At 46.7% G+C, this 72,089-nt stretch overlaps 1 protein-coding gene across 2 annotated transcripts; it reads right to left on the reverse strand.

The window, feature by feature from the left end:
• Positions 1-5,692: 5,692 nt before the first annotated feature.
• On the reverse strand, positions 5,693-56,571 carry RCN1 (reticulocalbin 1). 2 transcript variants are annotated; one of them, XM_082270446.1, is made up of 7 exons: positions 56,425-56,571; positions 43,174-43,419; positions 35,899-36,092; positions 31,997-32,172; positions 21,422-21,482; positions 9,211-9,410; positions 5,693-6,187 (listed from the first exon to the last, which is right to left on the reverse strand). In XM_082270446.1, exons 2-7 carry the CDS (start codon positions 43,395-43,397, stop codon positions 6,080-6,082), a joined length of 963 nt encoding a protein of 320 aa, XP_082126572.1. In that variant the 5' UTR covers positions 43,398-43,419; positions 56,425-56,571; the 3' UTR covers positions 5,693-6,079. The 2 variants fall into 2 exon arrangements, with proteins under 2 accessions (XP_082126572.1, XP_082126571.1); XM_082270445.1 differs by having other exon boundaries at positions 56,377-56,429.
• Positions 56,572-72,089: the final 15,518 nt, after the last annotated feature.

The following is a 72,089-nucleotide window of genomic DNA, read 5'->3' on the forward strand; positions in this document are numbered from 1 at the left end:
GATCCGAGCCACAGAAAAGGATCAAGGATGAGCGCCAATTGACTCACACCAAGAAATGTATGCTTTCCACGTATGATGGTACTGTATATCTTGCTAGAAGTTGACTTTCTCGCCTTCACATTAGTAGGGATCACTGATCCAGACAAACCTCTATCCCTCAGTACCTGGCTTTCAATAGCAAAGCCATTAAAACCAGCAAATGTAAAGCAGGATGGTAGATCAGCCCTTGGGACAACTTGTGTTCTCCGATAGGTAGCCCCAAGGGAGGTTTACGGCCATCAGAATGATTGGAAGACCCTGGCCCTTGATTCCTTGCAGGAACTGTGGAAGAACCTTGAGCTGAGGAGGATACTGGCCTTACTGTGCCCTTAGGACATCTGCGCTGTCTACCAGAGGAACCAGTGACCTCACCACAAACCTCCAGTGGAGCCGAACCTGCTAAAAGGAGCTGCATGTAGGACTGTGCAAATGGTCTTGAAGGTGGATACCACCAGACCCAGAATCTGTATGAAAATTGGGAGAGAGAACTGTCTGTGTGACAGCAGCCGTTGAATCACAGTTCCTGAAATTTGTCCAGAGGAAGCACCACCCTGGTCAGAATTAAAATCAGACCTAGGTAATTCAATTTCCTGGACAGGGATAAGGGGGACCTTAGGAGGTTCGGACGTCACCTAAACCTTTGCAGGAATTAAATCTGCACACGGGGACCTAGGGCCTAAAAACCCCGAAATGGACAATGTTTGCCCCCCCTTTTTTTGGTACTCCCAAAATAAATATTTAATGGATCCCCTTGACGCTCTTGAAGAAGGTCCGAGGGACTGGAAGCCAGCAAAGATGTCCCCCCACCCTAGTAATGGGTGAGGGCAGACCTTCATGCGAAAGAGGTCTTGTCTGCAGGTCTGGAGAAGCTAGCTCTAGGCTTACCAGACCAAGGTTGCTTGGAAACTCCCGGGGAAGATTTGAAAAATCAATTTCTCTTATTCTCAGTCCCAGGAGCACAAAATCATTTTCTATGGGCTGAAAAGGAGGGTCCCCATCTGCGACAAGGCTCCTTCCCTTTCCTAGACTGTGGCAGGAAGGTACTCTTCCCCCACGAGACCTTTAATAATGTCATCAAGAGTAGCCCCAAACAAGCAATCACCTTGAAAGGGCAGATCAATGAAAGCTTTCCTGGAGGCTTGGTCTGCAGACCAATTCTTAAGCCACAGCACGCGCCTAATCACCACCGCTGAAAAAGAAAGCTTGGACAGCACAGGAGCTGTATCTAAATCTTCAGTCCAAGGACCAAATGGTCCGCTTAATCCACATAAGCAGTGGGAATCTGCTCACCCCCCAGGCCCTGGCACAAAAGCTTGGTCCATTCAGTTAGGGTCTGAGACATCAGGGCTGAAGCCAAACCAGCCATAGTAAACATGCTGCATGCCACAGCCTCTGCTTTCCTGTCAGCCGGGTCTTTAAAGGACAGGGATTCCTATACTGGGATCATGGTTGCTTTATTCAACCTGGAAACAGGAGGACTAGTACACTTTTTTAAAAGTGATTCTTTAAAAGGGTAACGTACTGCAAAACGTTTGGGGACCACAAAGGGTAAATTTGGCTGTTCTCATTCCTTATAAGTAAACCTATCAATATAAGGCCGCATCCTACATTTTTAAAGTCTCACACACTGCGGTAATAAGTGCGTCTACCAGCGCTTCTTCATTCCATTCGCTGCTGCGACCATGGAGGAATCGTCCTTACTATCGGATGGATCTAGGGGTGCGATATCAAACCTCCCTGGATGGGCTGCGTCCACAGCGGCATCAGGCTCAGAATCAGATGAAAGACTGAGCAGGGGAAGGTGGGGGTTGCTTCCTCCTGGGCTTTTGCTGCCCAAACGCCACTTCCACCCAGGGTACGAAGGACTGTTGTCAGTGCAACCATAGGAAGCTGGGGTTCCGAGGGACCTGCCACTCTATGATGGGGTCAGTGGGGGAGATGCGACACTGAGGCTCCATAGGAAAAAGGAAGACCATGCAGTACATAAAGATCTTTTGGAAGCACTTAAAATACCCTGCATGCTCAGGGTACCCATCAGCAGAGAAAGAAACAGGGACCTCCAAGGACTCACCCTACTGACCAGAGGAGCGCCGCAATTTGGACCCAACAACCCATGGACCTTATCGGCTTCATATATCCTGGGACAGGAAGAGGAGACCAAGGAGGAAGAGGAAGAGCAGGGAGAGGCGCTCCGGCCTCTCCACGAGGTTCTGGTCGTCTTCAGCGTCTCGCCAGACGATGGGAAAATGGCCGCCATAACATCATAGGACTTCCCAAACATGGCAGCCGGCTGCCGAAGCATGCTGCCAGGAACACTCTGTGCCTTTTAAACCAGTGTGCCCTCTGCAAGGGGACCCAACTAAAAAGGTACTGTACACCACCAGGCAGGGACAACATTTAGGGGAACTCTGCTGTGCGCTCTGCTGCACCCTCTGCACTGAGAACCCCCAAACTGCATCATACCCACACACAGTAGGGCATGCACCTAGGGGTCTCCACTGCGCCCATTGCACTGGAACCCCCCCAATATCATCAGGGCAGGACACACATTACCCCAAGACCTTATAAAAGAATGACAGGGAGAGAGACTTTAGGATGGGAGGAGGGAACCCACAGGTATGCCAGACCATCCGGGGGGGGGGGGGTACCTATGTCCAACCCAAAAAACTGCCCAAAAGGGTAGAGGGGGAACTGTACTTACCCTTCCATGATGCAGGTGACACTCCAGACAAAACTCACCACCACCGAAGCAGGGGAGCTGTCGGGCCAAGGGACTGCTGCGACTCGGACCAGCGACCGGTCGTATGTGACCCTGCGAGACGTTTAAATTGGGGTCAGCCTCTGTCCTAGTGCATAGCTGCTGTCTGCACGTGCTTGCTGGCTGGGGACACTGGATCTAGAGTATCCAGCCCAGCAGTTGATTGTAGATCTTCCAAGAGAAAAAAAAAAGAAGATGCAAGGAAAAAGAAAAAAAATTGCCATGAACAAGAGATCATGGCAGCGAGCCTAGGTCCTTACTCCTGACTAGACACATTAAAACTGATTACCTAGAGTAGAGAGGGAGGTTATATGCCAGCAGAGGATGGCCCATGGGCGTAGCCAGGTATTTTTTTTTTCTGCCTAGTCCTACTCCTGGAGGAGGCAATATAATCCAGTAGTTACGATTTATGGACTGTGTCCATCGATGAACGCAAGACAAATCCCATTATTAACCCCATCCCGCCTGCCCCAGCGTCCCTTTTAAATATCTCTGAACACTCAGGAGGCAGGAAGCACTTGCAATCACATGATCACTGTCACAGTGGTCACATGTTCAGAAGCTAGTCCCACCAGCAACTGATCTTTATTCCAGGTCGAGAGTGGTCTTTGCTGTGCTGGGAGCGCGAAGTGAGCATGCTTTCAGCACATAAACATTGGCTGCCCAGTGAACAATAGGTACAGTGGGTGGGGGTTAAATCTCACTCTTTTGCTGCCACACATGTTGTATGGTCATAAAGGGGTCAAAAACTAACACACTAGCACATTTTGACAAACTCGACGGGGGGAAAAAAAAAAAATCAAACATTTCTTTAAATAAAAAAATTTATTAAAATACTGATATGTTAAAACAGGCAGAACCGGTTATCTGCATACAGAATAAAAACTCTGTATTATGAACAATTCAATCCGCAATATACAATATAAACATTCTTAATCTTTAATAAACATTTATATGTACAGACATTATTAGAGAAAAAAAAATGTAATGTTCCCAAATTAAGCAAAACTACTGACTGTTGCGATTAATCATATATGTAAAATTTTAATGAGGCCATACAGGAAAGGGTTAATTCACATGATGTAAAAGGTTGGGGAATACCAGTGAAATAAAGAGCAAAAAAAGTTAGTTGGCTGGCCTTTTACTTAAAGAGAGAGGTACGCCTCAAGGGAGGGGCTAGTCATTTTTTGATCCATCTTTGTTTTGTAGTTCAGAAGCAGGCAGCGTCATCAAGTGTTTGCAATCATAAAAAAGCCAGTGTAGAGCGATTATTAAAAGGGATTGTAAAAAGGTAGAAGCCTTTTTTTTGTTTTATCTTAATGCATTCTATGCAGCCCCCTAATACTTACCTGAGCCCATCTTTATCCAGCGATGTTGCAGGAGTTTCTCAGCTGCCCGGGACTCTCCTTCTCATTGGCTGAGACAGCAGCATGATGCAATAGGCTAACTTTGATTGACAGCAGTGGGAGCCAATCGGGAGAGAGAGAGGGGTGGAGCTGGGTCACGGCTTTGTGTCTGAATTGACACAGGGAGCTGTGACTCAGCTCGGGTGCCCCCATGGCAAGCAGTCGGGAGGGGCCAGGAGCACAGAAGAGGGACCTGAGAAGAGAAGGATCCAGGTCACTCTGCGCAAAACCAACTGACCAGAGCAGGCAAGTATAACATGATTGATATAAAAAAAAAAAAAAAAAAAAAAAAAAAAAAAAAGACTTGCAGCTCTGCATAGAAACCAATCAGCTTCCAGGTTTTATTGCCAAAGATTAATTGAATAAGCTGAAGTTAGAAACTGATTGCACAACTGCACCAGATTTTGCACTTTTCACTTTTAGTAAATCAACCCCACTGGGTTTTTAGGGCCAATGCATGAGATACTGGTGTTTGGTGCAGGCTGAAGGCAGAGGCACACCATCCAGCCCTACTGCTGGCAGCCTACAGAACTCTATGAGAGGCTAAAAGCTGCTGGACGGTGCACTGAGGGGTACTATGGTTTAGGGCAGTATATGCCCAGGGATGTATTTGTCCCTTGGAGTATACTGCCCTAAACCTTAGGACCACTTGGTGCACCATCCAGAGCAGTAGGTGCCCACCAGGAACGAATGCCCAAGACAGCTAAACTGGCCTTACACTACGTCGTCATGCCCGGGAGTCGGCCATCACCTTGCTTGGAAACAGGAACGCTGTTAATGTTATATGCGCTTTGTGCAGTGCCGTTTGGTGAGTGATATTCCACCTTTTACTGAATAAAAATGTAAAACATATCACGCTAGGAGGCTTTCATCTTGACCCCTTTACTTGCATTAGGTAATTTTTGGTCCCGGAAGGATTTCCATCACCAGATCGGTCAGGATGTCGAAGGCTGAGTGATCCTTTGAATCACCCACTGCGCTGTCTGGCCATTGTGGAAACAGTGGCCCATAATTTTTGGTAAGAGTCAGTGTGTGGTGGAGGTGGAAGATCAGGCTCACCATTGCATGCTTTTTTACACCTGGGTGGAGAATCCCTTTTTCATTGGACTTTGTCTGATCCATGCTGGTTTAAGGACTATTTACGTTAAACAGCACTGCTTGCATGTTTTCACAGGACTGCTAAACGTTAGTACCAGTTGGTGCACTGTCCAGCCACAGCAACTTTCACCCTCAAAGAGTTTTATAGGGGCCTTCCGTCCAAGCCAAAGCGCTCATCTCATGCAATAGGGCAAAACACCCAGTGTGCATGAAACCCAGGAGTGCAGACTTTCCTATTGTTGCTTTGTACACAGAGAGAAGTGCAGCTTTACAACTTTCCTGCTAGTGGTCCTGTTCACCTGTTCTTTGTGATGACCAAACTCATGGAGTTGGCATCAAACACCTTTAGCCTACAATAGGCATGCACTGCTAGGAAATCAGTACAAACCCATTGCTACGTCCCCCACTAAAGTCTTCCTCTGGCCCATTAGTGGTGCATTTAAATGCTGGTTAAATTATTAATATTATGTTGGTCATATCATTTGTACACAAATCCCCAAATGTGCCCCTGTATGGCCAACATTTTAGTAAACATAAAAACGAAGACAGGAGAAAAGAAAAATGGAACAATCTATGTAACAGACGGTTTCCATCATCACATTAAAATCTGTTCATAGGCTTTTTCAGAACACTAAACTCCTGGGTAACTCTACCCATTTTGAGGTAATGAAGAGCACTTAATTTGTGGTGGTGCAAATACTATGGTTTAGTAGAAGTCAAGTGAAAAAAAAATAAAAATAAAATATATATATAGAATCACAGCTGTGCAGTCTTTCGATCACAATTCATCATGGTTCCTGGTAAGGTCTTCCCCATAGTTTGTAGCCTGGCTTCCTACAAACATGTTCCAATTATTTAATATCTCCTCCCTGGTCAGTAGTTTATCCTGCAAGCAAAAGACAAACAACGTTAAATTAAATTTTACTGCCGCCTGGGCTTGTGTATGCAAGCTGTTTGAAAGGAAGGTGTCCCTACTGTTCGTAACAACCAGATCCCAGCTGTTTTTCAGATAGAGTTGGAAAATATACAAGCTTATTCAATAAGGTAGTCTACAGAGCAGGGATGGATGTACTGAACACACCAAGCAGAAGCAACTTGATTTCCTTTTTTCTTTTTTTACTATACGTCACCAAAGAGTTCTGAATGGTTGTTTGAGGTTAGCTTCAGGTTATGACCACTACACTTTGCATGGCTATGCTGGGTAAGGTACCTTTGGGTATCTTCATGCCAGACATGTCATGGCAAAGTTCAGTATTTTTCCTCTATGGCCATATGCTTAAAGTGGAACTACACTTCATCTGAGAACTACATACCAAAAATGCTATTTAACTTATTTTTAATATTCAAAGCAAACTCATCCACCCGTCCAAGTCTCCAAGATTTATTTTGTTGAGAAATCACTTTGAAAAACCATCCCCCTAGCATTTCTGGCTGTTCTTGAGTAAGAGCAGATGATTCGTGTAGCATTTAATTCCTGGAATCCATCTGCCTTTAGCTCAGGTGTGCAAGCAGGAGAGGGTGCGATTAGCTGAGAAAGCTCCACCCCCCCTCCTGAAGACTCCTGGGATGTACGACATCATTTCGCTAGGCCTGGAAACCAGGAAGTAACTAAAGAAATGTAAAAAATAAAATGAAAAAAAGTTTAAAACAAGCAAATATGATACATTTTCCGATCCATCAACTATTGCTAGCAACATAATGAGCGGCCGCATATAAGAGAACCTGAATGTACCCGACACCTAAAATGTACCAGACCCCTGAATGTACTGGCAGCTAAAGGGAAAGCTCCCGATTGGCAGCTTTCGGACCACGCGACAACCAATCATGGCAGTCACATGATCAGAAAACCTGCTCCGCCTCCCGGCATCAGAAACCTCTTAAAGGGCCAAGAGTCATCGGTGTTAAGTAATTAACCTAAAACTCCAGCCACATTTATTCAGTTTAAGATCGAGTGGGGAAAAGGCCCCTTTTGGGAGATTTTCCTCCACTTCCTGCCCTAGTGGAGCGAGGGAACACAGGCAAGAAAAAACGGCTCAGCAGAGATTCAGGACCAAAACTACATTTATTGGTTTGAATGGGAAAGGGTTTCATATGCCATCTATGTCCCCACTGGGGTGATTTCTCTTCACCCCCTTTCCTGGTGATCAGAAGACACGAGAAGAAGATGTAACCGATGGAAAGCAGACAGGAAAAAGAAAAAAAAAAAAAAAAAAAAAAGTCTCATCCTTACCCACTTTCACCCACCACAAAAAAAAAATAATTGCAAAGAGAGCGAGAGAAAGAGGTAGTAGGAGGCAGAATTGTGTTACTTTCATAAGTCCATTTACAGACCTGTTTACTGCTATAAAAAGGAAATTTCTCACGAGACCTCTTTAACATTTTCCCCCTGATAATACTGAGAACAGCTTGATAAATCTGCTGAAGCCAGCAGTCCTATTCAATTCTGTATACAGCAGTCAGAGAATGTAGATGTAGGATGCTTTACAGTGGTTCTAAAAAAAAGGGAAACCTTTTTTTTATCCTAATGCATTCCCTGCAATAGGGTAAAAAACGTCCTGCCATTTGCTTCACCCTACTCACCCCATGCAAATACCTACCCGACTCCTGTCGCGATCCAGCACTGTAACTGTCTGCCAGTCTTCTCTTGATTCTCCCTGCTCTCACAAACTCGGCTGAGAGCAGCAGGAGCCATTGGCTCTTACCATAGTCAGTCAAATCCAGTAAGCAGAGCGCGGAGGGTAGGGACAAACTGCGCTGTGTGTGTCCATAGACACACAAAGCCTGGCTCCGGATCGAGCCCGCACAGCAATTGCTTGCAATGGGGGCAGACGCAGAAAAGCAGGAGCCAAGAACACCAGCAGGGGACCCCCAGAAGAGGAGGTCCAGTTTGCTTTGTGCAGTACCATTGTAGAGAGCACGTGTGTAGAACAGGTTTGTTATTTTTATTTAAAAAATACCTTTACAAAACACTTTAATGGTTGAGAAAATTGCTTAAGGCTTAAATACTTGGTGAGCTATATATGATCCTCTTTGTACTTTCAGAGTAGTAATCCAATGCTTGTGTGGATTGAGCCTTAGGTTGGCCATACATGGATCTTTTCTTTTTGATCACCTAGCGGGCTGATTGAACGAATTCCTCCATCCACCCAAGCGAGGTGGATGGAAGAATCCTCCCTGCAGTGCCATTGTATTCTGGACAGGTGGGGCCCCCTCCGCTGCAAGAATACACTGATCAGCACTGCAGCTGAATGGCTGTAGGCACTGATTGCATGAAAGTTTTCCAACATTCCCATTTACGAGAATTTGATCAGTAGATCAGCTTCTTTCACATGTGAACGTTCATAGATGAATCAAAAGTTGGCTGGTTCAGCAGAAACTGGTCAAATTTCGATCCATCTATGGCCAGCTTTAGGAGCATTATGGCTTTCCATTATTTGGCCTAGGATTGAACAGAGGCAGCTGGGTATTTTGACCAAGATAAATTAGGGGGCAGGGAGGGTAGACACCCATGAGGAAAGAGGAGAGATGATCCAGAAGGGCGAGGATACAAGGTGAGAGTAAGATGCTCCCAAAAGGTAGAGGGAAAAAAAAAAAAAAAAAAAAAACTTACAAATGGATTCCCGGAGCTGTGGATGTAACTTGGCACAGCATAAAAATACCTTTTATAATGCCATCAGTATAAAAAGCTATACATATGGGGTGAGTGGCAATCCACTGATAAAGCTGGCAAAACACAGATTCCATGTACAGCTCCCTCTTCACCATTCATTTTACCCAAGCTCTTTCATAAAGGATTGCCGAGCATCCAACATTGCAAATTATTCTTGGTTTAAAATAGTGTTCATATAATAAAGTATGAGTAGAATCTATGCAAATAGGTATAAAACATTTTATAACATTTCCAACTACCTTGCTGGAGTCAGATTCATAGATCAGGTGTCTGGCCTCAGCCTGGGCATGATCATAGTCCTGGGGAAGAATCCAGTGTCGGATTTCTTCTTGGTCCATTTTTCCATCTTTGTTGAGGTCCCGGAAATCAGAGAACTGCTCCCTCTCTGTGGCCACCCATTCAGGCTCAGGAGTCCCCTCTTCATGTGAAAACATATCCGCTAGAAAGACCAGAATTAGATTTAATAAAAAGCAAAATATAAGAGAATTTAGAGAAAAAAACAGTTGATCAGCTGAGTCCACAATAAAAGGTGACCTCTACAATTACAGCTGAAGTAATCAGTCTGTGCCAAAATATGTCTATTCTGAATCAGGAAAGAATTACACAGGCACAATCACATATATATATATATATATATATATATATATATATATATATATATATATATATATATATATATATATATATATATATATATATAATGATTTTTATACTGTGCATGTACAGCACAACGTTTGGAGTTTAAAGGCGATGGCATGTTAAACAAAAAAAAAGAAAGACATGCTCACCTCAATGCTACAGCATTGCTGTGATGCTGCAGCTGTCCCCTGCCGACTCTAATGCCTCGTACACACGCATCGATAGTTGGCCGTGAATTTTTGGCCAACGTCCGATCGGCCGATTTTCGGCTTGTTAGTATGATGCTTTCGACAACCGACTCCGACTTTTCGGCCGAACAAAATCTGGTGTGCAGGCTATAAAATTTTTGTTGGCCGTCAACAGAACGGCCGATTTTCCGTCAGTCAGTACAGATTTCGGCAGACAAAAATCTGATGAGCAAGACTGGGCATGCTCAGAGAAGAAAAAACACACGGAAAGTAAACCAGCACATGACATCACTTCTGAAGTTCGTGCGCAGTCTAGAGCACATTTCAACCAACACAACAACACTGGACAAAAGACGGCCGATCGGTCGGCCGATAATCGTTGCGTGTGTACGAGGCATAAGACCAAGAACTGAGAGATCACATAACCTGAAGAGAGGGGTGGGGGCAGCTGGCTTCAGCTCCATGAGTTGAGAATCTGAGCCAGCTTTCAATCAGGTAGATGGGTGGATCCTGACAATGTGATTGAGATCCTTCAAGAGCCTGGAGCAGCTCGTGACCTCCGCTGACAACAGGCATTAGCTGGCTGTTGACTGAATCTGGGTCAAAGGAGAGCAAAAGTAACTGTTCTCATGTGACCGAGAAGAAGAAAAGTAAGGCCAAAAATGCTCTGGCCATACTCCTCTTTTAAGGGCAAGTTTATATAAAACTTTAACCCTCTGAGGAGAGCAATCCACAGGGAATTGTTCTTCAGAGGGCATTTGCGGGGCAGTGAGGTCCCTTCACTGCCTGTTTAAACCTCCCAGTGGCCCGCAACACTTCACCGATACTGTGTGCATTGTTGAATTGGTTGCATTTTGTGGGCGGTAGTGCCCGCCAAACATGACTAGGGCTTGCATTCTTGCCATGGCCACACAACTAACCGATTTGGCACTTTGGGAGGAGTCCCAGGTTTGTAATGGATCAATATGTCCTTTAATATTTTCTTTAACATCACTTGTAAAATCATCTCAGCAGTTGTTTTCACAGTCTGATTTGCTGTGCCGTGTTGGCGTAGTGCCTTCCCTGGTTGTTCGATAGAAGGGAGGAGCATCCTGAATCAGCAAGCATGCAAGCATTTGTAGGCTTCATTTACACAGCCATAAAAGGGCCAAACACCATAAAAAAGAAGCTTAATTCTGCATCTTGGAGTCAAAAGTGTTTGCATACAGTCTGGATGTGAACTGTGTCAGCTGTAACTGCTCAGATAGGCACTTATAAGTGAAGAGCTGCAGCATCTGTCAGCCTGTCATTGATTTGTACAGGCTGTGGTCAGCGTCGGTACACAAACACTTGTGACTCTTGGGCTCAGATCTCCTTAATTATGTACGGCCCTCTGTGGCACACAAACACCAGGGCTGCCTAAAATGTAGCAATAATAGGAATGGGTTTGTAATGTATTATTAATTACATCTACTGTAACTACAGTGTCTTGATAGAGTATTCATACCCCTTGAAATGTTCCACATTTTGTCAAGTTACAACCAAAAACGAAAACATATTTTTATTGGGATTTTATGTGATGGACCAACACAAAATGGCACATAAAATTGTGAAGCGGAAGGAAAATAATGAATGGTTTTCAAAATGTTTTCAAATAAATATGTGAAAAGTATGGCGTGCATTTGTATTCAGCCCCCCCTGAATCAATACTTTGTAGAACCACCTTTCTCTGCAATTACAGCTGCAAGTCTTTTTGGGTATATCTCTACCAGCTTTGCACATCTAGGAGAGAGAAATGTTTGCAATGTCTTCTTTGCAATAGCTCAAGCTCTGTCAGACTGGATGGAGAGCGTCGGTGAACAGCAATTTTCAAGTCTTGCCATAGAGTCTCAATTGGATTTAGGTCTGGACTTTGTTTTGGCAATTCTAACACATGAATATGCTTTGTTCTAAACCATTCCATTGTAGCTCTGGCTGTATGTTTAGGGTCATTGTCCTGCTGAAAGATGAACCTCCGCCCCAGTCTCAAGTCTTTTGCACGCTCTAGAAGGATTTCTTCTAAGATTGCCCTGTATTTTGCTCAATCCATTTTCCCATCAACTTTGACCAGCTTCCCTATCCCTGCTGAAGAAAATCATCCACACAACACGATGCTGCCACCACCATGTGGGGATGGTGTGTCCAGGGCGATGTGCAGTGAACGTTTTCCGCCACATATAGCGTTTTGCTTTAAGGCCAAAAAGATAAATTTTGGTCTCATCTGACCAGAGACCCTTCTGCCACATGTTTGCCCCACATGGCTTCTCACAAACTGCAAACAGGACTTCTTATGACTTTCTTTCAACAATGACTTTCTTCTTGCCATTCTTTCATAATGACCAGATTTGTGGAGTGCACGACTAATAGTTGTCCTGTGGACAGATTCTCCCACCTGAACTGTGGATCTCTGCAGCTCCTCCAGAGTTACCATGGGCCTCTTTACTGCTTCTCTGATTAATATACTCTCCTTGCCCAGCCTGACAATTTAGGTGGACGGCCAAGTCTTGGTAGGTTTGCCGTTGTGATATACTCTTTCCATTTTCAGATGATGAATTGAACAGTGCTCCATTAAATGCTCAAAGATTGATAAAAAAATTTTTATAACCTAAACCTGCTTTAAACCTCTCCACAACGTTATCCCTGACCTGTTTGGTGTGTTCCTTGGCCTTCATGATGCTGTTTGTTCGCTAAGGTTCTCTTAAACCACTGAGGGCTTCACAGAACAGCTGTATTTATACAGAGATTAAATTACACACAGGTGGACTATTTACTAATTAGGTGGCTTCTGAAGGCAATTGGTTGCACAAGATTTTAGTTAGGGGTACCAGAGTAAAAGGGAGCTGAAAACAATTGCATGCAACACTTTTCAGATATTTGTAAAACATTTTGAAAACAATTTATCATTTTTCTTCTACTTCACAATTATGTGCCACTTTGTGTTGGTTGATCACATAAAATACATTTACATTTTTGGTTGTAAAATGACAAAATGTGGAAAATTTCAAGGGGTATGAATACTGTTTCAAGGCACTGTACCTGTATTTCACTATTCCCAGGCAGCTCAAAGCAATGGCAATATTAGGGTGGGGGGCAAGCACTGATTACTTATTGCATCAATTTAAATCCCAACTGAGACAGTATCTGCATGGAATTTGCATGCTCGCCCTGTGCTCGTGTGGCCTCCAGGCTCTGATGAAGAGGCACGGCCTCGAAACGCGTCAGCCCTCCGTCTTTACGAGACATTGGACTCTTATAAAGATGCAGCTCTATGGAATTGAAATGCTTGACTTTTATGCATGTTTGTGAGTAGCTGATTTTTATTTTACTATTAAAAAGCCCGCTGAGGATAATGCGCTAGGCTGGTGCGCCCCTTTCTTTGTTTTCTATTTACAGCTCGTGTGGGTTTCCCTGGGAAGGCCAGTTTCCTCCCACATTAACAAAGACATGTTGGTAGGATAACTGGCTCCTGTCTAAATTGGGCATAGTATGTGCATATGAGATCAAGGTCAACTTTACCCCCTCCCCACTACCCTGCTGCTCTGCACTCACCCTGCTCTATAAGCAGGTGCTTCCAGTTATCACCTCCCAACCACAATGATCCCTGCTTCTGCTCCCCAGCATGGTTTGCATGCACACTTAAGCGAACCGGGCCGCAAGTGAACCATGCCTGGGACCACCTCTTCCAAGTGGAAAACAGATGGGTAAGTGCAACTAATCAGCAGCTGTCCCTTCCCCAAATATACATGGTGCATGCTCAAAACAAACTCCCTTGAAGGAGGAATCACTTTTAAGATTCCGAAACATGTCGGGATGTCTCCTACTGCATTGTTAACCAGTGATTCCATTCTCACACTGGTACACATGCGACGGACTTGAGCGTAACCACCTACATGTCATTTTGTCATGTGTTTTTATATGGGTGTTGCTACTCTCATATAGATGTATATATTTTAATATTTATTTAATAAAATCTACCATTTATTCTACCTCTTCTTACTCTTTATTTCCATTAATCAGCTCTGTCCACTCAAATCCCCTAAGGCTACTTTCTTTTTGTTTTCCACCTCTTCCAAGTGGTCCTGGGCAAGGTATGCTTAACCACTTCCAGGCACGGTTACGTGCAATCACACCACACAAACAAACCGGACCAAGGGAGTAAACTGTGCCTGGGCACGGTTACATATGCCAGTGAGTGCACCCTTAAGGTGGCCATAGGTGGCTTTAAAATTTGATACATCTATGGGGCAGGCCATCGATCAACTTCAGTACAACAAGCGTGTTTTTTTTTTGTTTTTTTTCGTTTCATCACTGCCGAAGGCTAAAGCCACCAGCAGTGATCATTGACGTCTGACAGCAAGGAAACCTCCTGCTGTCAGAACACAATCGTGAAGCGGGAGGGATTTTCGAGCGATTTTCTTTCCTTCCACCTGTGGTGAAAGGAAAGAAAATTGTATAATGTATGGCAAGCCTAAAGCCTCATACACACGCGTCGAAAATTGGCAGGGAATGTTCGTCCGATGGCCGATCTGACGATTTTCGGCTTGTTAGTATGATGCTTCCGACAACCGACTCCGACTTTTCGGCCGAAAAAAATCTGGTGTGCAGACTATAAAATTTTTGTCTGCCGTCAAAACACAGCCGATTTTCGTGCAGTCAGTACAGATTTCGACAGGGAAAAATCTAATGAGCAAGACTGGGCATGCTCAGAGAAGAAAGAACACAAAGAAAGCAACCCAACACATGACATCACTTCTGAAGTAGAATTTTGTCGGGCGAGAAAATTCGTGTGCAGTCTAGGCACATTCCAACCAACAAAACACCACTCTGGACAAAAGACGGACGATCGGTCGATTGATAATCGTTGCGTGTGTACGGGGCTTTAGATTGTAAGCTCCTTTAGCGCAGAGACTGATCTGCATGTACATTTTAAATGCATAAAATTGTTGGTGCTACATAAATAAAAATACTATTCATAATACTTACTACAAAGCAAACCTATTAATTCAGCCATCATGGGTAAAATATGAGCTCACTTTTACATTGGTATTTCAGCTATGTATTTAAATGCCTAAAATTCTTCTTTTAAAATTTCGTATCCAGCCTGCCTGAACTCATTTATTTATTAAGAATACAGTTTTACCTGCAGAAAAACATTAAAATAAACCAGCACAAAAATAATCCTTCCAAAAAACAAAAATAAAATTCCCATCTGTGTTCTACACAACACATGACAAATGGAAATGAAATCAGACAGGTCAGAAAAGGTTTCATTATGTCAATTTTGATTTGGGCACAAAAAAAACTATGTAAACCTCGAATAACAGAATGTCATCTTTTTTTTCCTTCTGTCTACCGCTGAGAAAACAACATTCTTGATCAACACCTAAATTAAATTACTTTACCTCTCTCCATTACCGAAGGCACTCTGGGAACACATCCTGTCATTACCAAGTAGGGTGCTGCCTTCTATAGCACTGTGACATTGTACACAAAACAATATACACAATTTGGACCACTTTACCCTCGCTGGGAGAACAGCAGGCCAGTAGGTAAGCACCAACCGCGACAGAACTTTGACCAAAGAAACATTTTAATTGCCAGGAGCCCATTAAACGTCTTGGGAGAGCGGCTTGCCGGCTCTTATAGTAGGATGCGTTTCTGCCTCATTTCATCATACACAAAAGGGGACACAATTATAGGTCTAATTTAAGCACACCTGCATTATTTCAAATCAGAATGTATATAGATTTAAATATATATAAGAAAGAGCCAGGCTTCATTGGCACAGTGTGAGCAGTCAAACCCAGGTAGCCATTCCCAAACTTTTTAGACTTGTCGCGATGTTCTGCAGCTGCCTGAAATTAAGTTTGCAACTGGGGCAGCAATAAATATATAGCCAATATTAACCTCTGAAATGCCACCGGGGCTGATGTATGGAAAAAAAAAAAAAAAAAAACAAAGTAACCTGGTAAAGGGACATTATCCTTAGGATGTATAGATCCTAAAAACAGTGTCATTTTAGAGCAGACCTGCCATGACAAATAAGTAGTCTGCTTTCTTACAAGTCTCCTACCCCCCAACACACTCCTCCCCTCCCCCCTGCAATATGCCCATTTCACACGGGCATTCTGTGTGTTTTTTTTTTTTATCTGCCCATTGAAGGATGAGAAACAGACAGCAATGCATTCCTAAGGGCAACTCGATGTAAACGGATGATCATCCATTTACAGCAGTATCCGTACAGGTCTGATTCTTTTTTTTTTTTTTAAAGCGGAAAAAGTCTCTATTTTTTTTCCATTTAAAAAAAATAAATAAATTAAGCGGACCTAAAAAAAAAAAAAAAAAAAGCACACAGTCAGTGTGTGATTAAGCACACAGTCAGTGTGTGAAATGCGTCTACCTTGTCACGATTGTCATATTTGGATGTCCAGTCAATAAATCTGGATTTTGACTCAACCTGGAGTGCTGCCAATTCCTTTTCCTTTATCAAGTTTCCACGGAGGAGAGCCGGGGCATGCACCGGTGTGAGTCATCAGGCAATTACACCACCTTGAGCAGTGAGTTCTTGTCTCTTCAATTAAAAAAGTATGGAAACAGACAATGGTCCGTTTCTGCATTGATTGTTAGAAGACGGCACCTGTCGGCATCCTAACAACCATGACTCCTCCCTGCTGTCAGCAGGAAGGGGTGGGACATGAGGATTCCCTGCTGGCCGCAAAATGCAGGCAAAAAAGCTGAAAAAATAAATAAGTTTAAAATGGCATAAATGCTCTCCCCCCCTTATACCATACCTGGCCCTTTGGGCACCTCATCCCCATGTTGACCCTCATGTGAATGAATATAGAGTACACAGTACACCTACACATTCACAGAAAAAAAAATAACGTGTGAATAAAACACCACACAATTTTTGACTAGTCTTTTTTTTTTTTTAAATAATGGTCCCCGATGTATTTCCATTATCGATCACGTCATCCAGAGATGCAGGTCCACAATCACAATGAACGATAGCCGCTGACTCACATGACAAAAAAAAATCCCCTTCGAACCCAACAGCTCCCATCCCTTTGTTTACCTTAGCAGTGGGGGGAAGCAGTGCAGTGATTCACTGGGTGACCCGCCCCCTTATGACATATTTGCCCCTTTGTTTACTTTTAACTGCGGGGAGAACCAATCGGCGAGTGTCAGGGTTTGTCAAGCAGCAGGGGTCTGTGGCCATTATCATGATTGACATGGACTTCCAGCGCTGGACAACGTGACTGACAATAGATCTTTATCAGGGACTTTTTTTTTTTTTTAAAGGACTTCTCAAACTTCCTGTGAATAGTAGAGCAACGCTCAGTGTGACTTGATTTTGTTCTGGCAGCAGACAGGAAGTTCCCATCCCACTGCCGGAACACAGTGCTGTATACTGTTTGTAGCTGATGCTGTCAGATTATACAGCACTGACAGTGGGAGCATCTATTAGCACAAGAAAAATTAATTTTGGACCATCTTCAATGTGCAGCAAAATTGGCTTTGTACATTTTCTAGAATTTCCACCTCTAGGGTAGCTTCACTGCTTCGCAGGGTCTCCTGGAGCCACTCTGACATGCATGCCCCAGCTGGGTAAACATCTTAATGTGTTGACGCTCTATGAGACTGCGGCAGCACATAAGCCCTCTGTTCAAAGCTACTCCCCTACAAGGACTGTAACGGACATCAGCCTTCTTCAGCGAGATATCCCTAGTGTTGTAAATTGTGCGAAAGCAAGGTAATAGAGTATTACTTTGTAAAAAAAAAAATAACTTTGCATAGGCATAAAATGGTAGAATTCAGTGGTCCTCAGGGCCCACTAACAGGCCATATTTTAAGTATTACCTTGGGGAGATGCAGACTAGAGTACTGCAATCACTGAGCAGCAAATGATATCACATGGGATGTATTTCAGTTATCTTGCAAACCTGGCCTGTTAGTGGGCCCTGTAAGCCAGGGTTGAGGACCACTGGTATAATGGATATATGGATATAGTCCCAGTGCATTAGGTCACAGGACTAAACTCTTACCTGCACGATGCAAACTCCCTGGCCGGATGTCAGAGGAAGGGCAGCAGAGAGGGACACGGCAGTGCAGGCATGCTTTAAATGAGGCTATGCAAAAGGTTAAAGGGCAGCTTCACATTACTCCGCTGTTTTTGTGGGGGTTAGCTATGCTTTCCTATTGACTTCTATTACGGCCTGTGGTTTTGGACTTAAGGACCAAGCCTATATCTGACACATGTTGTTTACAAGTAAAAATTTTTTTTTGCTAGAAAATTACCTAGAACCCCCTAACACATATATATATATATATATATATATATAAATATTTTTTTTTTTTTAGCAAAGACTCTGGAGAATTAAATGGCGATCATTGAAATATTTTTTTGTCACGCAGTATATTTGTGCAGCGGTCTTTCAAACGCAATTTTAGAAAAAATACACTGAAATTAATAAAAAAAAAAAAAAAAAACAGTAAAGTTAGCCCAATTTTTTGTATATTGTGAAAGATGATGTCACATAGAGTAAATATAGATACCTAACATGTTAGGGTTTAAAATTGCGCACACTCATGGAATAGCGACAAACTACTGTTCTTAAAAATCTGCACAGACGCTTTAAAAAATGTTAATGGTTACCAGTTTAGAGTTACACAGGAGGTCTTTTGTTAGAATTTTTGCTCTCACTCCGACGAAAGAGGCGATACCTCACAAGGTGATTTAAACACCATTTACCTTTGCAGGTGTGACTTACTTATGGGTTTTCTTTGGTGCGCAAGCTCACAGGGATAGGGGCGCTTTAAACATTTTTTTCCCTATTTAAAATTTAATTTTTAACACTGAAAAAAAAAAAAAATAAATAAAAAGAAAGAAAGAAAGAAAGAAAGAAAGAAAGAAAGAAAGAAAGAAAGAAAAGAACCCCAAACCCCCTTTCAATGCACTACAAAGTATTCGGTCGTAAGCAGCCGAGAAAACCGGACGCGACGTTGTTACCGGGTTACTTGATCGGGCTGCAGGCATCATCCTGGTACAACCACTTCTTCAAGCCAAAGTACAGGTACGTCGGTTTGCGGGAAGTGGTTAAGACCTAGGACTTTGCCTCAGACAGCTAGGACCATGCCAAAGACTGCCTGATCTGTGTGTCTCTTACATGCTGTTTAAGTTCCTGGATGTTTGTAAGTGTATCCCTTTATATATTTTTTTTTTTTTTTTAATACATTTTTAAAGCGGAATTACACCAAGTTTGCTTTGATTTGATTATTCCTTTCATGCTTTCATGCCACTTGGGGAATGAGAGTTTATCTTACTACATTCATCCGGTGATTACAAGCTTGAACATCTGGGGACTACAGCATTCTGTTGTAGATCCACCTGTTATTGTATGAGCCCATCTGACCCATTTGTCATATGGCATTCTGGGTCCAGCTTTTTTTGGTGAGCGCATATATACATTTTCCCTGTCGGTGTTGGGATTTGATGTTCATTGGGACCATACACATCACCGTGGAATCTTTATGCTTTTCACTTGGGACTCTTAGACCCCGTTCACACTGGGGCGACCTGGTCGCCTGACAGGTCGCCTGCCATAGAGAAGCTGTGGACCCGTTCTAATAGGAGCGACACAAGTCGCTCCGACTTAGAAAAAGGGTCCGGAGCTTCTTTGGGGCGACCCGGAGCGACCTGCATTGACTTCAATGATATGAAGTCCGTGCCGGCCGCTCCTGTGAGGTCGCCCCGGCAAGTAGCGTCGCCCCAGTGTGAACGGGGTCTTATTTACTTTTATATTTCTGTTATTCTGTTTGAATGATTTTTCACATATCATTTGTTTAGCGCTGCACGTTGTTTATATATATCAGTTTGTTTCAATTTATGTCAGTTGAGTGTGCTAGCTGATATTTTTATGGTTAGCGCAGTAGATCACATTTTCCCTTTTATGTGAATAAAGAACTTTTGTTCATTGGATTCCGTGGTGGTGTGCGACCATTTTCTTCTTTCATATAACTTATGAAGCCAGACTGGAAACTCCACGATGCTGCTAGTACATTGCCAATGCCCAGCTTTTGCTGTTAACCTTCACCATCATAGGAGTGAGCTCTCCAACTTTGGACTCAAAACTGCTGCATTAAAAGGAAGAGAAAGTGCGTGTGAAGGGGTTTGCTTCAGAGTAATGCCTTCTACACACGCATCGATAGTTGGCCGTGAATTTTCGGCCAACGTCCGATTGGCCGATTTTCGGCTTGTTAGTATGATGCTTTCGACAACCGACTCCGACTTTTCGGAGTGGTGTGCAGGCTATAAAATTTTTGTTGGCCGTCAACAGAACAGCCGATTTTCCGTCAGTCAGTACAGATTTCGGCAGACAAAAATCTGATGAGCAAGACTGGGCATGCTCAGAGAAGAAAAAACACACGGAAAGTAAACCAGCACATGACATCACTTCTGAAGTCGATTTTTGTTGGCCAAGAAAATTCGTGTGAAGTCTAGAGCACATTTCAACCAACAAAACACCACTCTGGACAAAAGACGGCCGATCGGTCGGTCGATAATCGTTGCGTGTGTACGAGGCATAAGAGCTCACTACTGTGATAAGGGAAAACCATAATAGGTGCGCCCCTCTTAGCAACATCCTAGCAATGTTCTGGGAGTATTCCAGTAAGGCTTCATGAGGTACAGAAATGGCCTACACCTATAAGAAAGGCATTATTCAACTTTAGATAAAACAAGCTGTGCAACTTTGACTGGAGACCCTTTATCTGTACAGACAGTTTTACGTAAAAGTGAACTAAGCATTTAATACTACTTTAAATACTTTGAGTTACTAGATCAGAACAAAGTATGGAGAGACGTCCATCTAAGTTTATTCTGACTTTCCTAATCTGCATATTTGTACCATCTCACTGAATCAAAATATTGAAGGCATGAGATCTGCATGAGAACCAGGACATTAACATCTTAAGTAGAGAAAGGTATACTTAAAGGCCCAAAGCGAGGTAGTGGGAGGCAAGAGGGGTTGGGGCCAAGCTTGACATTTACAGGAAATGGAACTCTGACTTCCTTGATCTGCATACTTGTTCTAAGTCAGCGACTGGAAAAGTGTATACAGAGGATCAGGATAAAAGCCAAGCAACTAAAATGTTCATAAGAACAGCAGCCCTCATATTGCTGTAAGGAAGGATACATTTATGGGCCCATTCTTGCAAATGCAGTGCGCTACAACACAAAGGGCATTCACATCGAGTACCATGAAATGTGTCAAGGCAGATGCTGATTGTCTAAGAACAGGATAGGATGTGAAGGTTTGTGAAATCATACAGTACAATGACATGGAGCCTGGAAGTCTGACATAGGTTTACTGGACAGTTAGCAGCTGCCTTGGCACATTCAAGGGGTAATGGATTTAGGTGACAGTTACCTGCATGGATATAAATGCTGGGATATCCCCCTGGCACTCAGAGCTATGAATGAGTAGGGAAACATATTTAACGTAATAATCAAGTCCAGTTGAATGCAACCAACTACTACTAGCTATTCAATGACCCGGATAAATGAGACCCTTCAGAGACAGTTACCATAGATACAAAGTCTTACCAATATATTCATCTTCATCTACAAATCCATCTCCATCCTTGTCAATATCTTCCAAGGTCTCCTGCAAGAAATAACCAAACAATAAATAATGTATCTAAACAGCAGTCTAATATAGAGATGCGCAGATACCATTTTTTTTAACACAAAGTACCGAGACAGTCACAGACCGCAGGAGGCAATTACAGACCGCAGGCATGCTGCGGGAGACAGTCACGGCCCGCAGGCATGCTACGGGAGGCAGTCACAGACCGCCGGCATGCTGCGGGAGGCAGTCACGGCCCGCAGGCATGCTACGGGAGGCAGGCACGGCCCGCAGGCATGCTACGGGAGGCAGGCACGGCCCGCAGGCATGCTACGGGAGGCAGGCACGGCCCGCAGGCATGCTACGGGAGGCAGGCACGGCCCGCCGACACGCTACGGGAGGCAGTCACGGCCCGCCGACACGCTACGGGAGGCAGTCACGGCCCGCCGACACGCTACGGGAGGCAGTCACGGCCCGCCGGCACGCTACGGGAGGCAGTCACGGCCCGCCGGCACGCTACGGGAGGCAGTCACGGCCCGCCGGCACGCTACGGGAGGCAGTCACGGCCCGCCGGCACGCTACGGGAGGCAGTCACGGCCCGCCGGCACGCTACGGGAGGCAGTCACGGCCCGCCGGCACGCTACGGGAGGCAGTCACGGCCCGCCGGCACGCTACGGGAGGCAGTCACGGCCCGCCGGCACGCTACGGGAGGCAGTCACGGCCCGCCGGCACGCTACGGGAGGCAGTCACGGCCCGCCGGCACGCTACGGGAGGCAGTCACGGCCCGCCGGCACGCTACGGGAGGCAGTCACGGCCCGCCGGCACGCTACGGGAGGCAGTCACGGCCCGCCGGCACGCTACGGGAGGCAGTCACGGCCCGCCGGCACGCTACGGGAGGCAGTCACGGCCCGCCGGCACGCTACGGGAGGCAGTCACGGCCCGCCGGCACGCTACGGGAGGCAGTCACGGCCCGCCGGCACGCTACGGGAGGCAGTCACGGCCCGCCGGCACGCTACGGGAGGCAGTCACGGCCCGCCGGCACGCTACGGGAGGCAGTCACGGCCCGCCGGCACGCTACGGGAGGCAGTCACGGCCCGCCGGCACGCTACGGGAGGCAGTCACGGCCCGCCGGCACGCTACGGGAGGCAGTCACGGCCCGCCGGCACGCTACGGGAGGCAGTCACGGCCCGCCGGCACGCTACGGGAGGCAGTCACGGCCCGCCGGCACGCTACGGGAGGCAGTCACGGCCCGCCGGCACGCTACGGGAGGCAGTCACGGCCCGCCGGCACGCTACGGGAGGCAGTCACGGCCCGCCGGCACGCTACGGGAGGCAGTCACAGCCCGCAGGCACGCTACGGGAGGCAGTCACAGCCCGCAGGCATGCTACGGGAGGCAGTCACAGACCACAGGCATGCTACGGGAGGCAGTCACAGACCGCAGGCATGCTACGGGAGGCAGTCACAGCCCGCAGGCATGCTACGGGAGGCAGTCACAGACCACAGGCATGCTACGGGAGGCAGTCACAGCCCGCAGGCATGCTACGGGAGGCAGTCACAGCCCGCAGGCATGCTACGGGAGGCAGTCACAGACCACAGGCATGCTACGGGAGGCAGTCACAGACCGCAGGCAGTCACAGACCACAGGCATGCTACTAGTACTTTGGATGGTGTGGTGAAGTTGCAGTCAGTGTGGGGAAGTCTGTCCTCCCTCTCTCTAGAATACACCTCTGTGATCCCTGCCCCCTCCCCTATGTGAGCTCTGCTCACTTATATTAGCAGTGTCTCACTCTGGATTGCACTCAGGTCTCCTCAGTCTTCCAGCGATTAAGCTCAGCAGCAGATAGAAAGTCTTCTCAGACTCCCAGGCACTTCTGTTGTCAGTGAGAAATTTCAACACTAGCTGGAGGAAGTTCCATTTTCCTCCTCTGAATGCCAGGGCCTCCATGCACCTGACTGGTTGCTAGGATGCTAGGCGGGCCCAGCAACCAATCATTTTGACAGGCTGGACTTGGAGGAGCTGGGAATTCTGCCACTGTTAAAGATGGCCCTGCATGTCCCCCCTCTGGCGGGTGTCACCCAGGTTTGGTCCACACCCCTTTTAGTGACGCCACTGGGAGGAGGAGGCTATGATGGCACCTGCTAGAGGAGACAGCCGGCCAGCTGACCGCTATCGGTTTCGGAGCATTTTTGCAGGTACCGATACTCGCGGAAATGCCTAGTATCGGCACCGATATCGGCGCAACCCTAGTCTAAAGCAGGCCAAAGATTAATCAATTTTCCATTCGACCACAGGTGGAAGGAAAGAGAAATCGCTCATTGTCCCCATCAACACAGTCCGCTTTGACGGGGGGAGCCCCTCCTGCAGCACTAATGTGTTCTGCCCCTAACACTGTGAACCAGCAATCTGAAAGCATACAATGGGATTGCCCGCTGTGTGTGCCCACATCTGCTAGAGTCTCACTATACAATAGTCACCTGTGTGTCTGTTATTAATCTCCTGGCAGGTAGCTCTTAGTGTATTTGCCTTCCCAGAGGCGGCATGTTCGGTGAGCAATGAAGGCAATCAGCAAAGACTCGCAGAGCTCCGACTTCAATGCTTGCCAATTGCAGTTCCCTTAGGAAGCCTCTACTGAAGAGAGCCAAAAAAATAAAAAACACAAACTCCAAAGTACAATGAAGAGGATTGGTAACCCAGAGACCAGTTTTCATCAGTTAAACCCCTGTTCCATGCAAACAGTACGATTCAGTACAAGATTGCAATGGTTTTTAAAATCTTTTACCCCTCTGCTTAGCAAGATTTACATGACCTCCACAGTCCTAGTCTTCCAGTAGTGGCCTATCTGCAGAGTAGACGAGCACACACAAATTGCACAACTGTAATGTGTGCTGCTACCTGAGGCTGAAGGCAGCCTGTGTGATGACTACACTTTCTGTACTCCAGAAAATTTAGGGTGTGGTCATGACTGAACACTCGGAGTTGGCTGGGAGTCATTTACACTGGAGGTAGGATGGCTGGTAAGTCTAGGTTCACACTGAATGCGGTTCTGAAATCGTGCAACTTTACTTGAAATCACACAGTTCTGAAGCTGCATGTCAGTGCAACTTCGGGTGTGACTTGGTGCCTATGCAAGTCGCATTTGAAATCGCCAATAGTGCAGGAAATACATTTTCCAATAAGTGCGGTCCTGCAAAAATCGGCATTGCACCGACTTGAACAGTTCCATTGCCGACAATAGGGTGGGGTTTGTCATGCAATTTGACTTGTCAAATCGCATGGGGGGGGGGGCTAAAAGATCAAAACGGAGCTTCCTTGGTGGAAAGTACCAGGAGTAGGCGAATAACCTGCAGTAAAAGCTGCATTTCCTTCCTTTTCCCAGGATTATAGGATTTAAAGTGACCCTGTCGCCAAGCCATCTACTTTAACAACCACCTTCAAGTACATAAATCTTATAGGTGCATTTGGTTTACGTTATGTTATTTACCTGAAAAAGCCCCCATTGTTTAGATAACCAAAAGCCCTGAGACTGCTGCTGGGTGCAGCACCTTGGAAGTGATGCACAATCCACAGGTCATAATAGAAACACTCCCATACAGCACTGGAACACCATGGGGACAGAGGAAAATCAACGCATTTCACACTATCTCAGAGCCAATGTTATGAATAAGCGCTGAGATAGCACAAAACATGTTGACTTTTCTTTGTCCCCATGGTGTTACAGTGCTGTATTTGAGTGTTTTTTTAAATACTACAATAAAGTTGGATGTCTTTGCGAAGTGCAGCAGCCTGGACCTGTGGATTGTGCATTACACAGAGTTAAACAAATTGGGCTGGCACCTGAATATCTGAGGGGTGTGGAGGATAGTGGCGGCTAGCCCACTTGAGGTTGGAAGTGATGTCATATGTTTTCCCTCTAACAGGCTGTATGGGAATGAAGTCCTGTGCCTACCGCTGTGCCTAATGCTGGCCGGGAAGGGAGCACGTCTATGCTTCAGGCACCCCCCGTCAGACCACAACCCCAACTAATTTCACTCCGCCCACCGGAGCTTACTCATGGGAATGGGTCCCCATGAGTAAGCGCCGGTGGGCGGACTGAAAAACACACTGGGGGGTATGGACTGGCGGGGGTCAAGGTTGAGACTGCTATTCAGTATCATACAGCAGGTCTTGACTTGATGTGCATCTCCCGGGACACTTAATCACTCCACTACTCCCTCTTACTACTCTCCCAGCAGCTAAATAAGGTGAAGAGAGGGGCAGAGGAGCTGGGCCAGCATAGAGACACTCCCAGAAGGAGAGAGCTATGACATGAAAGAAGGGAGGGGCTGTGTGCTAGAAATGTAAAATCAAGTCAAATTTGCTAGCAAGTTCAGAGGCACACTGCAAGGCAATTAAAAATGGTCTATGAAAAGGAGAAACACTGCAAGCAGTCATTAAAAATACTTAATTTTTCTATATTTTTACCTGCATTTTTGGGACAGGTCTCTTTAACCACTTCAATACAGGGCACTTTTATCACCCCCCTCCTCCTCCTGCCCAGGCCAATTTTCAGCTTTTAGCGCTGTCGCACTGGGAATGACAAAGGCAACTGCAACGCTGTACCCAAATTAAATATTTATCTTTTTTTTTTTTTTTAGACAGATAGAGCTTTCTTTTGGTGGTTCCGAGTTTTAGCTTTTGCTAAACGAAAATTTAAAGGAAGTTTCTTGGTTTTGGTCACAAAATTTTGTAAATAAGTAATTGTTTCCTTCACTGATGTGCGCTGATGAGGCTGCACTGACGGGCACTGATAGGCTACACTGATGAGAAGGCACTAATAGGCGGCACTTATGGGAACTGAAAGACACCACTGGTGGACACTGATTGGCACAGCTGTTGGGGCTGCACAGATAATCAATGCAATGATTATCAGCGCAGAACCCCCACATCAGGAGAGATGCTTAACGGCTCTCCTCTACACACACCCTGTCAGTGCAAGAAGAGGAATGCCGATAACCGACACTTCCTATTTACACTGTGATCAGCTATGATTGGACACAGCTGATCACATGGTAAAGAGCCCATGTCATAGACTCTTTATCGAGATCGGAGTGACACACCGCACCAATGATCGCCGCACGCCCCCTGGGGGCATGCAAATCGGCTTGTTCTGAAGGGCGTCATATGAAGTCTAGTCAGGGCAATGGAGCCCCCACCCGGCCGTCATTCTGCTATAGACCAATAAGGTGTTAAAACTTAAAATGGCTTAAAAAGTTTAGCTGAAGTTGGCTTTCTAAGTTTGCCGGTCATGGAAGAAATAGGCTTCTGCCATAGTGGACCACAATATTAAAATGCTTGTTGCCTGGCTGTTAAGCGGACTCTCAGGCATTGATACTTTCTGAGCCACTGACCTGGAACAAGTATGCAAATCAGAAAAGTCAGAAACCTTTATATGTCGACTTGTCCCAGGACAGCATTTTAAAATACCGAAGTCAGAGTTTACATGAACAATGTTTGGAAGGTACGTTGTAGTTGGTAAGGCTCCTTTCACACGGTCCGCCTCTGTCGGCGGACTCCGTGCTGCTCAGCGGGGATCGATACACTCAACCCCGCTGAGCAGGCAGGTGACAGCTCCCTCTCCGCTCTGTGTGCGGAGAGGGAGGTGTCAGAGACCCACCGCCTGTCCGCTCTCATCCGATCCTATCCCCTGGACAGATGGAAAATAGGGTTTCCATCCGTCCAGATTTCACGGACAGGATCGGATGCGGATGGCAGCGGACATGTCTCCGCTGACATCTGCTGCCCCATTGGGATGCATGGAGGATCCGATCAGATCCGCCTAAAAAACTGACAGGCGGATCTGATCGGATCGTTCGTGTGAAAGGAGCCTAAGGGTATTTCTGCTCTGCATAGTGCAGTTTGCATTCTTTAGCACTCCTGCACAATAAAACCAAGTTTAGGTGCCATACCTGTGGAAGCTGAAATTTACTGTAGTAGGCACCGATACTTCAGTGGTTGCAGATTGTTTCCGGGTCCCATGCTGAGTGGCTGCCCTACTACTTACTAAAAAACACAGGAGGTCATTAGCTTGCACGGGCGCCATTTAGAGAACACTTTGCATTTTCTCCTTGAGTGCAAAGCTTTCTCTGACTGGATGAGATGGAGATCATGGTTTAACCACCTTGCCTCTCCATCTCATACAATCACAGAACGTTTTGCATCCATTGGGAAAAAGCAAAGTGATCACTGGAGTAGTGAGGTCTACCACAGCGATTTTCAGTTTCCAAAAGTATCCCACAGGTCAGGTCTATAGTATACATCAGTCAAAGCTGTAACTTTGTAAAATTGCCATATCTAAACTTCAGATTTAGGTAGGAGAGTTGTATCCTACTTACAAAGCATACACTTATGTTATTTTTATAACTGCGTGTAGTTTGATTCATGCTATATAAAATAATAAAAAAAAAACAGAACACTTTTTCCAACCTGCCTACATTATTCATTGTATTTATTATAACTGTCAAGTTACCCAGCAGTTTACATACTGTATATGTCTCTGCCCTCAAGATGCTTACAATCCAAAGTCTCTAGTTCCCACACACACACATACTAGGACCAAGATAGGAGCCAAGTAGCCTACCAGTATGTCTTTGGAGCAGTGGCGTCGGCAGGGGGGGGCTGACAGGGGCTATAGCCCCGAGTTGGCCCCCAAAAAGCCCCGAGTCTCATATTCCATTTTAAAATGATTAGCCCCGAATCACTCCCAAGGCGTGGGGTTGGTCGGGGCTAAATACTCAGCATAATGTCCATCCAGTGATTGGTGGGGCAGCTGCAAAAGGCTGGAGCTGTCAAAACGAAGAATTGATGTCGGGGTGGGCGGGGCCGAAACGTGGGGCTCCGCCCCCTTGTTCGGTTTCCCTTTTGCAGGCAGCCTGAGAGCCAGGGACTCAAAAGAGCTCCACCATGGCACCGCCTCCTTGACCCCGCCCCCCTGAAGAGACGAGATAGAGCTGTGTAATGTTAGAAAAGCATACACACTCCTGCTGCGAGTTGCTTTGTGTCCTGTGACAGGGAGGTCGGCTGCACCAGTCACAGGGCTGAGTGTCTCTGTCTTCCCTACACTGCACAGCCCCCTCCAGAAATGCTCTGCCTCCTCCCGCCCCTCTCTCAATGTGCCCGCCCACACAGGAAGCCTGTGTCTCTGAGGTCTGTGAAGAGGATTGTGTGGGCGGGAAAGTTTGAACTGACAGTCACATCCTAAGCATGAAGCCTGCATTGCCTTTTCAAGTAAGTGAACTGTCACCACTCACCAGCCTCTCCTCCTCCCCCCTTCCTGCTCTCTCCCAAATTCCTCTTCCTTCCCCTATTACCTTATCTGAAGCTAAGGAGTTCTATTTCAGCATTGTGTGCAGTGATCTGCCCCTATGTAGTGTGATTTGGCTGCATTGCTGCTGATGTCCCCACAGTCTTCCTGCATGTTTCCCCCAGTCCCATAGACTTCTATTAGGCTGTACATTTAACTGCTTGCTTACCAGCCACGCAGTTTTAGGGCTCTTTCACACGGTCCGCCTCCGTAGGCGGATCCGTGTTGCTCAGCAGGGATCGATCCGCGATCCCCGCTGAGCCGGTGGATGACAGCTCCGTCTCCGCTTGCAGAGTGGAGAGGGAGGTGTCTCAGCCCCCGATGCCCTCTATGGGGGATCGGAGGAGAGCGGACCGCCTGTCCGCTCTCATCCAATCTGATTACTGAACGGATGGAAAAATAGGGTTTCCATCCATCCAGATTTCACAGACAGGATCGGATGCGGATGGCAGCGGGTGTCAGCGGAGGTGTCTCCGCTGACACCCGCTGCCCCATAGAGCTGCATGGAGGATCCGATCAGATCCGCCTAAAAAACTGACAGGATGATCTGATCTGATCGCCTGTGTGACAGAGCCCTTACTCTATTACACAAAACGGCGTACCTGTATGTCGTTTCGTGTAATAGACAGCAGGGACATGTGCCAATTGGCCAGAGGGGAAGCCAATCAGCAGGTACTTCGGACGCGATGTGTGCCAGAAACCCACAATCGCTCCCCATGGAGACAGAACTGCGGGCTGCCTATGTAAACAAGGCAGTACGCCATTCTGTCAGTAATGAACACAAGGATCCTGTGTTCCTGCTATTTAGGAACACAGGTTTCTGTGTTCATCTAGTGAGTCCATCCCCCACACAGTTAGAGAGCACTCCCTGGGGACACACTTAACCCTTTGATTGCCCCTGGTGTTAACCCCTTCCCTGCCAGTGACATTATTACAGTAACAGTGGATATTTTTAGCACTGATTACTGTAGTAATGTCACTGGTCCCCCCAAAAGTGTCAAAAATGTCAGTTAGGGGTTCGATCTGTCCGCCACAATGTCGCAGTCCCGCAAAAAAACGCAGATCACCGCCATTACTCGTAAAAATAAATTAATAAAAAATGACAAATCTATCCCCTAGTTTGTAGATGCGATAACTGTTGCACAAACCAATCAATATACACTTATTGGGATTGTTTTTAACAAAAATATGTAGCAGAATGCATATTGGCCTAAAATGATGAAAAAAATTCAATGTTTTACAGCAGAAAGTAAAAATATTGTTTTTTTTTTTCAGAATGGTCGTTCTTTTTTGTGTGTTTATAACGCAAAAAAAAAAAAAAAATAATTCATCAGAGGTGATCAAATACCACCAAAAGAAAGCTCTATTTGTGGGGACAGAAAGGACATAAATTTTATTTGGGTACAGCGCCGCACAACCACGCAATTGTCAGGTAAATTAGCGCAGTGCCATATCGCAAAAAATTACCTGGTCCTCAAGGGGGTAAAACTGTCCTTAAGTCGTTAAAATGAAGAAAAAGAGCTTTGATGCACTCTCCTCTCCATGTCTGACCCTCTCCTCTCCATGTCTGACCCTTTCCTCTCCATGTCTGACCCTCTCCTCTCCATGTCTGACCCTCTCCTCTCCATGTCTGACCCTCTCCTCTCCATGTCTGACCCTCTCCTCTCCATGTCTGACCCTCTCCTCTCCATGTCTGACCCTCTCCTCTCCATGTCTGACCCTCTCCTCTCCATGTCTGACCCTCTCCTCTCCATGTCTGACCCTCTCCTCTCCATGTCTGACCCTCTCCTCTCCATGTCTGACCCTCTCCTCTCCATGTCTGACCCTCTCCTCTCCATGTCTGACCCTCTCCTCTCCATGTCTGACCCTCTCCTCTCCATGTCTGACCCTCTCCTCTCCATGTCTGACCCTCTCCTCTCCATGTCTGACCCTCTCCTCTCCATGTCTGACCCTCTCCTCTCCATGTCTGACCCTCTCTTCTCCATGTCTGACCCTCTCTTCTCCATGTCTGACCCTCTCTTCTCCATGTCTGACCCTCTCCTCTTCCATGTCTGACCCTCTCCTCTCCATGTCTGACCCTCTCCTCTCCATGTCTGACCCTCTCCTCTCCATGTCTGACCCTCTCCTCTCCTCTCCATGTCTGACCCTCTCCTCTCCATGTCTGACCCTCTCCTCTCCATGTCTGACCCTCTCCTCTCCATGTCTGACCCTCTCCTCTCCATGTCTGACCCTCTCTTCTCCATGTCTGACCCTCTCTTCTCCATGTCTGACCCTCTCTTCTCCATGTCTGACCCTCTCTTCTCCATGTCTGACCCTCTCTTCTCCATGTCTGACCCTCTCTTCTCCATGTCTGACCCTCTCTTCTCCATGTCTGACCCTCTCTTCTCCATGTCTGACCCTCTCCTCTCCATGTCTGACCCTCTCCTCTCCATGTCTGACCCTCTCCTCTCCATGTCTGACCCTCTCCTCTCCATGTCTGACCCTCTCCTCTCCATGTCTGACCCTCTCCTCTCCATGTCTGACCCTCTCCTCTCCACTCCACTCCATGTCTGACCCTCTCCTCTCCATGTCTGACCCTCTCCTCCCTTCTCCTCTCCTCTCCATGTCTGACCCTCTCCTCTCCTCTCCATGTCTGACCCTCTCCTCCCTTCTCCTCTCCGTGTCTGACCCTCTCCTCTCCTCTCCTCTCCATGTCTGACCCTCTCCTCTCCATATCTGACCCCCTGTACTCCTCTCCATACCACCCCTTGACTGACGGGGGCATTGGGTGGAGCTTGGGCGTTACTTTTAAATATGGGAGGAGCTTGGGTGGGACTTCCTTTAAAATGTGGGCGGGGTTATCAAATTTACCTTCGGGCTGAAGCCCCTGGTCTTTTTCCCACCTAGCAACGCCCCTGCTTTGGAGTGTGGGAGGAAATGGGAGTACCTTAAGGAAACCCACTCAAACACAGAGAGAGCATGCAAACTCCATGCAAAAAGTGTCCTGGCTGGGATTCAAACAGAAGTGCTAACCGCTGAGCCATACCACTAAATCACATAATATCCAATCATTTTAGAGCATATGTATAGGGAGAACAAATATATATTATTTTTTTTACTTTGTATCTCCACTCAGCTCACTGGAAAGCCTTCCCATTCCTTAAACTGAAGATGGCTCTGCATACCCTGCACAATTACAGTTATAAATGTGGTCAGGTCTGTTCATATACCTACCAGTATAACAATATCCTTCATATGCTCAAATTCCTCTGGGTGGAGGAATGACGTAAACTCTTCCCGATTTGCTAGCAGGTCTCCATTAAGATCGGCCTTTTTGAACCTCCTCTCATCACGTGGCAACATTCTCTTGTAGCTGAACTGGTCAGCATCCTGGAACTCCTCAGGGTTTGCTGCAATGGAATAAAAATAAATTCAATACAAAGATAATACATTTCCAGTATCTCATGAGGGTATTGCATATCTGACTATCTCCAAAAGTTGAGAGGATTTCTGCAAAGTTTTACATGGCAGGCTGGAAAGCAAACCCCTCACCTGTTTGAGGTTTAAAGTGATTAAAAAGCTTTTTTTTTTTCTCTCTTCTTCTTTCTCCTTTTTTTCTCAAAATAACAAACATGTTAGGCCCCTTTCACACGGGCTTTCCAATCAGGTCCACCTTTCAGTTTTTCAGACGGACCTGATCGGATGCTTCATGCACCCCTATGAAGTGGCAGATGTCAGCGGTGACATCTCTACTGACACCCGCTGCTATCCGATCCTGCCTGTGAAATCCAGACAGATGGAAACCCTATTTTCCACCCGTCTGGAGGACCAGATCGAATAGGATCAGATGAAAACAGACAGGCGGTCCGTTTTCATCCGATCTCCTATAGAGAAGAGCGGGGATCCGACAGGTCTGTCTCAGCAGAGTAAGCAGAGACGGACCTGTCATCAGCCTGCTCAGCAGGAATTGGCAGGTTGATCCACCACTGAGCAAAATGGGAGTCCGCTGGGTGGAAAGCCCGTGTGGAAGGACCCTTCTACTTACCTGCTCTGTGCAATGGTTTTGTGCAGAGCAGCCCCAAAGCTCCTCTTTTGGGTCCCCTGCTGGTCATCTGAGCTCCTCCTCTTCTCTGTGTGCCCCCACAGGAGGCCACTTGCTTTGGAGGCAATAATGCAGGCTTGATCCCGAGCCAGGCTGTGTGCGTCTATAAACATATACAGCCCAGCCCCACCCCTGCAGATGGGCAGAGCACTGGATCCAGATAAGGCTCAGGTAAGTGTTTAAGTGGGGGAAGCTGGCAGGAGCAGCTTTTGAAAGTTTTTTTTTACCTTTTATAACCATTTTAAAGCAAATCATGCAGCCTTTCCTAAACATCTCTCTTTCAGTGAGAATCCATTACCGGAATTAGGTCTAGATGTGATTAACAAAGGCAAGGTTCATGCCAAGGTCAAGATCTGATCATCCTGGGCTGGTCTGCAGTTCCCAAATCGGTAAATTTCACCACCAGCTCAGGAAACTATGCAGAGTGGGTCAGGGCCAGAGCTTCCATCCATCTGCCTACCGTCCTCAAGTATCTGACAGTGGAGATCCTCAAGATGGCTGGCACCGCTGCCCACAACAAGACCCACATCATCCCATGACACCTCCAGCTGGCTGTCCCCAATGATGGAGGAGCTCAACAAGCTGCTCCTTGGCATCACCATTGCCCGGGGGGGGGGGGGGGGAGGGGGGTGGAGTCCTAGCCAACATCCAGACCGTGCTGCTGGCCAAGAAGACCCACAGAGAGCCACAAGTTCGTCAAGGCTAAAGCCCCGTACACACGCACCGATTGTTGGCCAACCGATCGGCCGTCTTTTGTCCAGTGTTGTTGTGTTGGTTGAAATGTGCTCTAGACTGCACACGAATTTTGTCGGCCAACAACAACCAACTGCAGAAGTGATGTCATGTGATGGTCTACTTTTCGTGTGTTTTTTCTTCTATGAGCATGCCCAGTCTTGATCATCACATTTTTGTCGGCCGAAATCTGTGCTGACTGAGGAACAATCGGCCGTTCTGCTGACGGCCAACAAAAATTTTATAGCCTGCACACCAGATTTTGTTCGGCCGAAAAGTCGCAGTTGGTTGTCGGAAGCAGCATACTAACAAGCCGACAATCGGTCGATCAGACGTTGGCCGAAAATTTACGGCCAACAATCGGTGCGTGTGTACAGGGCTTAAGTAAACTGGATCTATTCATTTCCAGCCCTTCCTAAACACCCAAACACAAGCTTAAAGCGATAAGCCAAAAACGCCAATTACACAAGCAGTTACAGCAAACAATTTTTTTATTTTGGGATCAAGGTTTTACATAAAATGAATGCCGATCATTGTAAGCACCGCCGTCAGTGTTAAATGGTTTGTCTAAAGGCCCGTACACACGTACCGATCGTCGGCATACAAACGTCGGTGGACGAAGGATCTGCCGATTGTACGCGTGTTAGTATGGTGCCTCCGACAGATGTCTGCGCACAATCCGCGGACAAAAGTCTTTCGTGCAAACATGAAAATATTTGTATGCCGACACCAGAACGGACGATTGTTCGCCTGTCAGTACACAATTCGGCCGACAGACCGCAGATTTGCAAGACTGGGCATGCTCAGAAAATAGAAAACACAGGGAAAGTTAACCATTACATGACATCACTTCTGCAGTCGGCGGACAAAATTCTTGTGCTGTCCTTGTGCTGTCTTTGCACTTTTCAGCAGACACCGACATCCCGGGGAGAAAAGAGGAACATTTGTAAGCCGACCATCGGTACGTGTGTACGGGGCTTTAGTCCTGCAAACGAATACATCTGCAAGACAGCTTGTCATTTAAAAAAACAACAGATTACTGGCCAGACCACCAGGTGAAAATAGAAATTACCCAAAAAAGGAAAATAATGCAGCCATCATATCTAAGAATTGGTAAGCTGCAATATAGTAATATAATGAAGTTTTGCTTTTGGGGATTAATACGGCTTTAAACTCACACATGCAACTTAGCCATTGTCTGCTAACAGCTATCGATGTCGGAGCGATTTGCCCTTCTCTCCCAGTGTTCTGATGTATTACAGCACACAGGCTATAGTAATGTGAACCCAATGATTGCCGATGTAACATGCGGTGTAAATAGTACACATACACAACTGACCACTAATGAGTGAAACACACACCTTCAGGCAATCTAAAAGCCCAACTGAAATTTACCCTAAAAGCAAATAAAGGAATCCAGGGAGTAGCCAAACCGTAAGCTGAAAGATCAATCAGTTTTGGGTTTTTTTCCTGGACATTCGGTTACAGAGAAGGATCTTGCTCTGTGTGGAAGAAGCAGTCTCTCTCTGTAGCAGTCCATCATGCTCCCTGTTGAGTCAGCAAATACCTCTGCAATAAGCAAAGCTCATTGTCCCTGCTGATTGGGGAACTCTACTTTCAACCTAACAGGGGGTGCACTGGATCCCCGCAGAGACAGCTGCTTACACACAAATAGCAGCAGCCCCTTGGCATCTAAATGCTGTACTGCCAGGGCACTAAAGTAAATAAATGAACTCGGGTTGTAGTCAAACAAGCGGTAAGATCTTCACAAGTTAGTGCCGGTTCACACTATAGCGTGTGCGGCGATCGCATGTAATATCGGAGCGCACTGCTCCTTCATTACAAGCGATCGGATGTGCAGTGCGAATTCAGCCATACACTTTGTATGGCTAAATTCGCACTGCACCCGCACAAAAGTCGCACATGACCCTTTTTTTCAGCCGCATCAGGATCGGATCGCACAGTGGTTCACACTTGTGCGATCCGATCCTGTGTGAACTGTCAGATCGCACTGCGATATGCGATCAAACTGGGGGTGTCGTTAACATTTCATTGACACCCCCAGCGTATCGCATATGGCAGTGTGAACTGCCAGATGTGCGTTTGCGATGCGGTAACAGGCTGTTTGACTACAACCAGAGTTCATTTATTTACTTTACAGGCACACATCTCTCTGGTTTTAACACTCCTCATTCTCGTAAAATATTTTGTGTTCCGTTAAGCACACCATGGATTTGATAGACGGGACTATAGCTACAGTAAGTAATGATTATCCAACATTCAATGCAATTTCCAGACTTACCCAAGTAGTACCCATAGGTGGCCTGCTTGTACTCTTCCCATGAAATGTGGTTATCCTGATTGACATCGTAATCCTTCCAGACTCGTGCTACGTTTTCATAGATATATCTTTTCTGGACCCGTTTAATCCACGACGTCAACTCTTCAGTGCTTATAAACCCATCTCTGTCACCGTCTATTCTGTCTGCTATTTTCCTGCAAACAAATTAGAAAGGTGCCGTGAGATTTACAAATGATGAATAGAGCAGTCTGATTATTCTAGTTTAGAAGAGGTATATTCTAAAATATGTATACTGCTAAAAAATGAAGCCTCATAATTCAATAAATGGTCCCTTCTCCTAAACTCTACCGGGCAGGAAATTCAATCATATTTTTAAATCTGTTACAAACTCTCATTGATAAACATTATTGTGCATATACTTATTGTTAATAATAAAACACACAACAGCAGCCATTATAATAACTCACTACAGTAAGTCTAAATAAACATAAAAAACATCATCAGCGGCGCTTCATCCTTAAACACACCCAACATCGCATGCCTGTGAATGTCTTACAACCTGTGTGTCTAATAAAGCTATAACAAATGGTGGAGTTGTAGCCGCCTTGTAAAGGTTATACCATCTCTAACCATCTGCTAAAGTTAAATAAATGCAAAAGTCCACCATTTGTGAAAGGAAATTCTCTGACTCGTACTGCGGCGGTGCTCATTCGCTCCTGAGGGCATGCTGATGTCTCTGGTCGACGCATTTTGTCATAACTTCATCTGAGGGTGGGACTACCCAGCGCAGCGTACCAGTATGCACAATGATTTTGTAAAAAGTACTTCAGGATGATTATCCTCGGATGTAGAATGAATAGTATTTTCCAATGTACTATTTAAAATACACACATTCCAGTTGCTAGGACATAAGCGGCGGTGATTAAAGTCTGTAGGCAGTTAAAAGGTTACGTGCAGTTAAAGCGGTTGTAAACCCTAATAAAAAAAAAAAAAAAAAAAAAAAACCTGCAAGACAAAAAGGCATAATGGGCTATTATGCATCGCATACTAGCCCATTATGTGTAACTTACCTTAGAACGAAGCCCCGACACGGACCCCCGGAGATAGCTGCGGGCGCTGCCATGATCCCTCGCCGTCTCTTCCGGGTTTCGGCGGCTCTGGTGCGGTGATTGGCCAGAAGAGACGGCTCCGGCGCGATGATTGGCCGGAGCCGCGATGACGTCACTCCGGCGCATGCGCGCGGGAGTGATTTTTCCGGCAAATTAACTGAAGGACCCCCCGGACCTTCGGAGCGCTCGCGCGAGCGGCTGCATGCACTGTAAATATCTCCTAAACCATGCCGGTTTAGGAGATATTATTTGTACCTACAGGTAAGCCTTATTATAGGCTTACCTGTAGGTAAAAGTGTCAAAAAGCGGGATACTACCGCTTTAAGATCTGCTCATAAATACTGGTATGCTGCGGCAGGTAGTCCCACCCTCAGATGAAGTCGTAATGACGAAACGTGTCAGCACGGGACTACACACCCTCTGGAGCAAACTTTTTATACAGGATTACGCTATGGTGCTGTGCTTTGTGTGTTATAGTATGTGGCAAAAAAAAATTCAGGTGCATGGAGGGCCTACCCCTGGAGAGGTCGTAGAGTTCTATTTCTGCTACATGCTCCATACTCACCCGATTTGCAGTAGCTGTTGAATTTAAGGGGAGCTGTAATTCACCCGGGGTGACTAGTGTGTCTCAGAATACAGAGCAGTTGCTTTCCACGATTGATGCTCAGTCACAGACACTTTGCTTTCACAAATGGTGGACTTTTGCATTTATTTAAATTAGCAGATGGTATAACCTTTACAAGGCGGGTTCAACTCCACCATTTGGGGGGGGGGGGGGGGCAGTACCGCACTTCAAGGGTGATGTGTAGTGTCTCAGTAATAAATAAAGACAAATAATTCCACTTTTTTCTAATGTGTTAATTAAATATAGTAAAGTAAATCATAAAATAAAGTGCTGATATTGGTGAATGTGTGAAATCACATAAACCATATACCATATTTTCTTTAGATAAACAAAAGCATAACCAAATATCAACAAAGTGCTTACTCCCCCCCTATCTCATTATATATATATATATATATATATATATATATATATATATATATATATATATATATATATATATATATATATATATATATATATATACATACATATACATATACACACACACACACACACATATACATATATATATATACATACACACATATACATATACATATATACATATATATATATATATATATATATATATATATATATATATATATATATATATATATATATATATATATATATATATATATATATATATATATATATATATATATATATATATATATATATATATATATATATATATAATGTTGTAAGCAATAAAATGTCAAAAATAGGCCTGGTCTTTAGTCGATAAAAAAAGTAGGCCTTCTTTATGTTTAAACAGAAATACACATTTTCTTGATACCGATTAAATGTATGTAAAAAGGTTATTTTGTTTTTATATTTTAAAGAGAGATGTTTGGTACAAAGAAATGTTCTAAGGAAAAAAGCAACATGCAGTGAAAAAAAATTACCCTCAACAAATATTAAATAACAGATATGTTTTCACAGCCCTAATGATCCATTTATATTACATTGTGAGATGAATGCTAAAACAATCAGCTACAGCACATTATAATTTGTAACTTGGGAGGTCACTGAATGACTCGTAGTAATATACTGCAGATACCATTACATGTTTTTTTTTTTTTTTTTTAGTCCCCTATTTGAATTGAGCTCATGAAATCACTGACAACGCTGATGGTTTCACAAGTGTATGTGCCACGTTATCAGCATGGTAAGACACTCCCCTGTCATCTGATCAGCTGACCCCTCATCGAGAAAGGCGGGGGGGGGGGGGGTACACAAAGTTTCACACGGTCTATGGACAGTCTAACATTTCTGAACGAACTGGTAAGGAAACCTAACAAAAGGGAAATAGAAAATACACATCCTGAGATGGACTTGTATAATGAGCTAAAGAACAATAAGACAATTATTAGCTTCTAGCACCCTATCGGAATTCCTCTTTCACTAGTCTGACTGCAGAAAAGGGAAATGTGATTACTAATGGTTTACTTTGTGCATTGTATTCCTTACTGTGAGCTGTGCAGTCAGGACAACTTTCTCCAGGACTAACTGAGGCGTCCACCCATCACTGCAGATTGCCACTGCCAGGTTCCCAGGAAATCTGACCGGGCGCAGCACATCGCCATGTATAAAGCTGCACAATTTTCATTGTCAGGGCATAAGAAAATGAAATAAGAAAAAAAAGGATGCAGTACACCTCTGCACTACATGGACATTCCTCCATGTTTTATCCATTTAGGTCTCCTACACAGGGGACAGCAAAAACAGGTGGCTGAGGGACAGTTTGGTAATCTAAAAAGGAGAATATGCATCTGTTCAAGGCTATAAGCGTGCTGCATCTGCAGTGGTTTGCCTTAAAAATGTTACCCTTTCAGTGGGCTGTACCACCGCCAAATGCGACCCATTTAAGTGAGATGGGCTGTGCCGCAACCATGTGCAATGCACGCGTCTTATATGCTTTTCTGGGTTTAAACAGGCAGTGAACAGGCGCTATATCACCTCCCAGCCTCCAGTCAACCTCCCTCTAAAAAGTGATTCACCACTGGCTTTTTAGAGGGACAGCAAGGGCTGCCACATAATGAATGAGCCATTAAAGGCCCTGCAAGTACAGAAATATACCTATTGATCTGCCAGAAATATACTCAGCTCCCAAATCTTGTAGCCCCAAAAGTTAAGAATGAGAAGTTACAGTTTCAGAAAGCTCATTACTGGAGTGCCCAAGAGGTATAAGAAGCCAGCAGGTAAAGCTGTCATTTGAGAAGACAGTCACCCTTCCATGTAAAAGGATTGTAAAGCTATATTATAGATTTTTTTTTTTTTTTTATTTAAACAAACATCTCATACTTACCTGTTCTGGTTTAGCACAGAGCAGCCCTGATCCTCCTTTTCTGGGGTCCCCCACCTGCACCCCTTGTTCCTCCCCCCAGCTAAGTGTCCACATAAAAAGCCACTTCCTATGGGGCCACCTATGCTGGCTCACTCCTGAGCCGCTCTGTCTGCATCTATTCATACAGACAGCACAGCTCGGCCCCACCCCCCCATTACAGAATTTGATAGACAAGAGCAAGGGCCAAAGGCTCCCACTGCTATCAAACTACCCAGTGAGGAGGGGGGAGAGCAGAGAGCTGCAGCTCTCATGCACAGTGCTGTATTGAAATCAGGCAAGTATAATGGGGGTGAGGGAGAATTCAGTAACAAACAAGATTTTTCTTACCTTAAAGTGGTTGGAAAAAAAAAGGAGAGCTGTATACCCAATTTCAGAGCACTGCTCGGCGCTCACGTGACCACCTGCAGCTCTCCTCCCAGCCAAGTATTCTCAGCCCCACCTGCTGTAGCTGTCCGATCGGAGAAGAAATTCGGTATGAAGCGACTTTTTTTTTTGTAAATATATATATATATATATATATATATATATATATATATATATATATATATATATATATATATATATATATATATAAAGAAAGAAAGAAAGAAAGAAAGTGGCTTTACAACCACCATTTCATCCACAGATCCAAACAATGGGGCTTAATTTTGCCCCCACTGACACTAATGAAAAGGCACAATTCCCCCCAATGACACCAACAATCGGGTCAAATGACACCAACAATCGGGCACAGTCCCTCCCACTGACACCAACAATCGGGCACAGCTCCTCCCACTGACACCAACAATCAGGCACAGCTCCTCCCACTGACACCAACAATCAGGCACAGCTCCTCCCACTGACACCAACAATCAGGCACAGCTCCTCCCACTGACACCAACAATCAGGCACAGCTCCTCCCACTGACACCAACAATCAGGAACAGTTCCTCCCAATGACACCAACAATTGGGCCAAATGACGCCAACAATGGGGCACAATTCCTCCCAATGACAGTAAACTGGCCCTTTGTTTAGAAAATTTGGAGACCCTTGCCTTAAAGAGGTTGTAAACCCTTTTTTTCCTTTTTCACCCTGAAAGAGAAACACATAATGAGCTAGTATGCATCGCATACTAGCTCATTATGAAATACTTACCTTAGAACGAGCCCCCGCCGTGCCGCCCGCTTAGCTGTATGACGGGCGACACGTCCAGTCGCCCGTCTTCTGGGATCGCGGCATCCGGCCATCTGATTGGCCGGAGCCACGGTGATGTGGCGCACGCGCGCAGGAGCCGATGGTCACGGCACGGAGCTCTGAAGAACGGCACTAGCGGCCGTTCCTTCAGAGCGCATGCGCCAGTGACGTCACTGGCTGCATGTAAGGTAAATATCTCCTAAACGGTACATGTTTAGGAGATATTTACAGTACCTATAGGTAAGCCTATGATAACGCTTACCTATAGGTACAAGTGTCAGAGGAGGGTTTACTTCCTCTTTAATGCATAGAATACTTTAGTACCACTTAAGGTACAGCAATGTTACCTTCATCATCCCTCAGAGACAGGAAATGAGGGAAAATCTCTTCAGTGAGGTCACTGAGATAAATAAAAAGTTACATAAAGCATTTCACACCTACTACACACCAAATACTGTGGCTTCCTGGTTGCTAATCATATTTATGCAGTTGTATTGCTGCACATTTAAAAGACTGAAGACAGGTAAATTCAGTGCATTAAAAGCATAAGTTCACTTTACAAAAAAAATAAATAAATAATAAATGCACATGTGCATTTATTTATTTTTTTGGTTGCAGTAGCCTGGAAAGCATTGCAGCAGTGATCAGCAGGTCTCCTGCACACTGTCAGTGTATGGGCTAATCCATACATCCCGCACAGGTAAGCTGATACTCCCTCACAGGAAGACAATGAAAGAACCCTGTGGTAGTTCATTGAGAACTACAAGCCAACAACTGCTAAGGATGTTGGGGCTTGTAGTTTATTCAGATACACAAAGCTGTGTGTCTGATTGACGCAGCTGTGCGGGGAAGCTAGTATGGGGAACTTCTCCCCGTACTGCTGCCACAGGGAGGGGGGGGGGGGGGGGGACAGCAGGCGGCGGCTGCAGCACTAGGAACATCTTACATGTTCCACCCTATTGTAACATGTTCCCAAAGGTGAATTTATCCTTTAACCGCTTGCCGACTGCTCACAGTATATTTACTGCGGCAGTCAGCCCCTCACAGGCAAAGTGACGTAGATCTACGTCGCTCGCCTGTGAGGCTCTGGGGCGCTCCCGCACGGTCACGGACCCCCCCCGCGCGTGTGACCAGCGGACCCGATGTCCGCCGGTCACTCGGCGATCGGCGGGGGAGAGGGAGAATGTCAGGCAGCTTGTGTAAACAAGCCACCTGTCATTCTCCTCGCTGTAAAAACACTGATCACATGGATCTACTATGTAGATCCGTTGATCAGTGTCCTTACAGCTCAAGCCACAGCCAATCACAGTAGAAAGCACGCCCCTAGGGACACACACACAGCCCCTCCCTCCCAAATAAAGTTAACCCCTTCACTACCAGTGTATTTTTACAGTAACAGTGCATATATATAGCACTGATTACTGTAGAAATGTCACTGGTAACCCCAAAAGAGTCAAAAATGTCAGTCAAGGGTCCGATCTGTCCGCCCCAATGTCGCAGTACCGCAAAAAAAAAAAAAAAAAAAAAAAACACACCAAAAATGACAGAAATCTTTCCCTTTGTTAGTAAACGCGATAACTTTTGTGCAAACCAATCAAAATACGCTTTTTGCGATTTTTTTTACCAAACATAGGTAGCATAAAACAAATTGGCCGAAAATTTTAAAAAATTTTGATTTTTACATTTTTTTTTTGGGGAATTTCATATAAAAAAAATGTGAAAAATATTGTTATTTTTGCAAAATGTACGCTCTTTTTTTGTTTATAGCGCAAAAAGTAGAAATCGCACGGGTGATCAAATACCACCAAAAGAAAGCTCTGTTTGTGGGAAAAAAAGGACGCCAAATTCGTTTAGATACAGCGTCGCACGACGGCGCAATTGTCTGTTAAAGTCACGCAGTGCCGAATCGCAAAATACCCCCTGGTCGTTTAGCAGGAAAATCCTCCGGGGCTTAAGTGGTTAAAAAGGTCTAAAATCCCTTTTTGTAAAGTTACCAACTTGGTACATATTAATGCAAATTGCAGAGTCTCACCCTAGTCTGTCTTTGCTTTCTTCCGGAGTTAGCTGATCAAATGTCTTGGCTTCATCTTTGCCCAGGAAGGCCTCATGGTCCTGTTGGAAGCTCTGGTTCTCCTCATGAACCTGGGTGTTGAGCTCGGGGTCCAGGCGTATCCTCTCCTTACGAAATGTAGGTTTAGAGATCACCTCTCCTGCACACAGTAGCAGCACATATAGAAACTTATGGGGCTCCATCATCCGTCCAATAGCAGCACAGGAACTGCAAGACAAGATCAAGCCAAGGTTATTTTATTCCCACATGTACCTTCATTTATACACACAATGGAGGAAATATAATAAAGCCTGGGAAAATGAAAAGTATCCATGGGCCAGATTCACTAGGCATTGTGCTGATCTGACCTCTCAAACAGTATCATAGGTGAGATCACTTGAGGGGTCACATCAGCACACCTTCGGTGCTATCTCTATCTGTAGAGTCCGGATCTAGGTCAGCCCTTCTTAACCAAGGTTTACTAAAACCCTCAGTCCCTCCAGGAGGTTACTAGGGGTTCCTTGAATTGTGGTTAATGGACCTCCCATTTGTGCTGCCTGTATAATTTTGAGGTCAACGCCATTGGAAGAGCTAGCTGCAGGAACTCCATGATCTTTTTATCTGTCTGGAAGGGCATTCTATCCCATCACTGTTTCGAACATTTTTTTTTTTTTTTTTAAATCTGCAAGTAAGCCAAAACCGGATTAGTCCCCACCCTATGTGCTAGAAAACACCAATCATTTCTCTCTTTTTAGGTGTGTTACCCAATTGGATTTTAGTGAGGATCCAATCTCTGCAGTAACACATTCTCCTCCCATTCCAGTGACCAGATTCACCAAGAACAATAAAGCCAGAGTAAAGCTGCACTGCCCTCTGTTGGTAAAATCAGGTACTAAAACAAACCTTCATACGAAACTAGCACTAACCTGATTTTTAAAGACAAGAACAGGTATAGAAGATGCCAAACTGTATCTTATTTCATCTTACAAAGCCCCTTAACACTGTGGACAATCAAAAACGCATATTTCTACTTTCAACTCCAAATTTTTGATGAGTACCAGAGATCTGGCTTAAAGTGATGTTAAAGAACTCACACTTAGGGCTCTTTCACACGGGCGGTCTGATCAGATCCGCCTGTCAGTTTTTTAGGCGGATCTGATCGGATCCTCCATGCAGCTCTATGGGGCAGCGGATGTCAGCGGAGACACCTCCGCTGACACCCGTATCCGATCCTGTCCGTGAAATCTGGATGGATGGAAACCCTATTTTTCCATCCGTTCAGGTATCGGATCGGATGAGAGCGGACAGGCGGTCCGCTCTCATCCGATCCCCCATAGAGAGCAGCGGGGGCTGTGACACCTCCCTCTCCGCACTGCAAGCTGAGACGGAGCTGTCATCCGCCGGCTCAGCGGGGATCGCGGATCGATCCCCGCTGAACAGCATGGATCCGCCTACGGAGGTGGACCTACATGGGGAAAAAAATAGCAAAATCAAAAAAAATAGTAATAATATACTGTATACAATTGCAACTCAAGTCATATTGCAATTGAATGTTTTTAAAAATTACCTTTCCTTTCAATCTGCAGCTCTGTAATTTTCTGTAAATTGCAGTGCAATATGGCCACCTGGAGGTGTTCTGTATACAGATTGTGTACAGAACGCTCCCTGAAAATGTAATTTGCTTGCGAGATTGGCTTTTCCCAGAAGTCTGCACTAAGATACAAGTCAGATTTTTGGCATCCCCTGAAACAAAACCTGTACTTTTGGTTCTATACTCCCAAAGGGAAATCACAACTAAAGGGATGCAGAGCCTGCCACTTTTCTCAGAGCCCTGAAGGTGCAGCAGCTGATTGATAATTATAAAACCACTCTGCACATGGACACAAACAGGTGTTTCTTTAGGATCCTTTCACACGGTCTGCATTCCGTATTGGACCGTGCTCTGCTCAGCGGGGATCGATCCGCCGATCCACCCTGAGCCGGCGGATGACAGCTCCGTCTCCCCTCTGTGTGCGGAGAGGGAGGTGTCAGAGCCCCGCTGCTCTCTATGGGGAATCGGATGAGAACAGACCACCTGTCCGCTCTCATCCGATCCCCTGGATGGATGGAAAATAGGGTTTCCATCTGTCCGGATTTCACGGGCAGGATCGGATGCGGATGGCAGCGGGTGTCAGTGGAGATGTCTCTGCTGACTTCCGCTGCCCCATAGGGATGCATGGAGATCTGATAAGATCCACCTAAAAAACTGACAGGCGGATCTGATCGGATCACTCGTGTGAAAGGACCCATAGATTAACAAAAGTCTGCAGCAAACCTTGTTAAAATCCTTGCAACGTGCATAGATCACCTAGAAGGGAAGGATTTTTTTTTTCCTCAGAAAAAGTGGAGTTACTCTTTAAGCACTTTCAGCAGCTGATTTAATCACTTTGCACAATGTAGCTTCTTTAGCTGTTAATCTTACCTATGCTCCAGGTTAAGCTGGTGCCATACCCACTGGCCCAGGTTTTCTGTTTCAGGGTGGCTCCCTTCTTTTGCAGCATCCTACTGAGCCACCCTTGCATGATGCAGGGACTAGGCTGATTTCTCTACACTATTTAAATCAAAAGGAACACACAGACCAAGATGGCAAAATTCTCCCCCGTTCCCCTTTCTCCAAGTTAACAGACTGACTGGAGAACGCACTGTCCACTGAGATTTTTTTCCTGTGTCCAACATCAGTGCCTGACCTCACAAATGCGCTTCTGGAAGAATGGTCAAACATTCCCTTAAGGCCCGTACACACGTAGCAATTGTCAGCCGTAAATATTCGGCCACCGTCCGATCGGCCGATTGTCGGCTTGTTAGTACGATGCTTCCAACAACCGACTGCGACTTTTCGGCCGAACAGAATCTGGTGTGCAGGCTTTAAAATTTTTGTTGGCCAACACCAGAACGGCCGATTGTTCCTCAGTCAGTACAGAATTCGACCGACAAACAGCAGATGAGCAACACACGGAAAGTTAACCATCACATGACATCACTTCTGCAGTCGGCTGTTGTTGGCCGACAAAATTCGTGTGCAGTCTTTAGCACATTTCAACCGACAGGACAGCACCGGACAAAAGACGGCTGATCGTTCGGCCGACAATTGGTGCGTGTGTACGGGGCTTTAGACACACTACTAAACCTTGTGGACAGCCGTCCAAGTGTTGAAGCTGTTATAGCTGCAAAGGGTGGGCCAACACAATATTGAACCCTACGGACTAAGACTGGGATGCCATTAAAGTTCAAGTGTTTGTAAAGGCAGGCGTCCCAATACTATATATATATATATATATATATATATATATATATATATATTTATATTAAGGCACCCTGTCCAGTCCACTCATGCATAAATGCAAACAAACACGGCACGCATATCTAAACGGTGAAGCACATGTCTGATAACCTGTAACGGCTGTAAGGGTGTCATCTATGGACAATTTTAGGTACTGTCTGTTGCCATTTCACAGGCTTGCACAATTTTAAATCTTGATGTGTTTGGTATCTATTTACTCGACCCAGCATCATCCTTTATATTTTACCAACCAATTAGGTATTACATTGTGTTTATATGCACTAAAATTTATTTGGTGTATTTTTTCATGAAAACTTGCATTTGATAAAGGGCTGTGCAAATATCATGTAACAAAAAAGTTGCAGCCACCGTTTTATTCTCCAGGGCCTCCATTTCAGAAATTATTTTTGGGGTTTTAAGTAATTTTCTAGCAAAGAAAAATAAAATGCTGATTTTAACATGTATGTGAAAAATGTCAAAGATTGCCCCGGTAGGATAGCTGTTAAAGTAGAATTCCAGGCTTAAGCCTCGTACACCGATCGGCCGTCTTTTGTCCAGTGTTGTTGTGTTGGTTGAAATGTGCTCTAGACTGCACACAAATTTTTTCGGCCAACAAAAACCAACTTCAGAAGTGATGTCATGTTCTGGTTTACTTTCCGTGTGTTTTTTCTTCTCTGAGCATGCCCAGTCTTGCTCATCAGATTTTTGTCGGCCAAAATATGTACTGACTGAGGAACAATCGGCCGTTCTGTTGACGGCCAACAAAAATTTTATAGAATGCATACCAGATTTTGTTCGGCCGAAAAGTCGCAGTCAGAATCATCATACTAACAAGCCGATAATCGGCCGATCGGACGTTGGCCGAAAATTCACGGCCAACAATCGTTGCATTTGTACGAGGCTTAACACTAACTAGTCCTAAAAATGTTCCCTTCCCACTACCTATGCTGCCTAACCTGTTTAAACAAAAAAAATAATAAAGTCTGTATTCTTAACCCTTTAGTTTGCTCCGGTCTGGTCTAGGCTGGAATTCTACTTTAATACTAAGAGCTGTGTTCAGCACACTTGAATAAGTTCATGCCGTGCAGTGCCAGGATTAGGAACGGAAACATCCATCAATGTGGTTATGACATAATATCAGCACTACAGAAGAAATGAAGTCTTACCCCTGATAGGTCAGTGTACACATTTCCTCCATCTCACCTAACACACTCACTTACACAACACTTTCATCATTCCCCTTTTATCATTTACTGGTGTGCGGTCATTATCTCATGGAACGTTTACTGCTGATTTCCCAACCTACCAGTGTGTAGCACTGTGATAACCTGCAGTATCTAACCACCTCCTGTACTGATACAATGCCCACCTGCCCCATCCCATGCACTGCCAGCATTTAGGTAATTTGCCCATAGATGGATCAAAATAGTTGGTTCAGCAGCAACGGGCTGAATTTCAATCTATGTGTGGCCACTCTCTTATAACTGAAATAAATCAAATATGCTTGTCGGAAAAATGTTCACAATCAACAGCTGCAGCCACTGATCGGTATATTCTGACAGAGGAGTCCCCGCTGTCAGAATACAAAGGCACAGAGAGGAGGATTCCTCCATTCACTTCCATTGATAAAAAAAAAAAAAAAAAAATTTTTTTCGATCAGCCCACTACCTCAACAAAAAAAAAAAAAAGAAGTAATCTAGGCTAGCCTTATGCTGGCCATACACTTTATGAAAAAGAGTTTAAACTCATTTTTGAAAGACGAATACTCGGCCATAAGAGCAGACGATCGTACCATCATGTAATGACTGAAAATCGTTCAATGGACATAAATGAATCAGTTTTTTGTTTGTTTTTTCACATATACCTAGTGCAAACAGTTTGGACAGGAAACACATTAATGGCTCTTTCACACTATGTGTCCGTCAAACAGACTCCGTTTATCTCAGCGGGAGATCGATCCGCCGATCCCGCGCTGATCAGGAGGATGACAGCTGTGTCTCTGCACTGTGTGTAGAGACACAGCTGTCAGTTCCCCATACATCTCTATGGGGGAATCAGATGGGAACGGACCGTCGGTCCGTTCTCATCTGATCCCATCCTATCCAATCTGACGGATCGGATGTCAGCGGACATGTTTCCACTGTCATCTGATGCCCCATAGGGATGCATGTTGGGACCATTCAGATCCGCCAAAAAAACTGACAGGCGGATCTGAATGGTCCGCCTGTGTGAAAGAGCCCTAAGCCCCGGTTCACATTAGTGCGATCGCGGAGATCGCATGTAATTCGGAGAGCACTGCTCCTAAATTACATGCGATCTCTGTGCGGTGCAAATTTCAGCCATACACTTTGTATGGCTGAATTCGCACCGCATCCGCGCTAAACTCGCACATGAAGCTTTTTTTTTAATCCACAGCTGAATCGGATCGCATGGTGGTTCACACTTGTGCGATCCGATTCTGTGTGAACTTTAAGATCGCACTGCGATATGCGATCACAACTGGGGGTGTCGTTAACTTTTAATTGACACCCCCTGCGTATCGCATATGGCAGTGTGAACTGCCAGGGGTGTGGATGCGATGCGGGATCACGTTGCATATTCGCAGCGTTCCCGCATCGCAAAAATGTGAACAGGGACCGAAGGGGTTGTTAAGGTTTGTTTATCTTTAAATAAAAATAACAAACATGTTATACTTACCTGTCCTGTGAAGGGGTTTTGCACAAAGTAGCCCCGATCCTCCTTTTATGGGGATGCCCCGACGGCACTCCTGGCTCCTCCTCTTTATTGGGTGGCCCCCATGGAAAGCCACTTTCCATGGGGGCACCTGTGCAGGCGCATTCCCGAGTCCTGCTGCTGCGTCCATTGACACAGACAGGACTCAGTCCCGCTCCTGCGTCAATGGATTTGATTGACAGCAGCAGGAGCTGTCAATGAGATGAGAGTCAGCGGCTGGAGCCAATGGGCTCATGCACGAAGCTGGAACGAATGGGCTCAGGTAAAAAAAAAAAAAAAGAAAAAAAAAAAAGGAGGGGGGTCTGGGGGGAGGGGCACTGCAACAAAGAAGGGTTTTTACCTTAATGCATTAAATTAAGGTGAAAAACTTTTGAGACCTAACAATCCTTTAACCTTTCAATTCATCCTTTGTTCGGCAGAAAACCTCCAAACTTGTCCTTTGTTTTTTTGGCTCAAGAACATCACTACCGATTTGTGCCCATTAACTGGCCGAAACTGTCTGAATTACTGATTTTTTGTATAGTGTATGGCCACCATTAGAAGTCACCCAAATTGTCAGTGGAACACATAGATGATTTCACCTTGTTCAATGTACACTCTCATTGGTAGAGGACACTGAGTACAGCTAGCCATACATGGCTCAAATTTTTAGCAATCCCAGAGAATCAGCCAAAATTCTAGCTGTGAGTGGCCCTGTTGTCACCTCTAAGCTTGACAAACTTTGAGAAACTGAAGGAGGCGGGTGAAGAGAGTCAACCAAACAGTAAGTTCAGGTATTTTAGCGGGTGACAGCTGTCAGAATAAAACAGTCTGAAGTCAATCGGAGTTCACCTACACAGAGTCCTTGGTCCTGCGCCAACTTGGCTTCTACAGTGAACAGCCACATACACTTCAGGGTTTTACCCAGAAATCCGCGCCCAATCAGTGTACCTTATGCTTCCAATTTGTGCAGTCACTGCGACAGCCAATCAGTGCTCCCTGTCAGTATTATCATGGAAGCAGATTGCTCTCTCTCCCCGGCTTATTTAAACTCACTGTAGTTTCTGGCTCGCTGCCCAAGCAACACTACTCCTCGCTTCCACACCTCTGGGGAGCCTTACTGCTATCCAGCTTGCATCATTTTCCATGGATTCCTGTGTGCCATCCTCTGGCTTGGTTTCCTGGTTATTCTTATCCACTGCCTGCCCTGATCTGTGTCCCTGAACATAGAGTCCCAAATGCCATTACCAGGTGGTACAATGTTCAGCCCTGTCCAACCACAGCCTGCCATAGACTGACAGGCTGCCCATGTCCCTCCTGGGCATGCTAAAACACCAGGAGAGATGCACTGTAGCTGGATGACCCCGTGTGCAAGGGGCCCAATTCTGTTTTCTGTACATTTCAATCAATTAATTCCCCAAAACCACAGATCCCCAATTAGTTGGTTACTTTTATAGTTGTAAAATGTAACGTGTTGAGGTTGTTACAGAATACAATTTTAGTTTATTCCTCTGATCATTGCCCCTCACTAATCCAGATAAACAACCTGCCTTCAACTCCCCCTCTATAGAATGCAGCTCTAGAATTGCAGAAACGTAGCTGGAAATAATGTCCACATTGGTGCCAGTAATAATAGTCAACAATGGAAAAGTGTGCCCTCCCGCTCAACCCCACGGTAAAGACTCCCTTCCGTACAATCCCACGGCAAATCAACCCTCCCGCTCAACCCCACGGCAAAGCGTGCCCTCCAGCTCAACCCCACGGCAAATCCACCCTCCAGCTCAACCCCAGGGCAAATCCACCCTCCAGCTCAACCCCAGGGCAAATCCACCCTCCCACTCAACCCCACGGCAAAGCGTGCCCTCCCGCTCAACCCCACGGCAAAGCGTGCCCTCCCGCTCAACCCCACGGCAAAGCGTGCCCTCCCGCTCAACCCCACGGCAAAGCGTGCCCTCCCGCTCAACCCCACGGCAAAGCCACCCTCCCGCTCAACCCCACGGCAAAGCCACCCTCCCGCTCAACCCCACGGCAAAGCGTGCCCTCCCGCTCAACCCCACGGCAAAGCGTGCCCTCCCGCTCAACCCCACGGCAAAGCGTGCCCTCCCGCTCAACCCCACGGCAAAGCGTGCCCTCCCGCTCAACCCCACGGCAAAGCGTGCCCTCCCGCTCAACCCCACGGCAAAGCGTGCCCTCCCGCTCAACCCCACGGCAAAGCGTGCCCTCCCGCACAATCCCACGGAAAAGCCTCCCTCCCGCACAATCCCACGGCAAATCCACCCTCCCGCTCAACCCCACCGCAAAGCGTGTTCTCTACAACTGAGCCTCCGACATGTGTGCTCAGCTGCTCAGACTAGGCAAACACGGCTCTGCCACTCAGCCCTCAGGCAATGTGCTCAATCACTCAGTCCTCACCTAAACGTCATTCAACCCAATGTGACCAAGCCCTCGGCCCTGGGGACACATAACTTACCCCTGAAGACACATACTAACCCCTGAGGACACACATACCTACCCCTGACCCCCTGGGGACACACATACCTACCCCTGACCCCCTGGGGACACACATACCTACCCCTGGGGAAACAGACCTACCACTGAGCCCCTGGAGACACATACACCCACCCCGGACCACATACATAACTACTACTGGGGACACATACACACCCTACCACTGACCCCTGGGGACACGGACACGGACACACACACACCCTACCACTGACCCCTAGGGACACACACACACTACCACTGACCCCTAGGGACACACACATACACACTACCACTGACCCCTGGGGACACGGACACACACACACACACACACACACACTCTACCACTGACCCCTAGGGACACACACACACACACACACACACACACACACACACACCCTACCACTGACCCTGACCCCTAGGGACACACACACCCTACCACTGACCCCTAGGGACACACACACACCCTACCACTGACCCCTAGGGACACACACCCTACCACTGAACCCCTGGGGACACATACACCCTACCACTGACCCCTGGGGACACACACACACACCCTACCACTGACCCCTGGGGACACACACACACACCCTACCACTGACCCCTGGGGACACACACACACCCTACCACTGACCCCTGGACACACACACACACCCTGTGGTTATGAGTAAGCGGCCGTTCGTGCCGTGAAACGCGTCAACCTTGGACTCGTCTGTTCCTTACACTGTCTGTCTGCTCATGAATTTTGAAGAACAAAGATACCATTTTGCTTTCATCTACCTGTGTGCGGTTCCACAATGTCCACTGCACTTTTCCGGATCTAACCAGCACCAGGTTGGGCTTATACACCTGAGCGGCTTCCTTTCCCCTGATTATCACACACACACCCTACCACTGATCCCTGGGGACACACACACCCTACCACTGGGGACACATACACCCTACCACTGACCCCTGGGGACACACACACACCCTACCACTGACCCCTGGGGACACACACACCCTACCACTGACCCCTGGGGACACACACACCCTACCACTGACCCCTGGGGACACACACACACCCTACCACTGAACCCCTGGGGGACACACACACACCTACCACTGGGGACACACACACACACACACCTACACACACACCTACCACTGACCCCTGGGGACACACACACACCCTACCACTGACCCCTGGGGACACACACACACCCTACCACTGACCCCTGGGGACACACACACCCTACCATTGACCCCTGGGGACACACACACACCCTACCACTGACCCCTGGGGACACACACACACCCTACCACTGACCCCTGGGGACACACACACACCCTACCACTGACCCCTGGGGACACACACACACCCTACCACTGACCCCTGGGGACACACACACACCCTACCACTGACCCCTGGGGACACACACACACACCCTACCACTGACCCCTGGGGACACACACACACACCCTACCACTGACCCCTGGGGACACACACACACCCTACCACTGACCCCTGGGGACACACACACACCCTACCACTGACCCCTGGGGACACACACACACCCTACCACTGACCCCTGGGGACACACACACACCCTACCACTGACCCCTGGGGACACACACACACCCTACCACTGACCCCTGGGGACACACACACACCCTACCACTGACCCCTGGGGACACACACACACCCTACCACTGACCCCTGGGGACACACACACACCCTACCACTGACCCCTGGGGACACACACACCCTACCACTGACCCCTGGGGACACACACACACCCTACCACTGACCCCTGGGGACACACACACACCCTGTGGTTATGAGTAAGCGGCCGTTCGTGCCGTGAAACGCGTCAACCTTGGACTCGTCTGTTCCTTACACTGTCTGTCTGTTCATGAATTTTGAAGAATAAAGATACCATTTTGCTTTCATCTACCTGTGTGCGGTTCCACAATTTCCACTGCACTTTTCCGGATCTAACCAGCACCAGGTTGGGCTTATACACCTGAGCGGCTTCCTTTCCCCTGATTATCACACACACACCCTACCACTGACCCCTGGGGACACACACACACCCTACCACTGAACCCCTGGGGACACACACACCCTACCACTGACCCCTGGGGACACATACACCCTACCACTAAACCCCTGGGGACACATACACCCTACCACTAAACCCCTGGGGACACATACACCCTACCACTAAACCCCTGGGGACACCTACACCCTACCACTGACCCCTGGGGACACCTACACCCTACCACTAAACCCCTGGGGACACCTACACCCTACCACTAAACCCCTGGGGACACACACACACACACCCTACCACTGGACACACACACACCCTACCACTGGGGACACACACACGCTACCACTGAACCCCTGGGGACACACACACACCCTACCACTGAACCCCTGGGACACACACACACACCTACCACTGGGGACACACACACACACACACCTACCACTGGGGACACACACACACACACACACACCTACCACTGAACCCCTGGGGACACACACACCCTACCACTGACCCCTGGGGACACACGCACACCCTACCACTGACCCCTGGGGACACACACACACACCCTACCACTGACCCCTGGGGACACACACACACCCTACCACTGACCCCTGGGGACACACACACACCCTACCACTGACCCCTGGGGACACACACACACCCTACCACTGACCCCTGGGGACACACACACACCCTACCACTGACCCCTGGGGACACACACACACCCTACCACTGACCCCTGGGGACACACACACACCCTACCACTGACCCCTGGGGACACACACACACCCTACCACTGAACCCCTGGGGACACATACACCCTACCACTGACCCCTGGGGACACATACACCCTACCACTGACCCCTGGGGACACATACACCCTACCACTGACCCCTGGGGACACCTACACCCTACCACTGACCCCTGGGGACACCTACACCCTACCACTAAACCCCTGGGGACACCTACACCCTACCACTAAACCCCTGGGGACACACACACACACACCCTACCACTGGACACACACACACCCTACCACTGGGGACACACACACGCTACCACTGAACCCCTGGGGACACACACACACCCTACCACTGAACCCCTGGGACACACACACACACCTACCACTGGGGACACACACACACACACACACACACCTACCACTGGGGACACACACACACACACACACACACACACACACACACACCACTGAACCCCTGGGGACACACACACACCCTACCACTGACCCCTGGGGACACACACACACCCTACCACTGACCCCTGGGGACACACACACACCCTACCACTGACCCCTGGGGACACACACACACCCTACCACTGACCCCTGGGGACACACACACACCCTACCACTGACCCCTGGGGACACACACACACCCTACCACTGACCCCTGGGGACACACACACACCCTACCACTGACCCCTGGGGACACACACACACCCTACCACTGACCCCTGGGGACACACACACACACCTTACCACTGACCCCTGGGGACACACACACACCCTACCACTGACCCCTGGGGACACACACACACCCTACCACTGACCCCTGGGGACACACACACCCTACCACTGACCCCTGGGGACACACACACACCCTACCACTGACCCCTGGGGACACACACACACCCTACCACTGACCCCTGGGGACACACACACACCCTACCACTGACCCCTGGGGACACACACACACCCTACCACTGACCCCTGGGGACACACACACACACCTTACCACTGACCCCTGGGGACACACACACACCCTACCACTGACCCCTGGGGACACACACACACCCTACCACTGACCCCTGGGGACACACACACACCCTACCACTGACCCCTGGGGACACACACACCCTACCACTGACCCCTGGGGACACACACACACCCTACCACTGACCCCTGGGGACACACACACACCCTACCACTGACCCCTGGGGACACACACACACACCCTACCACTGACCCCTGGGGACACACACACACCCTACCACTGACCCCTGGGGACACACACACACCCTACCACTGACCCCTGGGGACACACACACACCCTACCACTGACCCCTGGGGACACACACACACCTTACCACTGACCCCTGGGGACACACACACACCCTACCACTGACCCCTGGGGACACACACACACCCTACCACTGACCCCTGGGGACACACACACACCCTACCACTGACCCCTGGGGACACACACACCCTACCACTGACCCCTGGGGACACACACACACCCTACCACTGACCCCTGGGGACACACACACACACCCTACCACTGACCCCTGGGGACACACACACACACACACCCTACCACTGACCCCTGGGGACACACACACCCTACCACTGACCCCTGGGGACACATACACCCTACCACTGACCCCTGGGGACACACACACACCCTACCACTGACCCCTGGGGACACACACACACCCTACCACTGACCCCCTGGGGGGGGGACACCTCTCACCCTCTCCTGGATACACCCATCTCCTGGATGTGTGTGTGTGTGTCCCCAGTGGTAGCTCTCCCCGCTCCTCTGTATTCAGTCACACACCGTCCTCCAGCAGTCCCCCGTACACGTCCTGGTCCCAGTCTCCTTCACTCACCCGGCGGGTCACTCTCACCCTGCACTCAGCATGTCACTGTGGACTTACTTGCTCCTTACAGGGATGGGAGCCGCTGTCAGCCAATCCCGTGCGAGGAGACGTTGTGGTCTGTCAGCTGTTACGCCGCTTCCTATTGGCCGGGCAAGATTCAATGACTGGGAGGAGCCAGGACGCCACGTTGCATCGTAGTCCCAGGAGTTGTGTTGTGTGCTGAGTGCGGCCAGCAGCGGATGGGTTACTGGAGGATAGACTGATACCGAGATCCACCGGGATGTCATATCATAGAGGAGAGAGGATAGAGGGGCCCCTGTGTGTCCCCAATAATACCATGCACCCTCTATGACACCCCCCTCCTTACCTGGACACATACGGGGGGTGGGGACAGGATTTCATTATATTGTAAACACACTTTTATTTTATTGTGTAAAGTAAGTGACAGACATTCAACAATCCTGAGCCACCTACCATGTGTGACCCCTTATGTGTGATTCCTAATATGTGACCCCTTATGTGTGATCCCTAATATGTGACCCCCCCTATGTGTGATCCCTAATATGTGACCCCTGATGTGTGACCCCTTATATGTGATCCCTAATATGTCACCTCTGATGTGTGATCCCTAATATGTGACCTCTGATGTGTGATCCCTAATATGTGATCCCTATTATGTGCCCCCTTATGTGTGATCCCTAATATGCACCCCCTAATATGTGATCCCTAATATGTGACCCCTTATATGTGACCCCTTATGTGTGATCCCTAATATGTGACCCCCCCTATGTGTGATCCCTAATATGTGCCCCCTTATGTGTGATCCCTAATATGCACCCCCTTATATGTGATCCCTAATATGTGACCCCTTATATGTGACCCCTTATGTGTGATCCCTAATATGTGACCCCCCCTATGTGTGATCCCTAATATGTGACCCCTGATGTGTGACCCCTTATATGTGATCCCTAATATGTGATCCCTAATATGTGCCTCCTGATGTGTGATCCCTAATATGTCACCTCTGATGTGTGATCCCTAATATGTGACCTCTGATGTGTGATCCCTAATATGTGACCCCTTATGTGTGATCCCTTATCTGTGATCCCTAATATGTGCCTCCTTATGTGTGATCCCTAATATGTGCCCCCTTATCTGTGATCCCTAATATGTGACCCCTTATGTGTGATCCCTAATATGTGATCCTTATCTGTGATCCCTAATATGTGCCCCCTTATGTGTGATCCCTAATATGTGATCCCTAATATGTGACCCCTTATGTGTGATCCCTAATGTGCCCCCTTATGTGTGATCCCTAATATGCACCCCCTTATATGTGATCCCTAATATGTGACCCCTTATATGTGACCCCTTATGTGTAATCCCTAATATGTGACCCCTTATATGTGACCCCTTATGTGTGATCCCTAATATGTGACCCCTTATGTGTGATCCCTAATATGTGATCCCTAATACGTGCCCCCCTTATGTGTGATCCCTAATATGTGCCCCCTTATGTGTGATCCCTAATGTGTGACCCCTTATATGTGACCCCTTATGTGTGATCCCTAATATGTGACCCCTTATATGTGACCCCTTATGTGTGATCCCTAATATGTGACCCCTTATGTGTGATCCCTAATATATGACCCCTTATATGTGACCCCTTATGTGTGATCCCTAATATGTGCCCCCTTATATGTGACCCCTTATGTGTGATCCCTAATATGTGACCCCTTATGTGTGATCCCTAATATGTGCCCCCTTATGTGTGATCCCTAATATGTGACCTCCTGATGTGTGATCCCTAATATGTGACCCCTTATGTGTGATCCCCAATATGTGCCCCCTTATGTGTGATCCCTAATATGCACCCCCTTATATGTGATCCCTAATATGTGACCTCCTGATGTGTGATCCCTAATATGTGACCCCTTATGTGTGATCCCTTGTGTGTCACCCCTGACCCGACACTGGCTTCATAGTCCCAGCATCCTGCGCCACATTTTCCTCCAACTCTTTCATTTCCTTCCTTCCCTGACTCCTCCTTTATGTCCTTCCTTCATTCCTAGACATAGAAACATGCAATCTCTGGGATTATACGCTCAGTGGGACTGATTCATATACCGATCACAATATAGAAATTAAAGTTAAATAAATCTGACATATTCACCAATATCTTCTCTTTATCTGATCATTTCCTGGGAAAGTCATGAGGTTAAATGCTACATTTCACAATATTAAACCCCAAACCAAAAATGTAATATATTACAGTTTACCAATCATTAGATGTGGTGGCTGTATTAGTTTATTTTTTAGGCTTTTTCCCCTCTTTTTTCACCTGGTGATCTGGCCAGTAACACCCCTGCTGTATTAGAGACCCCCCCCCCACACTCTGGATGAAGGAGCACAGGGGGCCCCTTTGGACAGCAGTGCTATACCTTTTATCAGGGCTGGTGCAAGGATTTTTGACACCCTAGGCGAAATCTATCTTTTCCGCCCCCCCCTCCGGCTCTGCCTTTGACTGCACCCCCTTTCCCCTGCCCATGTATACGGTGTAGGTGGCAGAGGTCAGGAGTGTGTAATGCACAGAATGGTCTGGTCTACCCCCTGGGGTGGGGGCGGGGCACTATTCTGGCGATGGGGGCTGGGGGGTGCGCCGCTGGCGACCGGACGATCAACTGTGTTGAGGGGGCTTGTACCTGGTGGGGGCACCTGGCAGGGCCCTCTGTCCTGCCTGGGACCGTCCTTGAGGCCTAGAGATCCCTCTTGGGTCCCTGGGAGCCTTGTGGTGCTGCCATTTTGCTGTAGCCTGTGAAAGTCTATGCACGGCTGCCATGTTTGTGTTGTCCAGTGGCCTTTTTGAGGTGGTTTTCCATTGAAAATAGCAGCGACCATGAGAGTGGAGCCCTGTGGGGCGCTATTTTGGCAGTGGGAGCCCCTCCTCATCCCCTGGTGCCAACTCCTGGATCTATTCACTTCCTGATGGCCGCACTTGGAGTGCAGATCATCCTGGTGGCTGCAAGTACCTGTTTCTGCTGGGTGGTGAGTCTGTTGGGGTTCTCTCCCTCTCTGCTGAGGATCGCTTGGTGCTTTGTGCCTGGCGACTGGGTGGTGCTTCCAGCGCGGTGGGGCTTGTCCCTTTGCAGTGTTTTACACTTTTTGTGGGGTCCCCCTGGTGACTCATGCACATCTCACCTGATGCCCTATCTGAGGCTGCGGGGCCCTCTGGGTCCCCACCATTCATCGATGCACTGACGGCGGTCCTGGAGTCCTTTGTGTCCCGGGTGGCGGTGGCTTTCGGGAGACAGGCTAGTAAAAAGCACCCCTGCCTCATCTGTCTAATCAGATCCTTAATCTGATTCGGGTCACCCTGCTGGATCTGCGACCACACGCCTGAAATCCTGAGATAGTGAGAATGATTCCTCCACATCTGCAACCGCACACGAAAAGGCGCTGGTGGAAGCACTGATTGTATCTGTGCGTGAGACCCTGAAGACAGAGGACGCAGCTGCAGCGGCGACTGAGGCGCTGGCTCTCTTTGGCACTCACAAGCTATACAGAGGGGCAAAGGTTTTTCCTTTCCCCACCTATTTTGACAACCAAAGCATCCCCTTGGGGTCCCTAAGTGATTTTTTTAGGCATTACGCCTATGAGGAGTCCCTTATTTTTTTTTCTGTTCCCACCCCTCATGTTTAACACTGATTTGGGACATCCCAATGGTTATGAAGATCAGGAGCTGTGTTTGTCACTAAAATAAAGAGAAAAGGGGATTTTTGTAAAAATCCTTTTCTCTGATGTTAAATGACGGACACAGCACCCACCCCTCTGTGGAGTTGTAATTCTTCTGACACTGCTTGTAACAAAACTGAGTACCTATAGCAGAGAGAGGGAGTATACCCCCTTGGATTGCTCATAGGCGTAGCCAGATTCTTTTTCTGCGTGGTGTCTTACTCCTGTAGGGGGCTGTATAACCCAATGGTTATGAAGATCAGGAGCTCTGTCTGTCAATGAACATCAGAGAAATTGATTTCCCATTTTTAATACAGAAATGTTGGCTTACTGAAAAGTATGTCCGTGTACAGTATAGTATGCACTCAATGCTTGATTGGGGCTCCTTTTGCATGAAATGCTGCATCAGTGCCACGTGGCATGGAGGCGATCAGCCTGTGGCACTGCTGAGGTGTTATTGAAACCCAGGTTGCTTTGATAGCGGCCTTCAGCTCGTCTGCATTGTTAGGTCTGGTGTTTCTCATCTTCCTCTTGACAATACACCACAGATTCTCTAAACCAGGTATTGGTACTTTTGGCAGTGTGGGCAGGTTGGTCCACTGTGTTTTATCAAGTCAAAAGTCAGCGCTGCCCTCTAGCAGGAAATTCTAGAGCACTTCATGCTTCCCTCTGCTGACCAGCTTTATGGAGATGCTGTTTTTATTTTCTAGCAGGACTTGGCACCTTCCCACACTGCCAAAAGTACCAATACCTGGTTTAAATATCATGGTATCACTATGCTTGATTGGCCGGCAAACTCGCCTGACCTAAACCCTATAGAGTAATGCCTCGTACACACGTACCGATCGTCGGCCGAACGATCGGCCGTCTTTTGTCCAGGGCTGTCGTGTCTGTTGAAAACTGCAAAAGACTGCACACGAATTTTGTCGGCCAACAACAGCCGACTGCAGAAGTGCTGTCATGTGATGGTTAACTTTCCGTGTGTTTTTTCTTTTCTGAGCATGCCCAGTCTTGCAAATCTGCTGATTTTCGGCCGAATTCTGTACTGACTGGCGAACAATCGGCCGTTCTGGTGTTGGCCAACAAAAATTTTAATGCCTACACGACAGATTCTTTTCGGCCGAAAGTGCGCTGTCGGCTGTCGGAAGCATCATACTAACAAGCCTACAATTGGCCGATCGGTCGTCGGCCGAATATTTACGGCCAACAATCGGTATGTGTACGGGGCTTAACCCAACTCAACTGTAGGGATCTGGGTGACCTCTGTACATACTGTTGACTTTGTTAATACTTCTAATGAAACCATCTGGAAGAAAAATGCGTGGAAGCTTATGATGCCTACAAAAGGTGATGACATCACTGCATGCCTGCCTCTCTGGAAAAGATTGAGTTCTGCCTGAAAGTATCATATACACTATTCTAATATGAAAACACGCTACCAGCAAGTTTTTTTAGTTTGGATTACCGGAAAAGGAACAGAGGCTGAAAACGCGGGTAATTCAGGAAAGTGTAAAAAGTCACAGGCAGGGAATACGAGAGCTTTATTGACTCTGGCACTTAACTCAGAGAAGTCAATTTGTGTAAGAATTAGCGCATAAATCTTCTCACTTAGCAATTTGCCATTTCATCACTTCTCCATCCCCTGTTGCCAGGCTTCTCTGGCATAACTGGTGGGGACAGAAAATTAAGCAAAGTGTAAAAATGCAGATAATGAGGAGACCCTCCGTATCTCCCAGGGAGGAAGCATCGTTTATTGGAAAGAAGAGGGCTTCTGTGGGATTTGCTGTAGGACAAGGTTACATTCTTAACTAAAAATGGATGACACAATAGTAAAACATACATTTACATGAGCCAGCGCAATTAAACAGACCTCCAGGTCACTTCAGTTTACGTCTCCTTTAGCAGCTTAGAGTTTAAAGAGAAAGATGATAAATTGAGGGTAGTGATAGAGTGTGCCCTGCTTATGGATGGAAATATCCGATTCTTGCCATCCATGGCATCTGACAGTACAGGGTCAGAGGATGGATGAGAGGATTTGATTGGCTTCCAAGAACAAATGTTCTCCCAGACATGTTAATAGTGAGAATAAAAGAAGAAGTTATCACGTAGCCCAGTGGTCTCCAAATTGTGGCCCGCGGACCGGATGCGCCCCTTTGTATGCCTTTTTTCGGCCCTTGGAAATTCCTCCGGCAGATATGAAGCACTCATCCTCTGACCAATGTTACAGATAATTGGGTACTATTCCTTCCACTGACACTAATAATGGCACACTACTCCTCCCACTGACCCCAATGATGGGGCACTATTTCTCCCACTGGCACTAATGATGGGGCACTATTCTGCCCACTGACACCAAGGATGAGGCACTATTCCTCTAACTGACACCAATGATGGGGTACTATTCCTCCCACTGACACTAAGGATGGGGTATTTTTCCTGCTATTGACACCAATGATAGGGCACTATTCCTTCCACTGACACCAACGATTGGGCACTACTCCTCCCACTGACACTAATGACATGGTATTTTTTCTCCCACTGGCACCAATGATGGGGCACTATTCATCCTACTGACACCAATAATGGAGCTTTATACTTCCCACTGACACCAATGACGGGACACCATTCCTCCCACTGACAACAATGATGGGACACTATTCCTCCCACTGACACCAATGATGGACTACAATTTCACCCACTGACACCAATGATGGGGTACAATTCTACCCACTGACACCAATGATGGGACACTATTCCTCCCACTGACACCGATGATGGGGTAAAATTCCTACCACTGACACCACTTATTGAGTACAATTCCTCACACTGACACCAATGATGGGGCACTATTCCTTCCACTGATACCAATGATTGGGCACTATTCCCCCACTGACACCAATGATAGGTTACTATTCCTCCCACTGACACCAAGTATGGGGCACTCTTCCCCCCAATGACATCAGTGATCGGGTACTATTCCTCCCACTGACACCAATGATGGGGTACTATTCCTTCAACTCACCCACACAGTAGTGCTCCATCAATGGTATCACCGCCTCAGAGATCCCAACATGACTATGGTAAGGGGACAAGTACACACTCCCTCCTCTTCATATGGCATCCAGATAGAACAGTGTGTAATGGTGAAGTATCATTTATTTAAAGATAACCCTTGTATAAAAATATCTCTACAAAACAAGTATCTGTACAAAACGGGCGAAAGAGGATATGACGTTTGTCAGTTGCTACCATAGGCTATAAATACAGGGCAAATCAGATTGTACACTAGAGGCCCCTGAGGACGAGAATTGGCTGGAAACGCATTGGGTGGAGCTGCTCACGTGACGTCATGCAGCCGCAGGTGTTGTTCGTGGTGGTGTTTTTAAATGTGAGTGGCATTTATTTGTTTTGTACAGATATTTTTATACAAGGGTTTCTTTTAATAAATGATACTTCACCATTACACACTGTTCTATCTGGATGCCATATGAAGAGGAGGGAGTGTGAACTTGTTCTCTTACCATAGTGATGTTGGGATCTCTGAGGCAGGGATACCATTGATGGAACACTACTCTGTGGGTGATAGGCGGTTTGCAAGTTGACATCTGGTGAGTTTGCATTGCATGTGGGGTTGAAGGAATAAAGCACTGAAGATTTAATTTTATTTTATCCATCACGGGTCTACCTCCCCTATCTGCTGTGCAATGCTTTAACCTAAATACTACGCCATGATGATTTCATTTTGTCACGCTTATTTCCATGTACTGTGGTGTGTAAGAAACACTCACGAACGTTGACAGGTCCTCTTCTCTAGGAGAGCTGTACAGGTATCTTCTATGAACTAAAGACATAATGTTTCTGATTACCTGCGGTTTTTTGGTGAGTGGCTTTCTTTAACCACTTGCCGACTGCCTAACGCAGATCTACGTCGGCAGTCAGCCCCTCACAGGCAAAGCGACGTAGGTCTACGTCACTAGCTTGTGAGGGTCTAGGGAGCGAGCGCGCGCTCCCGCTCCCGCGCGGTCACGCACCCCCCTGCGCGTGTGACCGGCGGACCCGATGTCCGCCGGTCACTCTGCGATCGTCGGGGGAGAGGGAGAAAGTCAGGCGGCTTGTGTAAACAAGCTGCCTGTCATTCTCCCCTGTGTATGAAGGATGATCATACGGTTCTACTAAGTAGAACCGTTGATCACTGTTCATACATCTGAAGTCATCACAGAGACATGCGATCCTATATATAGCAGGATCACATAGCCTCTGTGATCACTTCAGGGAGAAGGACAGGTGGCTGTGTTTACATCAGGAGCCGCCAGTCACACGCCCAGTAGACGTCTGATGACGAAACGCGTAGGGCGGAGCTACGTACGCCACACGTCACTTCCGGTTTAGTGGTTCGGAGCCGTGGAACGCAGAAGCGGAAGCGTCCCGGCGTCCATTTCTGATAGCTGAAGTGATCGGTCCGAAATTGTGAGTTTGCCTATACTTGTTATCACATTACTACTATATACTACGCCATTGGGGTCTTCCTTTCTTTGCTTGATTACCACAGATCCGCTCCTTGGAGGGAGGCAGCTCCCATAGCGGCGCACTCTAGCCTGAAGGAACCCCCGGAACCATCTGCAAAGGAACCCCCCCTCTCTGCGGCTTGTCTATATTTTTTGCCCAGAAGAGGGTAACAGGGTGAGAGTGTCACCCACAAGTGGCACTTTTTATTACAATCATTTTACTTCACAGTCTAATATCACCCAATCACGGTTGTATACACTACACACCTGGTGTGATTTTATATGATTTTTTATCTACTTGTCAGTGACATTTGTAAATTAACACCATTTTTCACTGTTTTTAGTATATTATTTATGTTTCACTGGCACTGCCATCAGGCATTAAACTATTTATGACACTTTGTGTGCACTTTTCCTTTTTCATGTTTCTATGTATATGAGCAGTTATTTATTTATTTGCACAGAGCACTTTATCCTTAAAGGGGTGATTGTTAACCCACCCCTTGCACGAGCTAGTTTAGCACTTCACCTATCACTGGATCTTTGTGCACATATAGCTTGTGTAGGGGTTTTGCACCCTTTTCTTTCCTTTGGAAACAACTGCTCCAACAGGTAGCGCCCTATACAAACATCTTTTCTTGTTACATATATTACACCCCTGTTTTCAGGGTTGGGTTTGTGGCAGCTTACACCTGTTTTCATATTTTATTCATATTTGTCATATTTGAATTACTCCATAGCGCTGGTCATTTTTGTGTAATATTTGCCAGTCACACGCGCTGGCTCCCCAGGTAACAAGTGGGGGGCGGAAGCGTGCCGCCGGGGGCAGAAGCGTGCCGCCGGGGGCGGAAGCGTGCCACCGGGGGCGGAAGCGTGCCGACGGCAGCGCGCGCTCGCCCCTTACAGTCTCCTGAGCAAGCGATGTAGGGCTACGATGCTTAGCACCAGCAGTGGCAGAGTGTCGCAGTAAATGTACAGTGGGCGGGGCGCAAGTGGTTAAAAACCCACTAGTTCTGGGGTCTTTTTCCGGTCAGAAATCACCCCTGCCAAAAACTGCTGATAACAGCCTATGTGTGCATGGAGACAAAGGATAACATTCTGGGGACTTTACTGGCTGCAGAAAAAAGTCTGACGCCAAAAACAGGCGCTGTAAAACGCCCAGCATGCATGAGGCCTAAGAATTGGTAAGCTGCAATATAAATACATTTTGGTTTTGGATTTAATACTACTTTTAATATCAGACACTTCTGCATAAAGGTGTATAGAAGCCATGAAGGAAACACTACTAATTACAGCACGGGACGGAACCGCGCACACATTTTGTACTCCATTCATTTGGGCAGACTGGGCAGAAATACGCTACTTTATCTTAATAGTGAGCGCCTGCAATTTTCAAGCAATTTTTGCTTGTAACATATTCCCTTTAAATACAGTGAGCTGTAACATTTGTCCAAACACGAGTATAATCGCCAAAACATAAATATGTTGATTTTGATTCAAGCTATTTTTTTCTGAAAACACTTTTATGAAGCAAACCTTCTCCGTCCATTTTAATGGTAAAATATGTCTCTTCTCCGGCTCGCAGACATGCAGATTTGAAAATGTGTTTTCTGATAAAATATGACTTTGATCATTTTTAAATTGCAGGCAATTTAGTCTTCTGTGGGCCTAGTCCTCCTGTTTATTAATTCCTTTATACAAAGCTGTTATCTTTAGCACAGGGACTCATTAATAAGCTGCCTGAATAGGAAGACACTGTAAATATGTTTTCTTTAAACACGAAGGGATGCGAAGTCAGTCTGTGTGAACTTTGTCTCGGAATATGTTTAGCAAGCAGCGGGTTTGCTGAGAGCGGTGAAACATTTCATGGAATGTTGGCAGTGGATCTGTATACGATTCTTAGGTTTTCGAGGGCTGTAGACAAACTGCTCTATTTATGATTTATTCTATTTTGGATATTTACACTGATCAGCCATATGATTATGACCACTAAAGTGAATAATATGGATTATCTTGTTACTATGGTACCTGAAAGTGGTGGGATATATATTAGGTAGCAAGTGAACATGTTGTCCCTAAAGTTGATGTGTTGAACGCAGAAAAAATGAGCAGGCATAAGGATTTCAGCAACAATGACAAGAGCCAAATTGTAATGGCTAGACAACTGGGTCATATGTACTTCAAAACTGAGTGGGCCTCAGCTCTAAGGAGCCAGGTGGACCAAAGAGTATCAGACGAAGCTGTATAAACCTCCTGGGAGTGGAAGCAAAGTGGTACAAACTAGAGATCGACCATCCCTCCGGTCCTCAGGAGGGATTTGTTGGAGCTGGAGAGAGTCCAGAGAAGGGAAACTAAACTAATTAGGGGATTGGAGGACCTAAATTATGAAGAGCGTCTGCAATCGCATGATTTATTCTCCCTGGAGAAGAGACGCTTGATAGCAATTTATAAATACCTCAATGGTGATCTCAGCATAGAAAAAAAGCTATTCAGTCGAAGGGATTGCATGAGGACTCAAGGGCATACAATGCGATTAGAGGAGAAGCGTTTTAACATCAGGCAACGTGGGGGGTTCTTTACTGTTAGGGCTACAAGATTGTGGAATTCTCTACCACAAGAGGTGGTTTCTGCGGGAAGTATGGTGGCTTTCAAAAGACTCTTAGACGTACATCTCAAGGATCAGAACATTCAGGGGTATGTGAGATGATTACGGCCACACACACCTACACAGGTTGAACTGGATGGACTATTGTCTTTATTCAACCTCACCTACTATGTAACTATGTATGTAACTATGTAAATTATCGGCAAAGCCGATATATCGAGGGCCAATATGCACTTTCCCTGATATAGCGGAAATTGGCCACCAAGGGGATCGATATTGCCGATATTTCAGGAAAGTGTTGGTACCGGAGTGATGCCTGCAGCTAGAGGCATCACCCCGGTACCGGCATCCGTAGCCGAGGGTCGGCTTTATTGTAATGACAACCGATGCGGCTGTAATGCCACTCTGCTGTCATTACAAGGAGCGGGAGGGGACGTCCCCCCCCCCCCCTCCGCAGCAACCAGCCTGCACCCGGGAGACCCGGGCAACCAGCCTGCACGGCCGCTGAAGACCCAATCAAAGCCGCATTTGGCTCTGATCGGGTCTCCATGTAAAAACCCAGAAGTGATGTCATGAGTGACATCACTCCCGGGTACTGTCTGGCGCCAGTTAAAAAGAAATGACAGCATTCAAAACAGCCAAACTTGGCATTTTGAATGCTTTTAAGTGAAGAGGAGGGGTTCGGGGTCTTTTAGACCCCCAGATCCCTCCACAAGAGTAACTGTCAAATAAAAAATAAAAAAATAATAATTTTTTTCGGAGGAAAATATCAGCCAATATCGACCGATACCGATATGCATTGGCCAAAATATCGGTATCGGCAACGAAAAACTGATATCGGTCGATCACTAATACAAACCATAGCTCCCAACTGTCCCTGATTTTGAGGGACTGTCCCTGATTTGGAATAAAGTCCCTCTGTCCCTCTTTCCTCCTCATTTGTCCCTTATTGTAGTCTGATCTATATAATTGTATATAAAATGCACTTTATAGCTTTCAAAAAGTTTCCAATGCTAAACCTTTCATCCAATGTTGCCGCATTTGTAAATTTCAAAAGCCAGTATAAAGGAATAGTAGTGGTAAAATGGTTTTAACTGATTTTTTTTTTTTTTTTTAATTCTCCTTTAAGGGGGCGTGACAGGGGACATGTCCTATAGCTACATACTTTTTCTAATAGGTGTCCCTAATTTCCATCTCAAAAAGTTGGGAGGTATGTACAAACCAAGAACAAAAATTAAAACACAAACTGAAGTTGAGCAATATTTGGTAGCCAATGATATAGGAAAATCTTTGATAAGGATAGCTTAGAGTTAACCCCTCAAAACTCCTACATGACCCCTGCAAAAACTTCACCCCAATGGTATTTGATCACCTGTGCGATTTTTATTTTTCACATTCTGCTATATAACATTCCCAAAAAAAAATGTAAAAATCAAAATTTTTTAACATTGTAGTCCAATTTGTTTTCTGCTACATATTTTTGGTAAAAAAAAATCGCAATAAGCGTATTTTGATTGGTTTGCGCACAAGTTATTGCGTCTACTAACTACGGGATAGATTTATGTAATTTTTATTGTTTTTTTTTTTTTTTACTAGTAATGGCGGCGATCTGCGATTTTTTGCGGGACTGCAACATTGCGGCAGACAGATTGGACCCCTGACTGACATTTTTGGGGGGACCAGTGACATTGCTACAGTAATTAGTGCTAAAAATATGCAGTTACTGTAATATTGACACTGGCAGGGAAGGAGTTAACATTGTGGGTGATCAAGGGGTTAAATGTGAGCCTAGGGGAGTGATTCTAAACTGGGGGGGGGGGGGGGCGTGACTTCTGAAATGACCATAGAGACATGTGTTCCTATATAGAAGAATCACATGGGCTCTATGATCATTCCAGGCAGAAAAACGGTCAGCTATGCTTACAACAGCTGACTGTTCTTCTCTCTCAGCGGGGAACGATCGCGGGTGTCAGGTGGCAATCGGAGCCGCCTGCCCGCAGCATCGGCTTCCCCGCTGACGCTCGCCCCCTAGCCTCCTGCTCACGACCGACGTATAGTTACGGCGGTTTGCGCAGGAACAGCTGCCTGCCGCTGTACAAGTTAATAGCTACAAAAGTGTGTGTAACAATATATGAAACAACCGCCATATGGTGGATTAGGCTCATGGGTATATCAATGCTTTCACAATGGACCCATAGTAATATCTCCTCGTGGGGTGTGTATAGCATGGTGTGGTTGTATGGTACCAGAGTGAGCACCAGGGTGGTGCTGGTAATCGTCTCCTGTGTCAAAGCCGCTGTTGTATGCAGAGGCTATCCGCAAGGTAACCAACAGGTAGCCAACAGTGTGGCCACTCTTAGGGCTGTAATGTCTGCGACCGGAAATTATGTCACCACTCGGCTGGATGTGACGTCCATGGGACCACGGTGTAGATGGTGGCTGAGAGGACCCAAAAAAGCAAACCCGATGGATAATGCGTTTTAACGCATCTTTATCAAATCCAAACAATGAACAAAGAAAGTCTATTATATAGACAACCATGGGGGCGGAAATGGGAGGGCCTAGGAGGTGAATATTCTCTACATCACAAAAGCGATCTCACCTCTTAGATTCGGTTTTCCCCAAAGACAACATGTTAGCTGGTGATTTGCATCTTTTGTGCTCCCGGATTTTTGTTCTTACCTGACCTTATAGCTCCTTGCTCCTCTACAGCCAGTGAGAATACCTGGCACTTCTGGGTAAGAAGGAACATGTGACCTACTCCTCTGTGGCATTGCTTGGATCAGGGCCGTCTTTAACCACTTTACCGCTGCTCACTAGAGCTCTACTGCGGCAAAGTGGCTCGATAACGTCTGGCGACGTAGATCTACGTCGCCAGACATTCCCCTCTCTCGGCGGCGCGTGCGCGCCTCCGGACGCTCGCTCCCGCTGTATTCAGTCACAGCGGGAGTCGGGCCAGGGGATGAGCAGTGGCGATCGCCGCTGCTCTTCCCCGATCGTCGGGGAATCGAGTCTGGAGATCCGCCCGCTTGTGTAAACAAAGCGGGCGGATCTCCTAAGTGACAGGCAGTGTCAGATTGCAGGGTTCAGCATAGCTGAACATGCGATCTGTCCCTGTGTCACTCAGTCACCTCCCCCCACACACGTCAGTAAGCACCAGGCATACATTAACCCCTCTCTCCAATAAAATGAACCCCTTCCCTGCCAGTGTAATTTTTACAGTAACAGTGCATATTTATAGCACTGATTACTGTAATAATGTCACTGGTACCCCCAAAAGTGTCAAAAATGTCAGTCAAGGGTCCGATCTGTCTGCCGCAATGTCGCAGTCCCGCAAAAAAAATCGCAGATCGCCGCCATTACTCGTTAAAAAAAAACACCAAAATTGACAGACATCTTTCCCTTAGTTAGTAAACGCAATAACTTTTGCTCAAAATACGCTTATTGCGATTTTTTTTTACCAAGAATATGTAGCAGAAAACAAATTGGCCTAAAATGATAAAAAATTTTGATTTTTACATTTTTTGGGGGGGAATTTCATGTAAAAAAAATTATTTTTTTCAAAATTGTCGCTCTTTTTTGTTCATAGCGCAAAAAGTAAAAATCGCAAAGGTGATCAAATACCACCAAAAGAAAGCTCTATTTGTGGGAAAAAAAGGACGTAAATTTTGTTTGGGTACGGCGTTGTACGACCGCGCAATTGTCAGTTAAAGTCGCACAGTGCCGAATCGCAAAATGTGGCCCAGACGTAAGACAGCAAAATCCTCCGGTGGTAAAGTGGTTAATATGGATTGGAACCTGGGCAAACATTTACTTGCCCCCCCCCCCCAATTCAATTTTGCTCTCCACCCCAACATCCCAAAAAACAAACAAACACACACATAGACTAAGGCCCCTTTCACATCAGCGAACCCGATTGGTTCACCTGTCCATTTTTCAGGCGGACCTGATTGGGCCACCCATTGTCCTGGTCCTGTCTGTCCAGCGGGTCAGATCTGATGACAATTGGATGGAAACGGACATGCTGTTGACTTCTATCCGACTGCCCCATAGAGGACAGCGGGCTCCGTCCTTGTCCGCTCTGATAAGCGTAGTGGACACGGACCTGACATCCGCCTACTCAATCAGCGGAGAGATCCCCCGTTGAGCAGGCAGATTCCGCTCAGACAGATCCACCCCGTATGAAAGAGACCTTATCTAAACAAACTTTAATAATGTAAACATAAAGAACTGGTCCACAAACAAGTCCTTAGCTTGATCTGCAAAAGTATGTACTCGCCAACTGTAGTAACACTTATATGTTAACATCCTAAAAACATTCAGTAATAAAGTGCAAATCAGCTTTAGGCTCCATGTACACGGGACGCTGGAAATGGCCGTTTAGGAGCAGTTGGGCGTTTTTTTCAGAAGCCCCTGAATGCAGCTCCATGTTATCTTATCTGTCCATGTACACAGGGTCGTTTACAGTCATTTGCAGGCAGTTGCGTTCAGGGACTTTTTTTACAACGCAATTATTTGCGTTCGAACGTGTGTTTCCCGACGTTTCAAACGCAGAAACGCGGCCGAACATGATGAATCTACGTGCAGCCACGTTATAAGTTTTTATTCTTCCATTCAAAATCAATGGTTCCCTATGGGAGCCTATTGATTTGAATGGAAGTCGCACCGCAAGTCGGATCCGACTTGCGGCGCGACCTGCACTGTGAGAATCTTGAGGGGGAACTCCAAGCCAAAAATGGGAAAAGAACTGTGTGGGGTTCCCCCCCAGGTTCCAAACCAGGCCCTTCGGGTCCGGTATGGAATTTGAGGGTAGCCCCACGCCGAAAAAACGGTGTGGGGCCCCCCCAAAATCCATACCAGACCCTTATCCGAGCATGCAG

The sequence above is a fragment of the Pelophylax lessonae genome (genome assembly GCF_965119305.1).
Source record: "Pelophylax lessonae genome assembly, chromosome: 10".
Taxonomy (NCBI): Eukaryota; Metazoa; Chordata; class Amphibia; order Anura; family Ranidae; genus Pelophylax; species Pelophylax lessonae.

Coding starts and splice junctions, on each gene's coding strand:
- RCN1 (XM_082270446.1), bottom strand. CDS start 43,397: ATGATGGAGCCCCATAAGTTTCTATATGTGCTGCTACTGTGTGCAGGA. Junction 21,483..31,996: donor TGAAGGATATTGTTATACTG/GTAGGTATATGA, acceptor TATTTCTTGCAG/GAGACCTTGGAAGATATTGA. Junction 9,411..21,421: donor AGATGAAGATGAATATATTG/GTAAGACTTTGT, acceptor TGGTCTTTCTAG/CGGATATGTTTTCACATGAA.